Consider the following 72,089-nt stretch of genomic DNA (forward strand, 5'->3'; position numbering starts at 1 on the left):
AAAATCGAGGGAACGAGGGTCTGTCCATATAAACTTCCCTCGTCCACTTCACGAAGTGGAACGCACTTCAAAATGGCGGCAGGGATTCCCCCGAGGGGAAGTGCTTAGGGAAGTTCGCAAGTGCGTGTCTAAAAGTGGACTGGAACGCAGCACAAGCGTGCCGCACAAGCCCTGAAAAGTGAAGCCAAAACGTCTCGATCGCCCCCCAGTGACTGGTCCTAGTATAGGTCATAAGCCCCGCCTCCCCGTGTTATTCAACGGGACGCGAGACCAACTAAACAATTAAATTACACTTCAAATATCTTTTTTCTAAAGGTGGTTTCTTTCATTTGCTGTCGTTTTTATCACGCTGATGCAAGTTCAAGTGTCTGTTTCAAAAATAAGTTATTTTTTAGTTAGTTACGTGATGCGGTGGTGTAACGTCATGATTGACAGCTGTGATTGACAGGTTCTCTGAGCGAAGTAGTCACTGAAGCACCAACGGACATTTTTTTCGGGATCTTCGGAGGACTGAGGAGATTGTGTTTACTTTATTTTAACAAGCCTCTTGTCGTACTGCAATCAATTTTTTAAAAAGTGTGCAGAATCCACTCTCCCTGAGTGCATTCTGCGAGAGTGAGGGCGGAGCGTTGATTTCGCGGCTTTACTTCCTGCTCACTACTGCGCAGGTCTGGTCCCGAGATCGCTACTGCGCAGACTCAAGTTCCAATATGTCAGCGCCATATCGGGACTCTGGCGGCTTCAGTTCTCATCAATGGAAGAGAGCGAAGGGGCGTCGTCCATCTTTTTTTACAGTCTATGGGCTAGACGGCTAAATGTGTCTCTTTCACCCGATTGCCGTTGAGAAATCTCAGATTTTATGGTAGGTTTTGCAAGTTCAACATGGGTTATAGGTCGAAAGTTGAATGAACGAGTACTTATTTCCTTTCGATTTCTTACAGGTTGAGTTGTTGTTGCCCATAACACGATAGCATTCTGCTAATGACGTCAGCATTCCTTTCGAATACAACATTCAAATTACTAGACAAAAAATTATATCCTGAGAAAAGTGGATTTTGAGGGTTTTTCGCCATAGACCTCCATTCATTCTGCACTCTCCTGCGAGCGCCCCCGCATGGACAGAGACGTGTTACTGCAGCCAGTCCAGAAACCGGAAGGAAGCAGAGAGTGCCAATAGGCTTTATGCCCAGCTCCACTACTTCCTGAACTTCAGCCAGCTCCTTTGTTTCCTGTCTGCCATTATTGGACAAACTGATTAATCCAGGTGTGCCTGACCTCAGTAACAATAATCAGACACACCTGGATTAATCAGTTTGTCCAATAATGGCAGACAGGAAACAAAGGAGCTGGCTGAAGTTCAGGAAGTAGTGGAGCTGGGCATAAAGCATTTGCTTGACCAATCGGCAGAAGGGGGCGTCTCAGGACCGCCCACATGTGGAAAACGAATTTTGAAGTCATTTATTTGTTTTTTGCCCGTGAACTAAAAAACGAAAAATCAAGCTGAAATCTCGTTTTTTCGTTTTTTTTTGAAAAAAACGAAAAAACGAATAAGGGGCCGTTTTCTTGTTTCTGCTTATTTCATTTCAAATAGGAAAACAAACTATCTTTAAACCTTAGTAAGGTCAGTTACTAACATACGACTAGTTTCTTTCAAAAGCTAAATTTCCTGTCTCCCCTAAGGAGTATGCTATCGTTTTTGATGCTGTGCCAAGAAATATCGGTCAGGGGATCTCTGGATAATCCGTAATTCGTTTGGAGTTATAAAACGAAAACCGTTTTTCTGTTTTTTGTTTCAAAACGAAAAACCAAATAACCGTTTTTGGTGTCAGAATCAAAAAACGAAAAACCAATTAAAAACGGCCCGTTTTTCGTTTTGAACTTCAGTCAATTCGTTTTTCGTTTATAAACGAAAAACGGAAGGTCCGTGTAACGCTTTGCAGTTCTTTGTTCAATTTGAAATTTAATAATCAGAAATGAGAAAACGGCCCCTTTATTCGTTTTTTCGTTTTTTCAAAAAAACGAAAAAACGAGATTTCGGCTTGATTTTTCGTTTTTTGGTTCACAGGCAAAAAACAAATAAATGACTTCAAAATTCGTTTTCCACATCTGGGCGGCCTGACACGCCCCCTTCCGCCGATTGGTCAAGCAAATCTGAGCATGTGACGTCATCAGTTGTCGCTCAGGTCAGGTCTGTTCAACAAAATAATAGTCCTCTACTATGGCTACAGATTCTTAAACTGTACAGGGCAGGTCCGGGCTTTCTTCTGTGCAACTTTACACGTTTCACAGAAATCATTACATCAGAAATATTAATTATTAGTCTGCCACCAGCCTGTTTTATTTAGCTGTGTGTGGTGAAGCTGCGCTTGACAGCGCCGAGCGGGAGAGGCTCACTGACCAATGTCCAGTCAGCAGTCAGAACTTTTCTTTTAGACGCTCCGTTTTGCCACGGGATGGTGATTGCAAATACTGTAATGCCAATCGGCTGATGGTGAAATACATTTTTACTGAAACTGTAATCATAGCCGCGACCCGTGAGAATGAGACAGATGATTGACAGGACGATAGGCAATTAAAGGCGCAAGATAACTTATGTTAACAAAAACATAAATAAAAAAAGTGTTTAATATAAGTGACTTTGTCTTTGTTTTATTGTTTTTGTTGTTTTTAATCAAATAATTGTGAACCACAAACTGAGCCTTCGTTTTAAAGGGCAATTTCCAAATATATTTTATTTATTTGTTATAATATGCATTTTATAATACAGCATAAATAAAAACAAACACACGTAATATGTATGCCTATAGGCAAAACACCACAGTTTTTTGGTTTTGTTTGTGTGAACTTTCATCCCATATTTCTTCATGCTCCACGCTCAGCACCCCTACTTCCCTTGGTAGGCCTACTAACTGTAATTAACATGTAAAATCTTTGGTATATCTATATGTAATATTTAAAAACACTTTACAGTGTGATGGAAATAAACTTTTCTTAAAGCGTGTTGTATACTGTAATAGACAATTGTCCTGCAGAATGATGAGGTTTTTTGTAAGAAAAACATTGCGAGCAAATGTCGAATTGTTGTTTAAAATATAAATCAACAACATAAGAGGCTTTAGGCTGTCTGATGAACTCTGTATGAACAAACACACAGCTTTGCAGTATAGGTGGCACAGAAGCAGCATCTGACCCTGCATTTTTAGATGTACATTACACACTGTCTAATGCAGCTCAAAGGAGGCACTGTGAATTTGCATAGCAATTTCATTCTAAGCGGCCATTAAATGTGAAGTGACAACATGAAACACTACTTTCAATAGGCCTATATAAAAAAGCAAGTCAGCCTGATAATGATTGAATACCAATTTACTCATTTAGGCTCACAATAAGCAGATTACATAATTATACCATGAAAAAAAAAAAAAAATAGGCTATATATATGTGTGTGTGTGTGTGTGTGTGTGTGTGTCCTTGTTTATATTACATTGTGGGGACCAAATGTCCCCATAAGAATAGTAAAACCTGAGATCACCTACATTGTGGGGACCAGCCAGCGGTCCCCACTTTTCAAAAGGCTTATAAATCACACAGGATGAGTTGTTTTGAGAAAGTAAAAATGCAGAATGTTTCCTGTGATGGGTAGGTTTAGGGGCAGGGGCAGTGTAAGGGGATAGAATGTACAGTTTGTACGGTATAAAAACCATTACGTCTATGGAGAGTCCCCACAAAGATAGTGAACCAGACATGTGTGTGTGTGTGTGTGTGTGTGTGTGTGTGTGTGTGTGTGTGTGTGTGTGTGTGTGTGTGTGTGTGTGTGTGTGTAAAGGTATGTCACTTACTGGTGGAACCCAAACAGAAGTCCAGTTCTGGCTGTATAATCAAACAATAAAAACGAGAAACAATGCATGCCATCAAGAACATTTATTGATTCCACAGGAACTTGATCCAGTTTCCCCCATTTTTACTAATAACTACTTTGTGTTAATTCAGAGGACAGTAAGGCAAACTATTAAGCATGAACTCGATGAACAGGATCAATTAACATTTTCAAAGCATTTTGGAACTCTTCTTGGTGGAAATTGACAGCACGTTCAAAAAGAGATGAAATGTCAGGATACTGCATAGAAAACGTATGGAGTTCAATTGCCTTTGCAATATTTTGCATTTATATATTTTTGTATAGGCTATATTTTATAGTTTTCAGATGATTTGATATAATTTAATTGATTAGTTTGTTAAATACACATACTTTATCTGTTTGATTATTGTATTATATTTAATACAATATCTCTTCAGTTTAAACCATAAACGCCTGAAAATCTGAAAATCTCTTTGAAAAATTTGTAAAATGAAAAATAAAAAATAAAATCTTGTTTTCCATGCCCTAAGAGCAATAAAAACACATAGGAAAAAAATCCTGACTTAGGTTATCATAATTCATGCATGAAATGGTTAAACACTTTTTTTATTTATGTTTTTGTTAACATAAGTTATCTTGCGCCTTTAATTGCCTCCGCTATCGTCCTGTCAATCATCTGTCTCATTCTCACGGGTCGCGGCTATGATTACAGTTTCAGTAAAAATGTATTTCACCATCAGCCGATTGGCATTACAGTATTTGCAATCACCATCCCGTGGCAAAACGGATCGAGCGTCTAAAAGAAAAGTTCTGACTGCTGACTGGACATTGGTCAGTGAGCCTCTCCCGCTCTGCGCTGTCAAGCGCAGCTTCACCACACACAGCTAAATAAAACAGGCTGGTGGCAGATTAATAATTAATATTTCTGATGTAATGATTTCTGTGAAACGTGTAAAGTTGCACAGAAGAAAGCCCGGACCTGCCCTGTACAGTTTAAGAATCTGTAGCCATAGTAGAGGACTATTATTTTGTTGAACAGACCTGACCTGAGCGACAACTGATGACGTCACATGCTCAGATTTGCTTGACCAATCGGCGGAAGGGGGCGTGTCAGGCCGCCCAGATGTGGAAAACGAATTTTGAAGTCATTTATTCGTTTTTTTGCCTGTGTGAACCAAAAAACGAAAAATCAAGCCGAAATCTCGTTTTTTCGTTTTTTTGAAAAAACGAAAAACGAATAAAGGGGCCGTTTTCTCATTTCTGATTATTAAATTTCAAATTGAACAAAGAACTGCAAAGCGTTACACGGACCGTCTATGCTGGATAATCCGTAATTCGTTTGTAATTATAAAACGAAAATACCGTTTTTCTGTTTTTTTGTTTCAAAACGAAAAACAAATTAAAAACGGCCCGTTTTTCGTTTTTGGCGATCATTTTATTGTTATTCCTTTTTGAACAAAGAATGAAGAGAGTCTTTGAACTTCAGTCAATTCGTTTTTCGTTTATAAACCAAAAACGGAAGTCACGTGGTCTATTCCTTTTTTGGAAGCGAAAGTAACCGGTAACACTTTCAAAATAAAAGCAACTATAGTTAACGAGGTGATTGTAGACTAACTATAACGTTTTTTAGTGCAACTAAAGTAGCACTGGGTGTGAAAAAAAACAAAAACACTTGAGTTAACTGAAATAAAAATTAAAACTAATAAAATAATAACTCTGGCTGTTAGGGAGAATTAAACATTTGTAAGACCATTGGTGACCTGTAACTTCAGATTAAGACAAGTGAACTAATTTTATATGTAGCTTAGGATAGCAGGTAGCCTATTTATTTATAAGTTTCTATTATTTAATTCACATTTTAGTTTTGTAACATATTTCTTGCTATGTGGAAGCTCAACCAGCAGAGGTCACTCTACCCCCTTCTGTGCACCGACTCTTTCTGAACAGGCAACAAGGGTTTGACCTTTTGACTTGTGTTTATATCAAAGAGAAGGCAAGCACTGCTACCAACAGAAGCTAATCACTGAGTTTGAAGGGTGTGCAGAACTTCACGTGCCTTCCAGCTCCTCTTTCTATGGCACTATAGCTGCTAAAAACTCTCAGCTTCCACCATCTACTGTTACCCCTTCTGTGTCAAAACAAAACTCTTCCAAAACAAATCTATAAAGTTGTATACTTTTTATTTTCATTCGCATTTTTCTCCAGTGTAATATACTTATTATGTTAGTAAAGTAGATGAAATATTTTTTATGCAGCTTGTAGTTCTCATTAGTTATGTAGACCTACTTGTGTGTGAAACCTAGCCTTACTCAGTCAAAAATGATCTGTAGCTCTGGGACTTTCAGATCTTTTAGTGCTTTTTTGGGTTTAATTCTGTTTGATGAACCACCAGGGAAAGGCAGTGCTCTGTACTCTTGGTATTTGTGTAAAGTAAAATAAAAGTGAAGTTAAATCATTTAGTTTTGGTACTCTGGTACTACCCTAGTACTCGTGTCAGGGCCTCCCAGAGTTTCCCCAATACCTGGAGGATGTGAGCCTGTGCACTGTGTGCAGGGTTTAAGGACTGATGATAGTAGCAAGACTGGCCCCAGTCACCTACCATCACTCTCTCTTCAAATAAATGCTGGACTGGCAGGACACCACTCCTTCCTCCGGCACCATAAAAGGGCCTTTGTTGTCACTTTCAGATATTTACATCATGGTTTATGGTAAGCCACATCTTTGAATTGTGGCACTACTTTTGTGGAATTGGATGATGTCAACTTATGTCTTTAAATACAAATATACATCATAATGTACAAAGGTACAGTGAAGCAGGGCTCTGCATTGCAACTCTTTCACTTGCATATATGCCCTTAAATGATTTACAAGCATATTGGGTCAGTGAAGACTAAAACCTAGGCAAGGCAAGGCAAGGCAAGGCAAGGCAAGTTTATTTATATAGCACATTTCATACACAGTGGCAATTCAAAGTGCTTTACATAGAAGAAATAAAAAAATAATACAAAGAAATAAGAATAATTAAAACAGTTTAGAAAAATAAAAAATAAAATACAGTACAGTACAGTCGGACGAACATTGGCACAGTGCTCATTCAGTAAATGCACAGCTAAACGGATGTGTTTTGAGTCTGGATTTGAAAGTGACTATTGTAGGAGCACGTCTGATCTCCTCTGGAAGCTGGTTCCAGCTGCGGCTGGCATAATAGCTAAAAGCAGACTCGCCATGCTTAGAGTGAACCCTTGGTATTTCTAGCTGATATGATCCTAATGATCTGAGTGATCTGCTGGGTTTATATTCAGTGAGCATATCTGCAATATATTGAGGTCCTAGGCCATTGAATGATTTATATACCAGTAATAATACTTTAAAATCAATCCTAAATTTAACTGGGAGCCAGTGTAAAGACCTGAGGACTGGTGTGATATGTTCATATTTTCTGGTTTTGCTCAGAATCCTGGCGGCAGCGTTCTGTATGAGCTGCAACTGTCTTATGGTCTTTTTGGGAAGGCCAGTGAGGAGTCCATTTCAATAATCCACCCTGCTAGTGATGAAAGCATGAACAAGTTTCTCTAAGTCTTGTCTGGAAACAAAGTATCTAATTCTTGCAATATTTTTTATTGCAATTAATTTTTTTATTTTTTACCTACTGTAAATGTTATAGTCAAGTCAAGTCATCTTCATTTATATAGCGCTTTTAACAATGTAGATTGTTTCAAAGCAGCTTTACAGAGATAAAGCGTATAATTTAAGGTAACAACTTTAATTAAGTTATTTTCCATCTAAAGTTAGTTTTGACTGATTTGCTTCCGTCGCAACGATCATTTGTTGTTAAATTAGGGGCCGCTAAGACGACACCATTCTCTCTACACAGACTTTAAACGCGAACCTGTGAGAAACGCTGATGGCGTTCACATGCGCATTTAGAATGGGTTCTATAGTTATGTGCATTTGAAAATACGCAGGTTTGGAATTCCCTACAAGCCAAGCCTAAACAAAGTACTTGTCTTTCCATATAGATTTTGATAAAGAATTTTATTATATTTTGTCGCTTTGGGGTAGGAACGCGAAACGAATTTTCCCGACAACGCCTTATCTGTAGAGTGGTAAAGGGATCCTCCATAGGGAGAGACTAGTTGGCACTTCAGCACTGCGTTGACATCGGGTCCAGGCAAAGGTCCTTCGTCAGATCTGGATACGGCCCGGATCCGGCAGGCTGCAGGAAAACCTCGGGATAAACACAGACACTAATATTAGCGTAGATGCCATTCTTCTCATGATGCAACAAGTACATCAGGATTTATGGGAAGTGTTCCCGGTTCCGGCTGACCTAATCTATGCAGCCTAACATTGAACTATGGAAGTCTATAATGTATTATGTGAATGCTAGGTCAAAGAGATGTGTCTTTAGTCTGGCTTTGAACTGACAGAGTGTGTCTGCTTCCCGGACAATGGTAGGAAGATTGCTCCAGAGTTTTGGTGCTAAATAGGAGAAGGATCTACCGCCAGCAGTCAATTTTGATATTCTAGGTATTATTAACTGGCCGGAATTTTGAGATCGCAATAGACGTGAAGGACTATAATGCGTTAAGAGCTCGCTCAAGCACTGCGGAGCTAAACCATTCAGTGCTTTGTAAGTAATCAGCAATATTTTAAAATTGATGCGATGTTTAATAGGGAGCCAATGCAGTTTTGACAGAACTGGGCTAATATGGTCGTACTTCCTGGTTCTGGTAAGAACTCGAGCTGCTGCGTTTTGAACTAGCTGTAGTTTGTTTATTAAGCGTGCAGGGCAACCACCCAGTAGAGCAGTACAATAATCTAGCTTTGAGGTCATGAACGCATGAACTAATTGTTCCGCATTTGTCAATGAGAGCATATGGTGTAATTTAGATATATTTTTAAGATGGAAAACTAGACATGTGACTTTCAAATGAAAGATTGGTATCAAAGAGCACACCCAGGTTCCTAACCGACGACGAAGACTTAACAGAGCAGCCATCGAGTGTTAGACAGTATTCTAGGTTATTATGTGAGGAAGTTTTTTGTCCAATAATTAGAAACTCTGTTTTTTCAGAATTTAGAAGTAGGAAATTACGAGTCATCCAATTTTTTATATCCGCTATGCATTCCGTTAATTTTGTGAATTGATAAGTTTCGCTAGGTTTTGAAGAAATATACAGCTGAGTATCGTCAGCATAACAGTGAAAGCTTATTCCATGTTTCCTAATGATATCTCCTAATGGTAGCATGTACAGAGTGAACAGCAGCGGTCCTAGTACTGAGCCTTGTGGTACGCCATACTGAACTTGTGATCAATGAGACATCTCATCATTTACTGCTACAAACTGATAACGGTCAGATAAGTATGATTTAAACCATGCTAGTGCATTTCCCCTAATGCCAACATAATGTTCGAGTCTATTTGAAAGAATGTTGTGGTCAATGGTGTCAAATGCAGCACTAAGATCGAGTAACACTAATAGAGAGACACAACCACGATCAGATGATAAGAGCAAATCATTTGTGAGTCTAACGAGAGCCGTCTCGGTACTATGGTACGGTCTAAATCCGGACTGGAAATCCTCGCAGATATAATTTCTTTCTAAAAAGGAACACAGTTGTGAGGATACTGCCTTTTCTAATATCTTTGACAGAAAAGGTAGATTCGAGATCGGCCTGTAATTGACTAATTCTGTAGGATCAAGTTGCGTTTTTTTAACAAGCGGTTTAATCATAGCCAGCTTAAAGTTTTTTGGTACTGTAATGGGGCTAAGTAATATTTATTTACGTTAAATTACTCTTGACTACACCACTCCAATTTTACTGGGGTAGGAGATCCCCAAATCACTTAAAGGTTTCCCCGCACGGCTATTCAATTCAATGAATAAACTCAAAGGCAGAACTACTATAAACAAAACCTTTTTTATTTAAATACATAAGTTCTGGTCTCATTTGGTTTCACTCAAACAGGCGACTGATGTTACAGAAGTAGTAGTAACTAGAGGGTGTGACATAACACTTAAAAAGAAAACACATCAATCTAAAAATACACATCAACCCCAAAAGAAAAGACAATGTCCTGTACACCACAATAATACACAAACTTAACCACACACCATTTCCACACCGCACTCATATAAGTGGAAGTGAATATGTCCCCTCTTGGTTATTCCAAGCTAGAACGGCCTAGCGGCGAAACACAAAATAAACCATGTAAATACAACACAAATTGACTAATACTGGGCCAACCAAACAATACACAGAAAATACGAAACTAAATGAGTGATGTTTCACAAAACCAAAAAACAAAAAATTAAATAAATTAACACAAATAAAAGGTAGGGAAAACAGTGATCAACAGCACGAGACTCTTTGTGTGCCACAGGTGTCTGAACCACTGTTTCAACATCCACTACTCATCCGACTCAACATGTGAGGGCTTCTAAAGTACACTTCTGTGCAATATTTCGTACCAAACATTCAGCAGCTACTGCTCTTCCAGCCCAAATTAATTAGTAGTAGGAGTTCAGCACACATCTACAATCAACAGAACTTGTTCTTCCAGCGACTAACCACCACCTGCACGCCAAACAATTCAGGCGCTACCAGCCTTCAAAGGAAGTGCTGTATTTAAAGGCCCAGCGTACCTTTTACATATATGCCCAGCAGCGCCCCCTGTTGACTTGGCTACAGTACGTATCCTAGAGACAAAGACGAATTAATGATATTAAGAAGAGGATCTATGACCTCTGGAAGCATCTCTTTCAGTAGCTTAGTCGGTATAGGGTCTAACATACATGTGGTAGATTTAGATGATTTAACGAGTTTAGTAAATTCTTCCACTCCTATAGCAACGAATGAATCAAAGTTTTCCTCAGGGAGACTACAATGCACTGCCTGATGCGATACTGTAGTAGATGGTTGCATAGTTATAATTTTGTCCCTGATATTATCAATCTTATAATTGAAGAAGTTCATAAAGTCATTACTGCTGTGTTGCTTGGAAACTTCGGTGCTTGAAGCTTTATTTTTCGTTAGTTTAGCCACCGTTTCAAATAAATACCTAGGATTATGTTTATTTTCTTCTAATAGGGTTGGAAAATAAGCAGATCTAGCAGCTTTTAAAGCCTCTCTGTAAGTAATTGAGCTCTCCTTCCATGAAATGCGAAATACCTCTAGTTTTGTTTTCTTCCAGTTGCATTCCATTTTTCTGGCTGCTCTCTTAAGGGCCCGAGTGTGCTCGTTGTACCACGGCGTTGGACCATTTTTTTTAATTGTCTTTAAGCGCAACGGAGCAACTGTGCCTAAAGTGCTGGAAAAGAGAGAGTTAAACGTTTCTGTTGCAATATCTAGTTCTTCTAAGCTATCTGGGATGCTGAGATGATGAAACTGAGACTAGGTACACGAGACTAGGTAATGATCTGAGATGTCATCGCTCTGCTGCAGAATTTCAACGGCATCAACATCTATTCCGTGTGATAATATTAGATCTAGAGTATGATTACGACGATGAGTAGGTCCTGACACGTGTTGTCTAACTCCAATTGAGTTTACAATGTCTTTCAATGCCAATCCCAATGCATCCTTTTCATTATCGATGTGTATATTAAAATCACCAACAATTAGTACTTTATCTGCAGTCAATATTAATTCTGATAGAAAGTCCGCAAATTCTTTGATAAAGTCTGTATGGTGCCCAGGTGGCCTGTATACAGTAGCCAGCACAAATCTCAAACGTGATTTATCATTTACACTATATATTTTTACATTAAGCACCAATGCTTCAAAAGAATTATATTTAAAACTTGATTTCTTAGTGGTTTTGAAACTATTACTTTAAATTACAGCAACACCACCCCCTTTGCGTTTCAGACGAGGCTCATGTTTATAACAGTAATCTTGCGGGGTGGACTCATTTAAAGTAATGTAATCGTTTGGTTTTAGCCAGGTTTCTGTCAAACACAGCACATCTAGATTATAGTCTGAAATCATATCATTAACAACGAGTGCTTTTGAAGTAAGCGATCGAATATTCAGCAACCCAAGCTTTAGCATTTGCTCATCTGTATTATAGCTGTTTTTTATTTGTTGAACATCAATTAAATTTTTAACCTTAGATGGGTTTAAACGTTTTTTGGATTTCCAAGTTCGGGGAACAGACACAGTCTCTATATGATGATAGCTAGGTGAAAGAGGCTCTATGTGATGGGATTTATCTGACTTTGGTGACGCGAGACAGCTAGCAGACGGTCGGTTTAGCCAGTCTGTCTGCTTCCTGACCTGAGCCCCAGATTGTCATGTTTGAGCTCTAAGACTATGTGCCATATTACTAGAGAGAAGAGCAGCACCATCCCAGGAGGGATGAATACCATCTCTTTTCAACAGGTCAGGTTTGCCCCAAAAACTTTTCCAATTGTCTATGAATTCTATATTATTAAGCGGACACCACTTAGACAGCCAACCGTTAAGCGAACACAATCTACTGACTATCTCATCACTCCTGCGAACAGGAAGGGGGCCAGAGCAAATTACAGCCCTTGACATCGTACTTGCAAGTTCACACACCTCTTTAATATTAATTTTGGTGATCTCCGACTGGTGGAGTCGAACATCATTAGTGCCGACATGAATAATAATCTTAGAGAATTTATGATTTGCATTAGCCAGCACTTTTAAATTTGCTTTGATGTCAGGCGCTCTGGCTCCCGGCAAACATGTGACTATGGTGGCTGGCTATAATGTTAAGGTTATATTATACTTTTTTACATTTATACAAGTTCCTCCTCCAGGTTGTGGTTATAGCCTCTGCAGTGGACAGATGTAGATTTAGCCAGAGCCAGGATGTCATTGTGCCAATACAGCCTCCTCCTGATAGCAACACATTCCCCTTGTAGTGTAGTGGATCCGGCGACTCAAAACGGGGGTTGGAGGTAACGGAACAAAAAAAAAAAAAAAAGACACTGCCTACAGCTTCTCTGCAGGGGCGGCTCCACTGAATTTTTAACGCATGTGCTGAGGGGGTGCTAGATCTTTTACGGGGGAGCTGCGCAAAACTTGTCCACTAAATATTTAATATTCAATTATTTTAATGATCACAATTAAAGTTTTAATTTTATTAAATTGAACAAGCGCAACATTCAGCATTCAATCAAATATTCTAAAAGATGTAGGCTATTATTAATGACAATGTTATTTCAACATAATATCTCGTTATTTCGACATATGTGTGCATGCAACAAGCAAGATGCGTTTTTAAATCCGGTGACGCGTGTATTAATTTTTATTAATAAACTAGTGTTTTCTGACAGTGTCAGCTGCAAAGATGAAGTTGACGATCACCATATAGTGAACGCGCGTTACGCGCCCATAGAGATAAATTATGCACATAATGGATTATATAATCAGAGAGTAGCCTTTTTCTTTTCGTTTTGAATTATTTCGTTTAAAGACATTTCAAGCTTTGTGTATTTGATGTATTTCTCATGTCTGTGTGAGGCATACACTGAGTTTCGTTAAAGTCCACATGAAATCAAAATTGACCATATTTACTTTGTTTGCCTAAATTGACCGTTTTGTGGTGAACAATTCATCCATGCATGTCAATCCACACAAAAAAATTTTTTGGCTTCGTAATCTTTAATCAAAATCTGAAAATGCCCCTCCCCTCTGCATTGGAGGACCTTCCCTGATGACGTGACGGCTTGGTTCGGGAAACGCTTAACCACTCCCCTCAAACCGTTAGTCAAAAATCATTGGTGCCAACCTGCCCTCCATTCAGGACTTATACATTTCCAAACTGCTACTGAGGAAACGGGCAGGAAGCATCACTGCAGATCCATCTCACCCCAGACACAACCGGTTTCAGCTTCTCCCCTCTGGTAGGTGCTACAGAGCACTATACGTCAAAACCAACAGACTCAGGAACAGTTTCTTCCCACAAGCCATCACTCTGATGAACAGCTGACTCTGACTCACAGTGTCAGGAACAATTCCTGTGCTATAACCCAGTAACTCTGTCTCTAATCAGCCACCTGTTTTCTAATGTATTCATTTTCTATTTCAGAGCTGTTCAGATTGTTATATTGTATATACTGTATACCAAACCCACCTACCTCAAGTACATAACACTTGCACATAATACTTATTCCAACATCCTTTGCACTATGCTCCATCACACTGTGTACATGAACGCATGTATGTGTACTTGTATATATTTTATGTATGTTAAAGATTTTGACTTCAACACTGTAAAAAAAAAAGAAATCAAGATTAGACAACGTATAACCAATGGGATAACCACACATGTCAACTAAATCACTGACATCTGATCATCTACAAAAACAGCCTTATCAAACTGAAACCATCTTTTAATCCTTTTGTGTATCAGTGTTATTAAGCAGCTATATTATGTACCATTGTAACATACAGAGAGGTATACCATTAAAAGCCTGCTGCCATCTGTAATAAACAGACTTTTTTCTCAAGGACCAAAAGTACACAAACTTTGGGTTATTTTATGTGAACAGTCACATTTTAACAATGAACACATATACAAACCAAATAAACATGAACAAACTCAATCCACTACCTTTCATCACAAACATTTTTAATCAAATCATTCCCCGCTCCACTCCAAAACTGGTAGAAATACAAAAAACAGCTGAACATTAATTAAAACAGGTTACCAATTTCTAAGTATGAACAAAACCAAAAAACTTACTCCCGAATTGTGTCCCTTAAAATGTTAATTACATCTCCCATCCCTGTCACTTCAAAATGACCCTCGGCAAAACTGCCGTCCCTACATTTCGGGCAGCTGGACTCATTGATTAGCCATTGTTGAAGGCAGCGTTGGCATCCAATAACGCTGCGGCAGCATGGGGTCGCCACGGGGTTCCTCGTGGCATCTGCAAGATTCATAATAATAGAACAATGTGATCACTGTGCTGTCCTCATACAGAAAGCAAAATTAAAGTTTTATTAAACCTGGCTTTGCAACAATTAATATTGTACTTTGTTCTTGCAAGTAAGGTGTGGAAACTGATTTGGTATGAACATTAAGATATGATAATCATATTTCAATATAACACATTATATGCACAAAGCTAAACTTAGGATGATGATCGAGTAATAATTTGCTTATGAGTAGCCTTAAATTGGTGTTCAATATCTTTTTCCCTGGGAGGTAAGCGGGCCCCTAAGCCAAGATATATGCCCTGATCAACATAATTGTCAAGTGGGATGCAGGGGTGTGCTACCCTAAGAGAACATTTTGATAAATAGTCCCTTAAATTATAGATTCTGGTGACTTTTGTGGATATAAATGGACATCATTCAGACATGAGATGAACAAACCCAATACAAGCCTATATTACAGTAGCAGGTTTCAGTAAGTCAAATTTAAAGGGTTAGTTCACCCAAAAATGAAAATTCTGTCAGTAATTACTCACCCTCATGTTGTTCCAACTGCGTAAGACCTTCGTTCATCTTCGGAACACAAATTAAGATATTTTTGATGAAATCTGAGCCATGTCTCACTCCTCCATAGGCTGCTATGTGACCGAAACTTGCTGGCCCAGAAAAGTTATTAAAGAGATCGTTAATATAGTCCAAGTGACTCCAGTAGCTCAATCTTAAGTATATCAAGCGACGAGGATACTTTTTGTGCGCAAAAACAAACAAAAATAACGACTTTATTCCACTATTCATTTCCTTCTCTCTGGACCTCTAGTTGGTTCGCGTAGTGTTTTTGCGCAGCGCGTCTGTGTTACACGTCACCACGTAGGCTCACTATTGGCCGACGCCGGTCATGTGTGTGATGCGTGATGACGTGCAACACAGACGCGCTGCGCAAAAACACTACGAGGCCCAGAGAGAAGGAAATGAAAAGTGGAATAAAGTCGTTATTTTTGTTTGTTTTTGCGCACAAAAAGTATTCTCGTCGCTTGATATACTTAAGATTGAGCCACTGTAGTCACTTGGACTATATTAACAATCTTTTTAATAACTTTTCTGGGCCAGCAAGTTTCGGTCACCTAGAAGCCTATGGAGAAGTGAGACATGGCTCAGATTTCATCAAAAATATCTTAATTTGTGTTCCGAAGATGAACGAAGGTCTTACGCGGTTGGAACAACATGAGGGTGAGTAATTACTGACAGAATTTTCATTTTTGGGTGAACTAACCCTTTAAGACCTTTTTAAAACATTTTAAGACCATAAAGATTGAAATTTAAGACCTACACAACATGACGTATTGCCAAAAAAAAATATTCAAATCAAAGAATTCATTTTATTTCAATGAATTCAGTAATTGAAAAAGCATTAATTTAATTTACAGATAAAGCAATCACATTAGTAACCTTCCACACCCAATAACACGTGTCAGAGAAAAGAACAGAATCAGATATAATTTTTTTTATAGAAAATTGTACTTTGCATATTATACTGTAAAAAACAACAACACATTATTAGTTGATTTTAGTTGATCATAACAAGAGATGAAATGGCATGAACATTTTATTTCATGATTATAGTGACAAAAATTATCACGGTTATCACAGAATCCTGTTCAAAAAGTACTAATACTACACAATGAAATCAATTCACCAAGTTTTATGTCGAAAACCAGCAAATAACAAGTAAAGCATCAATATGCACTTTTTGTTTACACAAACATTAAAATAATACCATTAAAAATTATAGCCAGATTTTAAAAGTGTCTTGCAACATGTTACTAACATGTACAAGTTCAAATAAAGTTGACAAAAAACTTTTATAAAAAGATAAACCTCACATATTTAAGACTTTAAATGATTTTTATAAAAAGAATGAGTCAAAAAAAGATAAGTTACTGACATTTACAATGCACTTTAGCTTATCTTTTATTATTAATAGTAAAATTAGGTCCGATTTTCCCGTGGCGTCTGTCTTTGCTATGCAACACGCACTGCGCTCTCCACAATGACAAAAAAGTTTTAGTGGCTAATGGATTTCCACCACCGAAAAACGCCTGGAAAAAAACGAGCGCGTCGCTTCAATTATGAGCGCGCCTACATTTGAATGAACTTGAGCACGCAAAAGACGTGATATGTGAACGGCCTGTTGGCGAGCTCTATGGGCGAGCTAGCCTACCTCAAATCAGGCCACAAGCTACAGCTGCTTGATGACTAGGGTCTAACGCGTGCCATGGCAGCACTTTTTTCCCGCTAGTTCCTCCTTGCGCACAAAGTGCAGAAACATGCTCCTAGTTGCCGGAGTTTTTGACACCAGCTTCCAAATGGCTTTTCGTCTCTACCCACCTCCTCTATCCAAGATCATTTATTCTTTATGCCTTTATCGACAAGTTTGATGTCTTCCCTTGGCTTCATAAAGTTGCACTCCATGACTTTGGCTTTGTTTCGCGCTGCCAATTGGCTATGTGGGAAACACAATCGTAGTGTATGTGAAACACAAAACAAAATTCGCACGTGGAGTGACTGCTGAATCAATCTGATTGGCCAAAACCCAAGACCAGCCCCTACCCTATTACCGATTGGCTGAAGTAGGCTTACTGGTGTGGTTTAGTGAAAGCGCCTCTCAGATCTTGGGATAATTGTCAGATCACGCGAACTTTTTTTTTTTTTTTTTTTTTTTTCCTCGCAGACACGTCTGTACGCCGGAAATCCGGCGTGGCGCCAGAGTGCTATCAGGCCTGTACACACTGTCACTTCCAACGCCATGGCATGGATGTTGGAGAAGACATGCATGCTGTGGCTTTTGTCCTTTATGTGCAGAACCAGGGAGTTGTTTGTTCAGTCTGTTACCAGCCTTAAAACATATGAAAAAGTGTATTTGCAAACAGGATTTATGTGAGAGAGTTAACATGTAGCTTACCTCTGCATATGACGCACTGGAATGCGTCCCTGACAGGTGATTTGTGCCTCTGTCAAGGCCACAGTTGATATTCTGTCCCTGGCATATTGTCCAAGGTCCCGCAAGGCTTGTGAAATTGCTGGCAGCTCCTCTGCTGCAAGCAACAGCTCTTCAATTTTGTCTTTCGTTTCCTCTTCTAGGAAACTGGGAAATAAGGAAAAGTAAAGTAAGTTCATTATAACAATTCACCCTTGTGTCACGGGATAGTCAGAACTGAGACGAGAATTCAAATGCAGAGGAAACTTATTAGTGACAGGTAGATAAGGTACAAACTCAAAAAGCACTGTGAGCAGGCAGGAAGGAAACACAAAGAACAAGTAACTTGGACAAAGAAACCAGCACAAGACTACAAACACAAGGAGGCTAAATAGGGGAACAAACAAAGGAGGGTAACGAGAAGGACAGGTGGGACAAATTAACCAACAATCAAATAACAAGATGGGAGGGGCTAGACAATAGACAGGAGAGCACATGGCACAAGGGAAACACATGACAAGCCATGTGCTCACAATAAACAGAACTAGAACACAAGCACATGACAACCCAGACACTGTGACACCTTGTCTCTCACATTTTCACTTTTTTAAGGGTAACCAGGTTGGGAGCAATTTACAGGGTCTTTAAATCAAGTAAAATCTTAAATAATCTGTTAGACATTTCTATTTCTTTTGGGTAAATGCAATGCTAATTACCTAGTCCTCTTCCTCCTCTGTAGCTCGCTGTAAGAGCTTTCACAGATGGAAACAATTTTTCTGGCGTTTTGTTTCCAAAACGCCACTTCTACAGGAAAGAACAAACATTGATTGATTTTTGGTTTCAAAGACACAGCTTACACCCAGTGCTGGCTTCTAGAGAGAATCTGTACAGATAATGACATTAGGTAGCCAAGCCTGACCTATGTTAATTCAGATCTGCATTTATAATGTCTGTAATTAGTTACTATAATTTGAAGAAGTATCTTAGGTAAAAAGGGATCAGGTCAGGGAAAAACCCTAAGTTTAATAGGCTGGGCTCTAACTGCAAGAACGGACAGCCCATGAAATGTAAAAAGCTTTAACCAAATATTTATATATGAGAACCTGCTTATCACCTGAAGGTTTTCTAAGAGAAACATAAGACCATACTCCACAGTGTTATGCCAGTCAAAGACCCTTTTGATGAAATAGAGACCTAGAATAGAATTAATAGACTTAGGGGAACAACTGTTTTATATCCAGGTGGGTTACTTGTATTGACACACAGACTGTAGTCCTCAACTGAAATATGTATTAGTAATAAGTATTACCACTGTGTCAACAAAGTATTTATGTCCACTGTTTGTTAAAGCCATTTACACTATGCCTTTTTTTGTGTTGTATTGTTTGAATATATTAAGAACATGTTAGTGGACTGCCTTTAACAGTTTCAAATATCCAACATGGCACTGGGAAATAGATAAATTAACACATTTTGGATAAGTAAATAGTATCCACTATGGCTTCAAGATGTAATCTCATCTTAGTAGCTTGCAACAGATGAGGGACATCTGGACCTAGGTTGTCAATAAGTTAATTTATCAAATTACATTATAATTTACCATTTAAACACCTGTAACACTACGAGTCAAATACAAAGATTTCCAACAAATCCAGAGTTGGACAAACTTCAAAAATACTCTAATGTACCAGTTGTCCCGCTTGACTCCGCCAGACGATTGCCCTGTCCATCGCACAGGACAACATTTTCCTCTGTGTTGAGCTCTGTTTTGACCTTTAAGGTCATGGCTGGCACAGTCGCTTCTTGACTGGTGAACTCCACGTACAAGGTGGTGCCATCCAAAATTAGATTTCCCCTCTCCACCCTTCCAATGGATACGTTCCTTTTAAGACACAGAGAAAGACACACAGGGGTGGGTAGTGTGGTGGGGTTGCAGAGAGAGACCGATTTTACAAACAAACCCTCTATTATTTATTGAAGCAACACATTCTACTACTAATTCATGGTTCCCACATCTTCTTAAACATCAAATTGAAGGACTTTCAATGTTTTCCACACATAAACTTTACTTGGGTGGGCCACACAGGTATATTAAAGGGTGGTCCAATCACAATACAGGTTCAACTTTGTGATGTCTGTCAGCCATCTGCGATGGACGATGACATCGTCTATCAGCACAACCCTATTTACTATCTACTTTAAAATAATGCCAAGCCCTTGATTAGGTTTTCCTCAAACTCACAAAGAAATGATTTAAATAACTCATGGAAATCCTGTGAATTGGGTTTTATTTACCAGTTGTATTCCCTGGGTTAATGATAATGCTTAGGTTATTTGCGCTGCTGTCCAGCCAGACACAATTGACAAATAGGTTATTATCAGTGTTTCTGTGCATGACATAAGTCAAGAAAAGCTTTTCGTATTAGCGTTTTGCAGGATATACAACAAACGATCCATACAAACTGCATGCATACTTGCATAGTATTGGAAAAAGTATTTTGTGGGCAATTTGTTACAATATTTTTTTCTTTGGTTTCATACCGTGTAAAGATTCTGGACGGACGTGGGGGTGGAGGTCCAGTATGGCCAGTGGAAGCTGTTGGAAATCTAAAATTTGCTGCTGATTGTACTGCAGGTTGAGCTGCAAAATGAATTGATTAACAGATTAGATGTCAACTATTAAATATATAATAAATTTATAATTGATTAATGTCTTGAAAAAAAATCTAAGTTTTATGATATCAGCCTCTCATTTGTGAATATGTTCTGGTTACTTTTCTCCGGTCTCACAGTAAACACAATATCTTTGGGTTGTGGACAAAACAAGATCTTTGAAGACTTGATGTTGTGACATTTTTCACTATTTTCATACATTTTATAGACCAAACAACTACTTGATTAATAAAGAAAATAATCGTTATTTGCAGCCCTACTTGGTTGGCTGGGTGGTCGAGAGGTAGGGCCCTCCTCATCTCCCATGACCTCGCATCGGCTGTCAATTGATACTTCATCCAGGTACTGTAGCCACCAGGGCTGGGCAGCACCACATCCCCGCTGTCCAATATTAAATAAATACTGGATGGAATCAGCTGAAAGTACAGTTACAAGATTTTTAGAAGGTTGTTGTCACCTATATAATTTTTTTAATGTCACACACACACAAAAAAACTGGGCTTGATTTGGTTGTTCTAAAGGTGTGTACATTTTTTTTTACCGTTTACGGCAGGGTTCACCAATCTGGGTCCTGGAGGGCCGCTGCTCCAACCAGCTCCAACACACCTGTTTGAAAGTTTCTAGTATGCCTAGTGAGACCTTGATTAGCTGGTTCAGGTGTGTTTAATTGGGGTTGGAGCTAAACTCTGCAGGACATCGGCCCTCCAGGACCGAGATTGGTGAACCCTGGTTTACGGTGTTTGTGACCCCACATTGAAAATTAATAGGAAAATGAAAAAAATGACTTTTTTTTTTAATTTTGTTTGTCAAAAAAATAAAAGTAAATCCATTATAAATCTGAAAATTTCTACAAATAAACCAAGGTCTGGTCCTAGAGCATAAATAAAAAGTAGAACGAACTTTCTATCTCATACACACAAACACACACACACAAATGTATGTGACTGCAACAAAGAGCATTTTTATAGAAATTGGCAAATAAAATAAACAAAACTGGCATAAATCTAAACAAGTAATAAAAACTCAGTGAGTGTTTTAGCGCAATTTTCTGACGTCATGGGATCACAACACTAAGAGATAGTAAATCTTTTTATGTTTTTTTTTTTGTGTGTGTGCGTTCCCGAGAGTAGACCTTCCTTAACATAATGCCGAAAACCCGAAGTCTCTAGGTGGTCTGGTTGAGGAGGAGATAGAAGTGCAAGATTGGTGCACACAGACAGAACAGAAATCATGAGTTAACAATCGCAATTTTGTCCGTAGGAAAATTGCGCTAAAAATGTCACATAGCCTATGTATGCAACATGGAACAAGCTTGTCTGAAGTTGAAGCATCAAGAAAAATGAAGTGAAAATGAATGAGCCTCTATGGCCCTCTATTGGATATATGTGGTCATTGCAATTTCTTTCTTTAATTATTATTTCTAAAGTTTTTCCACAAACCAGCAGATGTCAGTATTCTATCCCTTAAATATAGAGCAATGTCCAAAAACTATTTAGATTTAAGATCATCATTTAAGTGATTTTTTTCTTTAAAAAAACATTTTTCATGAGCCAATTTATGGCGTAGTTATGTAAATGTGCAGTAAATAGTTAAAAAACTTCAAAAATTTCCACAAAAACACAGCATAAATGTATAGTTGAGAAGTAAATAAAAAAATTATATACAGTTTTCCATATAAAAAGTGTATATTTCCTTATGCAATCGCTCTTTAAAAGTTTGGGGTCAGTCTGACCCCAAACTTCTTAAGTGTTATCCTTTTTTAACAGTGATTAAGGGTTAAATATTGCCACTCAGTCGTAGAGTCAATCTTCAAAGTTACATTGTTAAATTTTTCAGATTTAATTACTCTTTGGATACTTTACATTTTATCCAGGCAAGCGAAAAACATGCTTCCAGCTGCACCCCAAAACAGTAAAGTTTTTAATAAATAAAAATTGTACAAACCTTGAATATACGGGCAATGTTGCTCACAGTGAGATCAACATGCCGAATGTTAATTGTTTTATCGCTACGCCAAAGGATCACTCTCTCCTGATGGAACATTTTGAATTTCGGTGGAAAAGGCGCGCAATACAGTCTTTTTTATAGTTTTTTTTTCCTGACAAAGTTTCTGCCTCCGTTGATCAGATGAGCCAATCAGAGCAGAGTAAGGCGCAGAACGACGCGAAACTAGTGTGCGCGCGCTTATTCAAACTGTTTCCTAGGCGACGATGCCCATCTCCCCATTTCACACAGAAATACACCTAGAACCAGACCAACACTGAAGACAGAAGAAGAGAAAGTTATATTTGGACTTACAGGTAGATATTTGGAATGCAGCGTCATTTATATACCTTATGTATAATAACGTTACCGAATTTACCATTTTACCGACAATTACTTTAACCTTAACTTAGAAAAAAGCACAGCTTGGCATCTAATGTGCCCACGTTAGCTGTTAACAATAACGTTAGACCAAGATAGTTTTATTTTCTTTATATTAAGATAACATTTGCCATGCTAAAAGTAATCATAATTAAATGGATTAGTTTAGGAACACAATAATTACTCATAAGACTATGTTGTATGTTAGACATAGGCTAATGTTAGATACAATGGACTTACCTGTTGTAAGTTAATGTTACTTGACATGTAACTTAACATTAAGTTACATGAAAGGCATGTTCATTATGGGGTTCCGTAGAAATTACTTCAATTTCATGGTCATTGTACAAGATATTACAGTTCGTGACTGTAGTAACGTTACACGCTTCCTTCCTGCCGTGTTATTTTTATAACGTTAAGTTATGTACCATGCATATGCGTGTGCACAATGTTGTTGTTGTTATTGTGTGTGTGTGTGTCTGTGCATGGCCGTTTATGTGTGTTAGTAGGCACCCTAAGTAATGTCAGTCTAATTTAGCCTTCAGTTGTTATGGCCATATTGCATTGTGTCTGTTCTATGCATAGACAGTAAAAGAAATGGACACAGCGACCCCATTGGATTCAACGGAGACAAAGTGAAGCCAATTAGAAAATCTTACTTCCTGGGGGTCCAGCGTACTGCGCAGACTCAAACTGAGCTCGACGACGTAGATGTGACGTGAGCAAACCGTCTGTCTTCTAGTAGCTGTGCCAAGATCAATCTGAATCATTACCTTCCGAAACTCGCAGAGACGGAGAGCGTGAGTAGGAGCTGTCCATGATCTTGGAGCAGGAGAAACTTTTTGTAGGTGTTCTGATTAATTACTTTGTCATTTTGCCTCGACGTCCTCCCGATTGCCCGCGAGCTTCTCCTCCTGTCCATACGGTAATTCTCTACTGTGCGACAGAGAGTCGCGTGGCTGTGACGCAATCGTTAGCCTACTTTTACAAAAACTGCTTCTACAGGGCCATAACGTAAGATACAAGGTAATGGAGCATTTTATACATTGTCGTGTTTCTTTAGAAATAAATAATGGACAAATGGAGTCTTTAAACGCCTCAGATGTGAAGTTATTCGCTGTCAAAGTGACGCCAAAATGAATGGGAGTCAATGGGATGCTAATTGCAGGTGGGGTTCCGTTAGCCAATGGCGGCGTCCAGGGGTACTTCAAAATAATACAAATCCCTGCACCCTTGGTTCTATGGTGCTGCTCTCTGTCCTGTGCTACCAATCTAGTGTTTTTGCTCCAATGCTCGGGCTGAGGTCCAACACTTTCATGGCTGTGCTCCACTGACTCTAATGCAAAAGGAGTCGTTTTCTAGCTTTTTCTTGTATTTTTCCAAGATATGGTTCAAACACTGTTCCTGGGGCACTTGTAGTAATTACAGTCGCTACCCAGAGAGGTTGAAAGGAGAAGTACAATTTATTCCCTTTCCAAAACCTAAAATAAATCCAGAAAAATATACGCTGTGGGTTGTTCCTAATGTAATTTTAGTTAGCTAACGCTAGCTAACTTCCTACTGAATGTGACGTTATATAACCCGACAGTTAGGCTACACTTTGTAATGATTGTAATAGTGAATAGAGACAGGCTTTAGCTTCCGTCTTTATGTTTTTTTTTTCACGTCTGTTTCAGTCTGTTTTCAGTCAGCCTGAATACAACCTTCTGCTTATTTCTGTTATGCTTTTTCCAAACATTAGCCAATATTTATCCAGGGAGTGAGATAAAGTGGCATAATAGAAACAGAGCTGATGGAACACACCTTTTTTTGCTGTGCATGTTATTGCCTGTTGTCCCTTACCTACAAAATATTTTTGCTTTGGTCTTCTCAGTTTGAGGAAATTGAACTGTACATGTTAAAGAGGATTGTGAGGATAGACTTCTTACCATTGAATGAAAATGAATAAATGTTTTGTAAATAGTAGAGTATGTAGCACCACTTATCCTTATCCTTATTTTTCCTTATTTCAGGGTACAAAACAAGTACATCTACTGCCCACAAGATGGCACTTGAAAGTCATTTGAAGACAATAAAAGACATGAGGCTGCAAGGAAGCACATATGAGGACATTTCTTCTACCTTTGTCTCCATGGGCTTGGAAAAGGGTGGTTCCATACATAATATAAAAAAATTCTGTCTCAGATATAATCTAAAGCAGAAGGAAGTAGTGTCCAACACTCAGCTAGAAGCTGCAGTAGTGCAAGCTGTTCAAGAGGTGAGTTAAGATAAAGGGTATATAACACGCAAAATTTACCTACATTTACTTGTCATGCAGGGTATGTTAGTATTTATCTACCATGACCCATTAAGAGCTTTTGACTCTGTCTGTTCAGTAGCCTAGTTACTACGTATTTTCCTGTGGCTGATACTACTAAATTTATAAATATTGGCATGAACTAATGAGCTTAACAACAACTTGTATTTTGAGGTTATCAGACAGGACCAACGTATGGTCGGCGGATGATGGCTGGGTATCTAGCCAGCAAAGGCGTACATGCCTCTCAACAACGTGTTGCAGCTGCACTACGTGTTGTCCAGCCGCCATACCACAGGGCACGCAGTCAAGTATGTTTTCACAGAAATTCCACATGCCTTACACTTTGCTCTTAATTGTGAAATCCTGTGGTTTATTTTAAATTTTATCCTTGATCATATTTCTTTCTCTCACTCATAATTTCTGTGTATATGTTTGTGATAGACAGTAAAGCAGAAACGTGTTAGTAATCCAGGACTTCTTCAAAACAATGTCCATTATATCATTTGTAGTTTGTATGCTAAATATCAATTTAATTAATTTCTATTTTAAGGGGCACAAAAGGTTTTGGGTTATCCAGAATGCAATTTAGCCTAAAATTATATTATATATTTTTTTGCTTCTGAAAATCACATTAAAATGGATATTGGGTCAAAATATATTTATAAAATGGGTCCAAATATATTTGGAATCAGGTTTGCAGTCATGTTTTGTTTATATGACTTTTAAGTATCCCATTGTAAATTGTATCAGAGTGAGCAGAAATATTTAGCAACCTCATCAAACCCTGCAGAAAGTATTTTGATGGCTATATAACATATCATGTAAGTAAAAAACAGGCTGAATTGTGTTTTATGTGAACTGCTTGTTTAATGTCAAACGACCATACGTGTCTTATCAGTGTTCATCCATCTGTATTATCCTTTTTAGGGATTAAGAAACCTGAATCCCATGCCCTACCATGCAGCATACATGGGTCAAAAACTGCGTATTGACCAGAACGAGAAGATGGTCATGTTTGGCGTGACATACGTCGTAGCCATAGATGGCTACAGTGGTAAATTGGTTGGCCACTCCACCATGCCAATTAAAAATAACCTCACCATTTATGATGAAGTTTACAAGTGAGTATGTGCCATAATCTTCAGTAATGTGTACTTCAGCATTAACAGACATCTATAACTGTAAGATACAATGTTAGCATTTTTACCCCTTCTCCTGTTTATGCATTTTAATGAACTGTGTAAAGGGTTATTAGAATGACCTACCAATGTTACCAGCCTGACATAATCCTTGACTCTTACTTACTAGATTGTGGAATTTGCTAAACATATATATATATATATATATATATATATATAATTTTATTTACATATTTAAATAAGTCTGCAGTTCTCAACTATGGACTATGGGATCAAGTAAGAGTCGACCATGGTAAAGAGTTCCTCTTGTCTCTCTTTGTACAAGACAAGCTGTCTGGGTACAGATTGGACCAAGAAAGGCCACCATATTTACAAACAAAGTCAACAAAGGTATGTGTTTTTCTTTCTATAGAGCTGGTAAGTCCCGCCCCTTCCGTAAAACCCCGCTGGACCTCAAAGTTGAAAAACCGTCAATGCAAGTGAATGGGAGAAAATAATTATTTTCTGGTCCCGTTTGAATTGTGCCATGAATGTGAACATATGTTGTCTGTGAATTTTTTATAGAACTTTTCGTGTAAAGAATGATACAATTTAGCGGGTAGAAGTTTGATACGGTTAGACTTTGTGTGAGAGCACTTTGTGGACTACAACTCTCGACGCGTTTGAAACGTCAACACCACTCGCACACGGACTAGCTCACGGATCCCGCTAAACATGGCTGTGTCTTTGATGCACTTCACCGCCTTCTTTCAGGGAGAGGACAAAATCGTTGAAGTTGGCGAAAACCACGGGTAAGTCAACTTTATGGGGTGACGTCACATAGGCGACATGTAGTCTTTCTCGTTATGTCTTTTCCACAACTGCTAGCTGAAGAATCATACCATATACTGTCAAACTCGTAACATGAAAAGTTCTATAAAAAATTCACAGACAACATATGTTCACATTCATGGCACAATTCAAACGGGACCAGAAAATAATTATTTTCTCCCATTCACTTGCATTGACGGTTTTTCAACTTTGAGGTCCAGCGGGGTTTTGCGGAAGGGGCGGGACTTACCAGCTCTATCGCTTGATTCCGGTTCTGGCTTGATTGACAGGTATCTCGTCCATTCAGCGATAAGTACGTCATTCTCAAAATATACTTACCTTTTCCGTTTTTTTCTGAATTGTCGTTGTGTTTTCTGAAATGTCGTTGTGTTTTCTGAAATGCCGTTGTGTTTTCTGAATTGTTATTGTGTTTTCTGAATTGTTATTTTGTTTTCTAAATTGTCGTTGTGTTTTCTGAATTGTTATTTTGTTTTCTAAATTGTCGTTGTGTTTTCTGAATTGTTATTTTGTTTTTGTAATTGTGATTTGTTTTGCACCTCTCGGCCACCGTACAAATCTGCCCATTTCAACTTTCAAAATTCACAGTCTGATAAGCGGCTATGGATAAATAATGGAAACCACAAAATAGATCAAAATGCATGTCAGTGTTTCCCATATGTTCATTTATTTGTGGCGGGCCGCCGCAATATCAATGCTAACCACCACATATTGATTATCTTTTTTTTAAAATCATATTTAAATGCAGAGCGGCGTAGCGCATTTGCGCAACACATCTTCTCGCTTGTCCCTCTCTCTCTTCCACTCCATCATGAACACAGCTACACATATCTGTGTCCATCATGAACACAGCTACACATATCTGTGTCCATCATGAACACAGCTACACATATCTGTCCAACACAATGCTGTCAATGTCGTAAACCCAACTAAAAAAAAATAATTAGCATGTAAGGAGCCTAGCTAATGAGGATAGCTAAATCGATGTTAGAAAACAGCTGGGTTTTCGAGGCTAACACGCTGTATATAACTGGTAGTCAATATCAACCTCAGTAGTACTCACAGAATGTATATTATGTAACTATTTTATGTATTTTTTCACTATTTATTTCAGAACCACAGAATTGAACGTGTGTGGCCTGAGGTCAACAACCGTGTGACTTATCCTCTAAAGTCGGCAATCATCAATCTCGTGAATCAGGAGAGGCTAAACATGGAAGACAACACTGTGCGTTTCTGCTTGTCAAACCTGTCATGTCAGATTGCCAATATTGGACTTCAGCGTTTTGTTGACGCATGGAATAGCCATTCAGTTTCAGGTATTTGAGGATTTATACATTTTTTTCCCACAGCACGCAAACACATTTCTTCGGGGTGTTAGTGTGTTTGAGCATAAGTGCCTGAGCATAATGAGCTACTAAGATGGTCCCAACTTGTGTCATTCTTTACAACTTCCAAATCTAAATCAGCATCTGACAGGTCTGAGTAGGATTAGGATCCATCCTGTGTCATAATTGCACGTACATGCCAGCAATTTTCTATAAGTTCGGACTTTCCATTTGGGATTAATTCAATACACTTTCTCTATCTAGAGGTAGGTTAGGAAAATGGACTTGGTAAATGTTCTTGTAGTGACTAATTTCATAAATCCGGTTAAACACACATATGCATGAAATGGTCCTTTTTTTGTTGTCCCTACTCAAAACAATTATCTTTTCCCCAGGTAGAGGCATTCCAAATCTCTTGGCAGAAGGTGGCTGCAGGGTGAAGCTCACTGCAGATCAGCTTCCAACTGCAAGTCAGGCTGCTGACTTGTATGACCAAGAAAATCACGCCAGCCTAACAAGAGCATCAGTCTTTGGTAGAGATCCCTTTGTGGATGCAACGGAACGTCATCAGGCTGAGAGGCGCTTCGCTGAGGCATATTCAGACATCACAGTCCTGCTTGACGAGACAGTGAACCACAATTTTGGGCCCTTCCAAAATGCATTAATGCACTTGGTTCATCTTTCATCCCAAGTATGTGTTTGTGTTTTTGTGTGTGTGTGTGTGTGTGTGTGTGTGTGTAGCCCCTTTCACACAGCGCATTGAACCCGGGAAATTGCCGGCAAATTGCCGGAACGCCTTCTGTGTGAACGCAAACACAACCCGGGTTTGATGCCGGGATCGATTCCGGGTTGGGGACCTAGTAACATTGCCGTGTTCAGTCCCGGAACGCGCGCTGTGTGAACAAAAGCCGTAATAATGCCGTGTCGTAGTGATGACGCTGAAGCCGGGATCGTTCGCCAGCTGTGAAACGGTACGTAATGCGCAATTTTATGATCGAATCAGAGAAATAAATGCACAAGCGTGGTTTCGAGAGAGAGAAATCGCAGCTCATAAGCAAACTTAAGACGCTGCTGAGACATTACAAGTCACATCGATGTCACGTGTCTTTCCGGGACATACACGGGTCGTGTGTGAACGCGCTCTCTGATTCCGGAAAATCACTGGCAGTGTGAATGAACCAAAATCAAACGAACCCGGGTCAAATCCCGGGTCAATGTATCCGTGTATTTTCCGGAATCTCTGTGTGAAAGGGGCTTGTGTGTGTGTGGGGGGGGGGGGGGCATCATACTGTACTGTCTGTTGCATGCAGACAGTACAGTAAACATTACCATAGAAACAGGAAACAGCAGTCGGATGGTTGAACGAACAAATGGTATAAAGATGCTCACTAAAAAACAAAGGCCGATTGTTCTCTTATTGATAGAAACATGATCAGCTAGAGTCCTGGTATTCAGGCATCTTAATATCTAAGCAATAGCTCACTTCAGGCTTCAGTATACACTTATTATATCATACTTAAGGGGCACTGTTCATGTTGGGCTGACAACCTCCTTAACTGTGATATAATAGACACATAATCCTGCTTGAACTGAGCTTTTGCTTTTATAAAATGGTTAAGTATGGCAAAAACAAAGTGACTGACTACAATTTGATTTTTGTCACGGTTAGATCATGATTTTCTTACTTCAATTTGTGGGACAATATGTTATATCTCCTTTTTCATGATCCAGCCTATATTGACCTATACAGTTGTCTTTCTTCCCACTTACATTAATATGTTGGTAGTACAGTGTCATAGTAAATATCTGTCCATATTTCATGTGATTGTAGGAATAAGTAGTTTTGGATAAAAAAAAAATGTATTAATGAAAAAAGTATTATTAGGATTATTTGCAGGGAAACCAAAAGATTGTCATATTTATGACTTCAGGGAAGCTGAAAGATATTCAAGTCTCTATTTTACTTTTTCAAGTCTCTGGTATTCCTGTAGCTACACTGTTGTTTTTGAAACCCAAAAAATATGGGGCATGAAATTCAACTGCAAATCTTTCAATTGTCTGACACAGATTTTTTTTAGTTTTTAGTTGTATCCAATATAGTCTTATGTCTTTATCTCTTTGCTCTCCGGAAATCTCTTACAGCATGACTGAATAACTGTGCCAATGAGGATTCGACACTGCTGTGCCACCCTTTCCCACTACCCTCTCACATCACCAAGGCATCACAGAGGGCTTTCGGAGAATGGCTGCTGTGCTATCCTGTCACACCACCCAAACATGGACTGCCTGTTTTGTTGTTGCTACAGTATATATAAGACACACAATCAACAGAGGGGTTAGCTCTTGTAGATTTTGTTTTTCTAAATATAACGTCAAATATTACTTCAAATGATATTTACTTTGTTATGTTAATAAAACGAGTAAAAACCATGTGAAAATCACCCATTAAATCAAGCCTCCTCTAAAGATGTGTTTTTCATTTATAGGCCTATGCAATGTGAACATGGTTGTACAGTGGTGGTCCAGACACAAAAAATCTCTGTAAAGCTCCTTTGAAACAATCTACATTGTTAAAAGCGCTATATAAATGAAGATGACTTGACTTGACTATAACATTTACAGTAGGTTTTAGTCTTCACTGACCCAATATGCTTGTAAATCATTTAAGGGCATATATGCAAGAGAAAGAGTTGCAATGCAGAGCCCTGCTTCACTGTACCTTTGTACATTATGATGTACATTTGTATTTAAAGACATAAGTTGACATCATCCAATTCCACAAAAGTAGTGCCACAATTCAAAGATGTGGCTTACCATAAACCATGATGTAAATATCTGAAAGTGACAACAAAGGCCCTTTTATGGTGCCGGAGGAAGGAGTGGTGTCCTGCCAGTCCAGCATTTATTTGAAGAGAGAGTGATGGTAGGTGACTGGGGCCAGTCTTGCTACTATCATCAGTCCTTAAACCCTGCACACAGTGCACAGGCTCACATCCTCCAGGTATTGGGGAAACTCTGGGAGGCCCTGACACGAGTACTAGGGTAGTACCAGAGTACCAAAACTAAATGATTTAACTTCACTTTTATTTTACTTTACACAAGTACCAAGAGTACAGAGCACTGCCTTTCCCTGGTGGTTCATCAAACAGAATTAAACCCAAAAAAGCACTAAAAGATCTGAAAGTCCCAGAGCTAGAGATCATTTTTGACTGAGTAAGGCTAGTTTTCACACACAAGTAGGTCTACATAACTAATGAGAACTACAAGCTGCATAAAACATATTTCATCTACTTTACTAACATAATAAGTATATTACACTGGAGAAAAATGCGAATGAAAATAAAAAGTATACAACTTTATAGATTTGTTTTGGAAGAGTTTTGTTTTGACACAGAAGGGGTAACAGTAGATGGTGGAAGCTGAGAGTTTTTAGCAGCTATAGTGCCATAGAAAGAGGAGCTGGAAGGCACGTGAAGTTCTGCACACCCTTCAAACTCAGTGATTAGCTTCTGTTGGTAGCAGTGCTTGCCTTCTCTTTGATATAAACACAAGTCAAAAGGTCAAACCCTTGTTGCCTGTTCAGAAAGAGTCGATGCACAGAAGGGGGTAGAGTGACCTCTGCTGGTTGAGCTTCCACATAGCAAGAAATATGTTACAAAACTAAAATGTGAATTAAATAATAGAAACTTATAAATAAATAGGCTACCTGCTATCCTAAGCTACATATAAAATTAGTTCACTTGTCTTAATCTGAAGTTACAGGTCACCAATGGTCTTACAAATGTTTAATTCTCCCTAACAGCCAGAGTTATTATTTTATTAGTTTTAATTTTTATTTCAGTTAACTCAAGTGTTTTTGTTTTTTTTCACACCCAGTGCTACTTTAGTTGCACTAAAAAACGTTATAGTTAGTCTACAATCACCTCGTTAACTATAGTTGCTTTTATTTTGAAAGTGTTACCGGTTACTTTCGCTTCCAAAAAAGGAATAGACCACGTGACTTCCGTTTTTGGTTTATAAACGAAAAACGAATTGACTGAAGTTCAAAGACTCTCTTCATTCTTTGTTCAAAAAGGAATAACGATAAAATGATCGCCAAAAACGAAAAACGGGCCGTTTTTAATTTGTTTTTCGTTTTGAAACAAAAAACAGAAAAACGTATTTTCGTTTTATAATTACAAACGAATTACGGATTATCCAGCATAGACCACGTGACCTTCCGTTTTTCGTTTATAAACGAAAAACGAATTGACTGAAGTTCAAAACGAAAAACGGGCCGTTTTTAATTGGTTTTTCGTTTTTTGATTCTGACACCAAAAACGGTTATTTGGTTTTTCGTTTTGAAACAAAAAACAGAAAAACGGTATTTTCGTTTTATAACTCCAAACGAATTACGGATTATCCAGAGATCCCCTGACCCATTTCAGTGTAAAAGGAAGGCATTTCAGTGTAACCGGAAGAATCAGGGTATCTTCCGTCCATTTCATTTCCTATTTGAAATGAAATAAGCAGAAACGAGAAATGGCGCCTTTATTTGTTTTTTCGTTTTTTCCAAAAAGCGAAAAAGCGAGATTTCCGCTTGATTTTTCGTTTTTTAGTTCACGGGCAAAAAACGAATAAATGACTTCAAAATTCGTTTTGCACATGTGGACGGTCATGAGGCGCCCCTGTCAGCCGATTGGTCAAGAAAATCTGAGCATGTGACGTCATCGGTAGTTCCCCATGTTTATTCAACAAAATAATAGTCATATGGCTCTGCGTACCGCATATTAAACTGTTCAGGGCAGGTCCTGGGCTTACTTATGTGCAACTTAACGCGTTTCAGAGAAATATTTATATATCAGAAATATTAAATATTAATCTGCACCCAGACGGTTTTGTTAGACGGAGTTAAATCTGTGTGGTGAAGCACAATGTTCAGTCAAGTGTAGCATACGCAGCAGTTATAACTCTTCTTTTAGACAATACGCTCAGTTTTGGACAAGGGGTGGATATTGCAAATACTGCAATGCAAAACTGCTGGTGGTGGTGGGTACCGCGATGATGGTAAATAAAATTGTACTGTAACTGTAGCTATTCATAGCCGCGAGAGTGAGACAGCGAGATGATTGACAGGACGATAGCGGAGGAAAAAGCGCAAGATTTTGTTAGTAAAGAAATATTTATTTGTTTAATATAAAAGTGAGTTTGTCTTTGAAATCAACAACAACAAAAAGGTGAAATAACAGTGTGATCACAAAACTGAGCGTTCGTTTTAAAGGAAAATTTCCAAATAGGCTAGGCTATATTTTATTTATTTGTTAGCCTATGCTGTTGTTATTCCGTCTTAATCGTTTTGTTAATTCAAGTTTAATACTATGAAGAAGTTTTTTATTTTATTGTAGCCTACTATTTTATTGTTGCTGTGTTTTCATTAAAAAATAACAATGAACCGCATTCGTTTGAAAGGTTAAAACATAGGTCTTTCATTTACTTGTGTTATCTCATCCGTCTTATTCGCTTTTTTAATAACGAAGGCTAATGTTAATTAAAATTGTTCAAAGAGTGGAGGAAGATGTTGTCAAACATTAAAAAAATCTAAAATAAGCGCTATATGCTGAACGTACCCTCGTGCACTGTTCGATTTCCATGTAGGCTACTTTTGGAGCGGGTCAAATTGATAAATTTGGTCAAATTATTTTTTTAAACCGTTTTCTTTTTATGAACGCCTACTGACTTTTTTTGCATATTTTTTTTTTACGTTTTCATTTTTTCTTATACATTTTATGCTTATAAAATCACAACTGAACAATTAAATGTAGCTGTATAATGAAAATAATGTTTACTTTTCCTAAGTTAACTTTCCCTCTAGTTTCCTATAGACATAGTTCCCTAGTTTCCCTAGTTTCATTCATTTTCTGTATCTTCAACAACATTTTCCTCAATCTCTGAAGCATCCTCTAACCCGGAAACATCTTCATCTGTATCAGTATCGTCAAAAACCTGTGAAATTACTTATTTAAATTTCAATCTTTGGGAGCTCATTTTTCCTGCTGTCTGTCAAAGTCTTGTGCCACACTAAGCAACATTGTGGAAAAACTCATTATTCACTCACATGGGAGTGAGAAACAAAACATAACAAAAACATACATCAAATAAATGTTTATTTATTTATTTATTGGCTCTGTAAAGCTGCCTTTGAAAATCATAAAAGGTTAAAAGCTAGGTATTTCAGATATCTTGAATATAGAAATGAGAGCTTATTTGTCTGACAAAGATTTTCATCTGTAATTTGCAATTAATTCTGAACAACGTGATTTAGCATTTTCAAGTGTGTTTGGATAGGGTTAGATCACTTTTAGACACTTGCAAGCGTTACACGGACCACGGAAGATACCCTGATTCAGAATAATAAAAAATATAACTTTAAGTAAATATTAATCAAAGGCAATAAACTGATAAATTAAAAAACGATTAGTTTTTTCGTTTTCTGTTTTTTTAACTGAAAACGGATTTGGAATGGACGGAAGATACCCTGATTCATTTGCACACGTGGGCGGCGCTGAAACGCCCCTTTCATCTGATTGGTCGAAACGCTCCTCCTTCAGTAAACTACGAGCTTTTCTTTCTGTCAGGCAGAATAAGAGTCAGTACGAGTGCGGCACTGACAAATGCACTGTAATAAAATAATGTCTGAAACCACCACTCACTGTTAACTACGCACAATATTTGAAGCAGAAATATTTAAATAAATATGTAAAATATGTATCTCTGGTCACGTAATTCGTGCTGCTGAGACTTGCAAGCGACCCCAATAATGTGAGCCACAGTATATGACAGATTATTTTAGCATGATTTCCCATTGATAAATACAGTGAAAATAGTTCCGTTTCTTTGGATAAAAGGGAAGTGGAAATAAAAATAAATAATTGGCTGAACTGTACCATGATAATATGTTCGTAACATTTTCCACTCTCGTCTTTTATTTACATCAAAAGGCAGGTAGACGTGTGAGACGTATAAATCATTTTGAAAATTGAACAGAAATAAAGTTTTATATTAATGAATGTGTAGCCTACTCAGTTCACATGAAAATAAAGAGACAGAAAAGAGAGAAGCTAGAATCAGTGAACGTACATTAATACTGACAAAATTACCAGGTCTGGGATTAATTAAAATCATGTGGTTGAAGAGCACGGCATACCTTTAAAATGTTATTAGTTTTATTATAAAACTAATACAGTTGTACTACATACTGAATTGGTCGATGTTCCTCTGAGTTTTCTTTATTATGTTGGCTTGAGAAAGCCAGCATATATTTAAACATTATTATTATTTATTATTATTATGAGAAATCGACTCCGCCTAGAACTTTAATGCTTCACCAAACTCAGCTCAGACCTTCAGACTGGTCTGACTCGCTTATATCTTTTCTAACTGGTCAGACTTACTTTCCCAAAAAATCCATTGATTTGCGTTCTCTGAGCAATGAAGGCCGTAATACTTAATGCTGTCCACTAGAGGGGGCGACAGGATAATTAGTGTTTTCTACTCTCTTTCCCTGTTTGCATCAGTTTAAATGACAAATAAATGCATGAATTTCATTCATAAATAGGCCATATCTGTGTATGAGAACAAGATTTACACTTCAAGCTTTACAACTAATGACTTTAACCCTACTTCAAAGTTTGCCACTCTGTCGTTTCTTTTAAGATATTGTTATTCCACTGGTTTTTGCATTTAGGCATAATGTTTGTCCATCTGGAACTTTTATTTGGCATGAGCTCTATATTTAAGATGTACTAGAAAAAAATATGATTCAACAACACAAACTCTGTTTTTACTCGGCAAATTTGTTTTCCTTTCAAGTAGGCTATAGACTAGAAGTTATCTTGCTTTTTGCAGGCTTGCCACACTGCCCAGAATAAACTATATTTTCTCGACACGAGATGTTTAAAAACCCTGCATGTAGTTTTTGTGAAGACGAGCACATATCTTACAAAGCTTCCAGTTTTGTTTAGGCTATTGTAGTTTGTAATGCTTGTTATGTTCCTTAATTTAGATCTGTCTGTCTGTCTGTCTGTCTGTCTGTCTGTCTGTCTGTCTGACTATAACACACCACCTCTTTTAAACTTGTTATTTAAAAATCTGCTATATTTCACAAAGGAAGCCCATTTGTGAGGTTGTTGGCGTTATACGAGAATGACATTCTGAATATGAGCCTACTGTTAGCTGGCTTAAAAATGCGGATTGATCATTGCAGAGTTATTCCTTATTGCAATGCAATACAAGAAGTGCATAGCCTATGTTATTCTTCAGTGCACAACGTTAGATCGTTTGTGCAATGCAATGCAATGCAACAACACATATGTCATCTCTTTAATGAACATGGGAATGACTTAGTTCTGGTTTGCAATGCAATGCAATGCGAAATGTGAGTGTTGATTATTCTTCACTGCACAACGTTAGATCGATTGTGCAATGCAATGCAATGCAACAACACATATGTCATCTCTTTAATGAACTTTGGATTTATTTAGTTTTGGTGTGCAATACAATGCAATGCAAGAATTGCATACCCTTTGTTATTCTTCAATGATGCACAACGTTAGATCGTTTGTGTACTGCAAATGCAACAACAGATATGTTATCTCTTTATTGAACATAGGAATGAGTTAGTTCTGGTGTGCAATGCAATGCGTGCATAGCCTATATGTTATTCTTCAATGCACAATGTTAGATTGTTTGTGCAATGCAATGCAACAACACACATTATCTCTTTAATGAACATGGAATGAGTTACTTTGGGTGTGCAATGCAATGCAATGCAATGCAAGTGCATAGCCTATATGTTATTCTCCACTGCACAACGTTAGATCGTTTGTGCAATGCAATGCTTTGTGCAGAATTAGTTCTGGTGTGATAGCATTTTGCATTGCATTGCACAAACGATCTAACGTTGTGCATTGAAGAGTAACATAGGCAATGCACTTTTTGCATTGCATTGCATTGCACACCAGAACTAACTCCTTCCCATGTCATTAAAGAGATAACATATGTTATGCAACATTGCATTGCTTTGCACAAACGATCTAACGCTGTGCTCTGAATAACATAGACCATGCACTTTTTGCATTGCATTGCACACCAGATCTAGCTTCTTCAAATGTTTATTAAAGAGAGAACATTTTGCATTGCATTGCACAAACGATCTAACGTTGTGCATTGAAGAATAACATATAGGCTATGCACTTTTTGCATTGCATTGCATTGCACACCAGAACTAACTCCTTCCCATTTCATTAAAGAGATAACATATGTTATGCAACATTGCATTGCTTTGCACAAACGATCTAACGCTGTGCATTGAAGAATAATATAGGATATGCAATTGCAACACCAGAACTAACTCCTTCCCATTTTCATTAAAGGGATAAGAAGTTGCATTGCATTGCATTGCACAAACGATTTAACGTTGTGCACTGAAGAATAACATTTATGCACTTTTTGCATTGCATTGCATTGCACACCAGATCTAACTCCTTCCCATGTTCATTAAAGAGATAACGTTGCATTGCATTGCATTGCAGAAACGATCTAACGTTGTGCTCTGAAGAATAACATAGACCATGCACTTTTTGCATTGCATTGCACACCAGATCTAGCTCCTTCAAATGTTTATAAAGAGAGAACATTTTGCATTGCATTGCACAAACGATCTAACGTTGTGCATTGAAGAGTAACATAGGCTATGCACTTTTTGCATTGCATTGCATTGCACACTAGATCTAACTCCTTCCCATGTTCATTAAAGAGATAACATGTTGCATTGCATTGCAGAAACGATCTAACGTTGTGCATTGAAGAAATAACATTTAGGGGTATGCACTTTTAGCACTGCATTACATTGCACACCAGAACTAACTCCTTCAAATGTTCATTAAAGAGATAGCATTTTGCATTGCATTGCACAAACGATCTAACGTTGTGCATTGAAGAATAACATAGGCCATGCACTTTTTGCATTGCATTGCACAAACGATCTAACGTTGTGCATTGAAAGTAACATAGGCCATGCACGTTTTGCTTTGCATTGCATTGCATTGCACACCAGAACTAACTCCTTCCCATGTTCAGTAAAGAGATAACATGTTGCATTGCATTGAATTGCATTGCATTGTAGAAACGATCAAACGTTGTGCACTGAAGAATAACATTTAGGGTATGCACTTTTTGCATTGCACACCCGAACTAACTCCTTCACATGTTCATTAAAGAGATAACATATGTTATGCAACATTGCATTGCTTTGCACAAACGATCTAACGCTGTGGATTGAAGAATAATATAAGCTATGCATTGCAAACACCAGAACTAACCCCTTCCCATGTTCATTAAAGGGATAACAAGTTGCATTGCATTGCACAAACGATCTAACGTTGTGCAATGAAGAATAACATTTAGGTTATGCACTTTTTGCACTGCATTACATTGCACACTAGAACTAACTCCTTCAAATGTTTATTAAAGAAATAGCATTTTGCATTACATTGCACAAACGATCTAACGTTGTGCATTGAAGAAAAACATATAGGCTATGATCAATTTGCATTGCCTTGCAGAAACGATCTAAAGTTGTGCATTGAAGAAAAACATATAGGCTATGACCTTTTTGCATTGCCTTGCAGAAATGATCTAACGTTGTGCAGAGTAACATAGGCTATTGCACGTTTTGCATTGCATTGCATTGCACACTGAAACTAACTCCTTCCCATGTTCAGTAAAGATATAACATGTTGCATTGCATTGAATTGCATTGCATTGTAAAAACGATCTAACGTTGTGCACTGAAGAATAACATTTAGGCTATGCACTTTTTGCATTGCATTGCACACCAGAACTAACTCCTTCCAATGTTCAGTAAAGAGATAATATGTTGCATTGCATTGCATAAACAGTCTAACGTTGTGCATTGAAGAATAACATATAGGCTATGCACTTTTTGCTTTGCATTGCATTGCACACCAGGACTAACTCCAAATGTTTATTAAAGAGACAACATTTTACATTGCATTGCACAAACGATCTAACGTTGTGCATTGAAGAATAACATAGGCCATGCACTTTTTGCATTGCATTGCACAAACGATCTAACGTTTTGCATTGAAAGTAACATAGAAAGCACGTTTTGCTTTGCATTGCATTGCATTGCACACCAGAACTAACTCCTTCCCATGTTCAGTAAAGAGATAACATGCTGCATTGCATTGAATTGCATTGCATTGTAGAAACGATCTAACGTTGTGCACTGAAGAATAACACTTAGGGTATGCACTTTTTGCATTGCACACCCGAACTAACTCCTTCACATGTTCATTAAAGAGATAACATATGTTATGCAACATTGCATTGCTTTGCACAAACGATCTAACGCTGTGCATTGAAGAATAATATAAGCTATGCATTGCAAACACCAGAACTAACTCCTTCCCATGTTCATTAAAGGGATAACAAGTTGCATTGCATTGCACAAACGATCTAACGTTGTGCAATGAAGAATAACATTTAGGTTATGCACTTTTTGCACTGCATTACATTGCACACTAGAACTAACTCCTTCAAATGTTTATTAAAGAAGTAGCATTTTGCATTACATTGCACAAACGATCTAACGTTGTGCAATGAAGAAAAACATATAGGCTATGACCTTTTTGCATTGCCTTGCAGAAATGATCTAACGTTGTGCAGAGTAACATAGGTTATTGCACGTTTTGCATTGCACACTGAAACTAACTCCTTCCCATGTTCAGTAAAGATATAACATGTTGCATTGCATTGAATTGCATTGCATTGTAGAAGCGATCTAACGTTGTGCACTGAAGAATAACATTTAGGCTATGCACTTTTTGCATTGCATTGCACACCAGAACTAACTCCTTCCCATGTTCAGTAAAGAGATAACATGTTGCATTGCATTGAATTGCATTGCATTGTAGAAACGATCTAACGTTGTGCACTGAAGAATAACACTTAGGGTATGCACTTTTTGCATTGCACACCCGAACTAACTCCTTCACATGTTCATTAAAGAGATAACATATGTTATGCAACAATTGCATTGCTTTGCACAAACGATCTAACGCTGTGCATTGAAGAATAATATAAGCTATGCACTGCAAACACCAGAACTAACTCCTTCCCATGTTCATTAAAGGGATAACAAGTTGCATTGCATTGCACAAACGATCTAACGTTGTGCAATGAAGAATAACATTTAGGTTATGCACTTTTTGCACTGCATTACATTGCACACTAGAACTAACTCCTTCAAATGTTTATTAAAGAAGTAGCATTTTGCATTACATTGCACAAACGATCTAACGTTGTGCAATGAAGAAAAACATATAGGCTATGATCAATGCATTGCCTTGCAGAAACGATCTAAAGTTGTGCATTGAAGAAAAACATATAGGCTATGACCTTTTTGCATTGCCTTGCAGAAATGATCTAATGTTGTGCAGAGTAACATAGGTTATTGCACGTTTTGCATTGCATTGCATTGCACACTGAAACTAACTCCTTCCCATGTTCAGTAAAGATATAACATGTTGCATTGCATTGAATTGCATTGCATTGTAGAAGCGATCTAACGTTGTGCACTGAAGAATAACATTTAGGCTATGCACTTTTTGCATTGCATTGCACACCAGAACTAACTCCTTCCCATGTTCAGTATAGAGATAACATGTTGCATTGCATTGAATTGCATTGCATTGTAGAAACGATCTAACGTTGTGCACTGAAGAATAACACTTAGGGTATGCACTTTTTGCATTGCACACCCGAACTAACTCCTTCACATGTTCATTAAAGAGATAACATGTTATGCAACATTGCATTGCTTTGCACAAACGATCTAACGCTGTGCATTGAAGAATAATATAAGCTATGCATTGCAAACACCAGAACTAACTCCTTCCCATGTTCATTAAAGGGATAACAAGTTGCATTGCATTGCACAAATGATCTAACGTTGTGCAATGAAGAATAACATTTAGGTTATGCACTTTTTGCACTGCATTACATTGCACACTAGAACTAACTCCTTCAAATGTTTATTAAAGAAGTAGCATTTTGCATTACATTGCACAAACGATCTAAAGTTGTGCATTGAAGAAAAACATATAGGCTATGACCTTTTTGCATTGCCTTGCAGAAATGATCTAACGTTGTGCAGAGTAACATAGGTTATTGCACGTTTTGCATTGCATTGCATTGCACACTGAAACTAACTCCTTCCCATGTTCAGTAAAGATATAACATGTTGCATTGCATTGAATTGCTTTGCATTGTAGAAGCGATCTAACGTTGTGCATTGAAGAATAAAATAAAGGCTATGCACTTTTTGCTTTGCATTGCATTGCACACCAGGACTAACTCCAAATGTTTATTAAAGAGACAACATTTTACATTGCATTGCACAAACGATCTAACGTTGTGCATTGAAGAGTAACATAGGCTATGCACGTTTTGCATTGCATTGCATTACACTCTGAAACGAACTCCTTCAAATGTTCATTAAAGAGATAACATTTTGCATTGCATTGCGCAAACGATCTAACGTTGTGCATTGAAGAATAACATATGTTATCTCTTTAATAAGCATTTGAAGTTGTTAGTTCTGGTGTGCAATGCAATGCAATGCAAAAAGTGCATAAATGTTATTCAGTGCACAGCGTTAGATCGTTTGTGCAAAGCAATGCAATGTTGCATAACATATGTTATCTTTTTAATGAACATGGGAAGGAGTTAGTTTGGCTGTACATGCAACACAATCCATGCATTTAGCTATGTAAACAATGTCATTCTTCAATGCACAACGTTAGATCGTTTGTGCAATGCAATGCAACATGTTATCTCTTTAATAAACATTTGAAGGAGTTAGTTCTTGTGTGCAATGCAAAAAATGCATGGCCTATGTTACTCTTCAATGCACAACGTTAGATCGTTTGTGCAATGCAATGCAAAATGTTATCTCTTTAATAAACATTTGAAGGAGTTAGTTCTGGTGTGCAATGCAATGCAATGCAAAAAGTGCAGCGTTAGGTCGTTTGTTCAAAACTATGCAATGTTGCATAACATATGTTATCTCTTTACTGAACATGGGAAGGAGTTAGATCTGGTGTGCAATGCAATGCAAAAAATGCATGGCTATGTTACTATTCAATGCACAACGTTACATCGTTTGTGCAATGCAATGCAACAACATTGCAACTTATCTCTTTAAAGAAAATGGGAATGAGTTAGTTCTTGTGTGCAATGCAATGCAAGAATTGCATAGCCTATATTATTCTTCAATGCACAACGTTAGATCGTTTGTTGCAATGCTATGCAAAACGTTATCTCTTTATAAAAATTTGAAGGAGTTAGTTCTGGTGTGCAATGCAATGCAATGCAAAAAGTGAATGGCCTATATGTTATTCTTCAGTGCACAGCGTTAGATCGTTTGTGCAATGCAATGCAAAATGTTATTTCTTTAGTAAACATTTGAAGGAGTTAGTTCTGGTGTGCAATGCATAAAGTGCATAGCCTGTATGTTATTCTTCAATGCACAACGTAAGATCGTTTGTGCAATGCAATGCAACAACACTTGTTATCTCTTTAATGAACATGAGTGAATGATAGAACATGAGTGAACATATAATGAAACAGTCCTCGATTTCTATACATACTCGTTGACTCCTGATGCTTCATAAGCCAATATAGATATCCATACAGATATGGCTTGAGGCTTACCTTTTGAAATTATTTCTGCTCAAAGGGTCCTCAAAATGTTTCAAACTATATAAAGTTATAGAATTCTTTTGATGATAAATCAGCTATTCAGAGGTCCCCTTTTGACCTCCTGAACATATTTCTGGCCAAAGAGTCCTCGATCTTGGGCTTTCTATATATACTCATAGACTCCCTCTGATGCTTCAAAAGCAGCGTTAAAGCAAAAGTATGTCCATATCTGACCTCCTGAACTTATTTGTGGTCAAAGTGTCCTCAAAATTTTTCAAACTAAAGTTATAGAATTCTTTTGATGATAAATCAGCTATTCAGAGGTCCCCTTTTGACCTACTGAACCTATTTCTGGCCAAAGAGTCCTGAAAGATGAATACAATATATTCAGACATATCTTCGGATGTTATATCCTCCTGACAAAAGACCATATTTGACATACTGAATTTTTTTCTGGCCAAGAAGTATTCGAAACTTGGGCGTTCTATACATACTCCTTCTGATGCTTCATAAGCCATATATATGTCCATATCTGACCTTTTGAACTTATTTGTGGTCAAAGGGTCCTCAAAATTTTTAAAACTATATAAAGTTATAGAATCCTTTTGATGTTAAATCAGTATTTCATGGGGCCCCTTTTGACCTCCTGAACATATTTCTGGCCAAAGAGTCCTCGATCTTGGGCTTTCTATATATACTCATAGACGCCCTCTGATGCTTCAAAATCCATATAGATGTCCATATCTGACCTTTTGAACTTATTTCTGGTCAAAATGTCCTCAAAATTTTTCAAACTATATAAAGTTATAGAATTCTTTTTATGATTAATCAGCTATTCAGAGGTCCCCTTTTGACCTTCTGAACATATTTCTCGCCAAAGAGTCCTCGATCTTGGGCTTCCCATCTATACTCATAGACTCCCTCTGATGCTTCAAAAGCCATATAGATGTCTTGGGCTTTCTATACATACTCATAGACTCCTTCTGATGCTTCATAAGCCATATAGATGTCCATATCTGACATTTTGAACTTATTTGTGGTCAAAGTGTCCTCAAAATTTTTCAAACTATATAAAGTTATAGACTCCTTTTGCTATTCAGAGGTCCCCTTTTGACCTCCTGAACATATTTCTGGCCAAAGAGTCCTCGATATTGGGCTTTCTATACATACTCATAGACTCCTTCTGATGCTTCATAAGCCATATATATGTCTTGGGCTTTCTATACATACTCATAGACTCCTTCTGATGCTTCATAAGCCATATATATATGTCCATATCTGACCTTTTGAACTTATTTGTGGTCAAAGTGTCCTCAAAATGTTTCAAACTATATAAAGTTATAGAATTCTTTTGATGATAAATCAGCTATTCAGAGGTCCCCTTTTGACCTCCTGAACATATTTCTGGCCAAAGAGTCCTCGATCTTGGCCTTTCTATACATACTCATAGACTCCTTCTGATGCTTCATAAGCCATATATATATGTCCATATCTGACCTTTTGAACTTATTTGTGGTCAAAGTGTCCTCAAAATGTTTCAAACTATATAAAGTTATAGAATTCTTTTGATGATAAATCAGCTATTCAGAGGTCCCCTTTTGACCTCCTGAACATATTTCTGGCCAAAGAGTCCTCGATCTTGGCCTTTCTATACATACTCATAGACTCCTGATGCTTCATAAGCCATATATATGTCTTGGGCTTTCTATACATACTCATAGACTCCTTCTGATGCTTCATAAGCCATATATATATGTCCATATCTGACCTTTTGAACTTATTTGTGGTCAAAGTGTCCTCAAAATTTTTCAAACTATATAAAGTTATAGACTCCTTTTGCTATTCAGAGGTCCCCTTTTGACCTCCTGAACATATTTCTGGCCAAAGAGTCCTCGATATTGGGCTTTCTATACATACTCATAGACTCCTTCTGATGCTTCATAAGCCATATATATGTCTTGGGCTTTCTATACATACTCATAGACTCCTTCTGATGCTTCATAAGCCATATATATATGTCCATATCTGACCTTTTGAACTTATTTGTGGTCAAAGTGTCCTCAAAATTTTTCAAACTATATAAAGTTATAGACTCCTTTTGCTATTCAGAGGTCCCCTTTTGACCTCCTGAACATATTTCTCGCCAAAGAGTCGAGAAATATATAGATGTCCAGATCTGACCTTTTGAACTTATTTGTGGTCAAAGTGTCCTCAAAATCTTTCAAACTATATAAAGTTATAGAATCCTTTTGATGATAAATCAGGTTTTTAGAGGTTTTGACATCTTGAACATATTTCTGGCCAAAGAGTCCTCGATCTTGGGCTTTCTATACATACTCATTAGACTCCTTCTGATGAATCTTAAGCCATATAGATGTCCATATCTGACCTTTTGAACTTATTTGTGGTCAAAGTGTTCTTAAAATTTTTCAAACTATATAGACTCCTTTTGATGATAAATCAGCTATTCATGGGTCCCCTTTTGACCTCCTGAACATATTTCTGGCCAAAGAGTCCTCGATCTTGGGCTTTCTATATATACTCATAGACTCCGTCTGATGCTTCAAAACCCATATAGATGTCCATATCTGACCTTTTGAACTTATTTGTGGTCAAAGTGTTCTAAAAAATTTTCAAACTATATAAAGTTATAGACTCTTTCTGATGATAAATCAGCTATTCAGAGGTCCCCTTTTGACCTACTGAACATATTTCTGGCCAAAGAGTCCTAAAAGATTAATACAATACATTCAGACTGATATCTTCGGATGTTATATCCTCCTGACAAAAGTCCATATTTGACACACTGAATTTTTTTCTGGCCAAGGAGTATTCGAAACTAGGGCTTTCTATACATACTCCTTTTGATGCTTCATAAGCCATATATATGTCCATATCTGACCTTTTGAACTTATTTGTGGTCAAAGGGTCCTCAAAATGTTTTAAACTATATAAAGTTATAGAATTCTTTTTGAAAAATTTTGAAGACACTTTGACCACAAATAAGTTCAAAAGGTCAGATATGGACATCTATATGGCTTATGAAGCATCAGAAGGAGTCTATGAGTATGTATAGAAAGCCCAAGATCGAGGACTCTTTGGCCAGAAATATGTTCAGGAGGTCAAAACCTCTGAATAGCTGATTTATCATCAAAAGGATTCTATAACTTTATATAGTTTGAAAAATTTTGAGGACACTTTGACCACAAATAAGTTCAAACGGTCAGATATGGACATTTATATGGCTTATGAAGCATCAGAAGGAGTCTATGAGTATGTATAGAAAGCCAAGATCGAGGACTCTTTGGCCAGAAATATGTTCAGGAGGTCAAAACCTCTGAATAGCTGATTTATCATAAAAAGCATTCTATAACTTTATATAGTTTGAAAAACTTTGAGGACACTTTGACCACAAATAAGTTCAAAAGGTCAGATATGGACATCTATATGGCTTATGAAGCATCAGAACTATAACTTTATATAGTTTGAAAAATTTTGAGGACACTTTGACCACAAATAAGTTCAAAAGGTCAGATATGGACATCTATATGGCTTATGAAGCATCAGAAGGAGTCTATGAGTATGTATAGAAAGCCCAAGATCAAGGACTCTTTGAACAGAAATATGTTTAGGAGGTCAAAAGGGGACCTCTGAATAGCTGATTTATCATAAAAAGCATTCTATAACTTTATATAGTTTGAAAAATTTTGAGGACACTTTGATCACAAATAAGTTCAATAGGTCAGATATGGACATCTATATGGCTTATGAAGCATCAGAAGGAGTCTATGAGTATGTGTAGAAAGCCCAAGATCGAGGACTCTTTGTCCAGAAATATGTTCAGGAGGTCAAAACCTCTGAATTTGCTGATCATCAAAAGGATTCTATAACTTTATATAGTTTGAAAAATTTTGAGGACACTTTGACCACAAATAATTTCGAAAGGTCAGATATGGACATCTATATGGCTTATGATGCATCAGAAGGAGTCTATGAGTATGTATAGAAAGCCCAAGATCGAGGACTCTTTGGCCAGAAATATGTTCAGGAGGTCAAAAAGGGACCTCTGAATAGCTGATTTATCATCGAAAGAATCTATAACTTTATATAGTTTGAAAAATTTTGAGGACACTTTGACCACAAATAAGTTCAAAAGGTCAGATATGGACATCTATATGGCTTATGATGCATCAGAAGGAGTCTATGAGTATGTATAGAAAGCCCAAGATCGAGGACTCTTTGGCCAGAAATATGTTCAGGAGGTCAAAACCTCTGAATAGCTGATTTATCATCAAAAGGATTCTATAACTTTATATAGTTTGAATAATTTTGAGGACACTTTGACCACAAATAAGTTCAAAAGGTCAGATATGGACATATATAATGCTTATGAAGCATCAGAAGGAGTATGTATAGAAAGACCAAGTTTCGAATACTCCTTGGGGACCTCTGAATAGCTGATTTATCATCAGAAAGAGTCTATAACTTTATATAGTTTGAAAAATTTTGAGGACCCTTGACCAGAAATAAGTTCAAATGATCAGATATGGAAATCTATATGTCTTTTGAAGCATCAGAGGGAGTCTATGAGTTTATATAGAAAGCCCAAGATCGAGGACTCTTTGGCCAAAAATATGTTCAGGAGGTCAAAAACTCTGAATAGCTGATTTATCATCAAAAGAATTCTATAACTTTATAGCCTATAGTTCGAAAAATTTTGAGGAGACATTGACCACAAATAAGTTCAAAAGGTCAGATATGGACATATATATGGCTTATGATGCATCAGAAGGAGTCTATGAGTATGTATAGAAAGCCCAATATCGAGGACTCTTTGGCCAGAAATATATTCAGGAGGTCAAAAGGGGACCTCTGAATAGCAAAAGGAGTCTATAACTTTATATAGTTTGAAAAATTTTGAGGACACTTTGACCACAAATAAGTTCAAAAGGTCAGATATGGACATCTATATGGCTTATGAAGCATCAGAAGGAGTCTATGAGTATGTATAGAAAGCCCAAGATCGAGGACTCTTTGGCCAGAAATATGTTCAAGAGGTCAAAACCTCTAAAAAGCTAATTTATAATCAAAAGGATTCTATAACTTTATATAGTTTGAAAAATTTTTGAAGACACTTTGAGCACAAATAAGTTCAAAAGGTCAGATATGGACATCTATATATGGCTTATGAAGCATCTGAAGGAGTCTAGGAGTATGTCAATATGTTCAGAAGGTCAAAAGGGGACCTCTGAATAGCTGATTTATCATCAAAAGGATTCTATAACTTTATATAGTTTGAAAAATTTTGAGAACACTTTGACCACAAATAAGTTCAAAAGGTCAGATATGGACATCTATATATGGCTTATGAAGCATCTGAAGGAGTCTAGGAGTATGTCAATATGTTCAGAAGGTCAAAAGGGGACCTCTGAATAGCTGATTTATCATCAAAAGGATTCTATAACTTTATATAGTTTGAAAATTGTTGAGGACACTTTGACCACAAATAAGTTCAAAAGGTCAGATATGGACATCTATATGGCTTATAAAGCATCAGAAGGAGTCTATGAGTATGTATAGACAGCCCAAGATCGAGGACTCTTTGGCCAGAAATATGTTTAGGAGGTCAATAGGGGACCTCTGTATAGCTGATTATCATCAAAAGCAGTCTATAACTTTATATAGTTTGAAAAATTTTGAGGACACTTTGACCACAAATAAGTTCAAAAGGTCAGATATGGACATCTATATGGCTTATGAAGTATCAAAAGTATTCTTTGAGTATTTATAGAAAGCCCAAGATCGACTCTTTGTCCAGAAATATTTTCAGGTGGTCAATTATGGACTTCTGTAAGGCTGATTTAACATCAGAAGTTTATAATAGTAAAAAACATTTTGAGGATTCTTTGGCCAAAAATATGTTCAATTGGTCTTATATGGACTACAGTCTGGCTGATATAACATCATGAGAAGTCTGTATAGTAGGAGAAATATGTATAGTAAGGTAAATGTTCAAGGTCTTTGGCCAGAAATATGTTCAGAATGTTAAATATGGACTTCTGTATGGCTGATTTAACATCAGAAGGAGTCTGTATTCGTTTATTGTAGACCACATCCTTTTGAGAACTCTTTTGTCAATGATTTATTATCAGAAGGAGACTATAACTTTATATAGTTTGAAAAATTTTGAGAACACTTTGACCAGAAATAAGTTCAAAAGGTAAGCCATACGCCATATAGATATCCATATCTGTATGGATATCTAGATGGCTTATGAAGCATCAGGAGTCAATGATGTATGTATAGAAATCGAGGACTCTTTGGCCAGAAATATGTTACTTTGGTCAAATATGGATTTCTGTATGGCTGGATCAGGAGTCGAAGAGTATGTATAGAAAGATAACATCAGCTGACTGAATGTATAAGTAGATTAATTAATGTGCAGTAACGGAAAATCATTGCACTGGCTTTTGCTTTACAATGGACACAATTAACTCATTCCGTTGGACAACGATAGAATGCACTGAAGAATAAACATATAGATAATGCACTTTTCGCATTGCATTGCACACCAGAACTAACTCCTTCCCATGTTCATTAAAGAGATAACATATGTTGTTGCACAAACGATCTAACGTTGTGCAATGAAGAGTAACATAGGCCATGCACTTTTTGCATTGCATTGCACACCAGATCAAACTCCTTCCCATGTTCAGTAAAGAGATAATATCTCTAGACGATCTAACGTTGTGCATTAAAGAATAACATATAGGCTAAATGCATGCATTGTATTGCATTGCACACCAGAACTAACTCCTTCCCATGTTCATTAAAGAGATAACACATGTTGCATTGCATTGCATTGCCATTGCAGAAACGATCTAACGTTGTGCATTGAAGAATAACATTTATGCACTTTTTGCATTGCATTGCACACTGAAACTAACTCCTTTCCATGTTCATTAAAGAGATAACATCTGTTGTTGCTCAAACGATCTAACGTTGTGCAATGAAGAGTAACATAGGCCATGCACTTTTTGCATTGCATTGCACACCAGATCAAACTCCTTCCCATGTTCAGTAAAGAGATAATATGTTGCATTGCATTGCACAAACGATCTAACGTTGTGCATTGAAGAATAACATACAGGCTAAATGCATGCATTGTATTGCATTGCACACCTGAACTAACTCCTTCACATGTTCATTAAAGAGATAACATATGTTATGCAACATTGCATTGTTTTGCACAAACGATCTAACGATGTGCACTGAAGAATAACATTTATGCACTTTTTGCATTGCATTGCACACCAAAACTAACTCCTTCCCATGTTCATTAAAGAGATAATATTTTGCATTGCATTGCACAAAACGATCGTTTGTCTCAACGATCAATGTTGTGCATTAAAGAATAACATATAGGCTAAATGCATGCATTGTATTTCATTGCACACCAGATCAAACTCCTTCCCATGTTCAGTAAAGAGATAATATGTTGCATTGCATTGCACAAACGATCTAACGTTGTGCATTGAAGAATAACATACAGGCTAAATGCATGCATTGTATTGCATTGCACACCCGAAGTAACTCCTTCACATGTTCATTAAAGAGATAACATATGTTATGCAACATTGCATTGTTTTGCACAAACGATCTAACGATGTGCACTGAAGAATAACATTTATGCACTTTTTGCATTGCATTGCACACCAAAACTAACTCCTTCCCATGTTCATTAAAGAGATAATATTTTGCATTGCATTGCACAAAACGATCGTTTGTCTCAATGATCAATGTTGTGCATTAAAGAATAACATATAGGCTAAATGCATGCATTGTATTTCATTGCACACCAGAACTAACTCCTTCCCATGTTCAGTAAAGAGATAATATGTTGCATTGCATTGCACAAACGATCTAACGTTGTGCATTGAAGAATAACATACAGGCTAAATGCATGCATTGTATTGCATTGCACACCCGAACTAACTCCTTCACATGTTCATTAAAGAGATAACATATGTTATGCAACATTGCATTGCTTTGCACAAACGATCTAACGATGTGCACTGAAGAATAACATTTATGCACTTTTTGCATTGCATTGCACACCAAAACTAACTCCTTCCCATGTTCATTAAAGAGATAATATTTTGCATTGCATTGCACAAAACGATCGTTTGTCTCAACGATCAATGTTGTGCATTAAAGAATAACATATAGGCTAAATGCATGCATTGTATTGCATTGCACACCAGAACTAACTCCTTCCCATGTTCAGTAAAGATATAACATGTTGCATTGCATTGAATTGCATTGCATTGCAGAAACGATCTAACGTTGTGCACTGAAGAATAACATTTAGGGTATGCACTTTTGGCATTGCATTGCACACCAGATCTTACTCCTTCAAATGTTTATTAAAGAGATAACATAGGCCATGCACTTTTTGAATTGCATTGCACAATAGAACTAACTCCTTCAAATGTTCATTGAAGAGATAACATTTTGCATTGCATTGCGCAAACGATCTAACGTTGTGCATTGAAGAGAAACATAGACCATGCACTTTTTGCATTGCATTGAATTACACACCAGAACTAACTCTTTCCCATGTTCACTAAAGAGATAACATGTTGCAGTGCACTGCATTGCATTGCAGAAACGATCTAATGTTGTGCACTGAATAATAACATTTATGCACTTTTTGCATTGCATTGCATTTGCACACCAGAACTCACTCCTTCAAATGTTAGTTATGGTGTGCAATGCAATGCAAAAAGTGAATAGCCAATGTTACTCTTCAATGCAAAATCGTACTGAATACATACTGAATCGTTTGTGCATAACATATGTTATCTCTTTAATGAACATGGGAAGGAGTTAGTTCGGGTGTGCAATGCAATACAATGCATGCATTTAGCCTATATGTTATTCTTCAATGCACAACGTTATGCAATGCACAATGCAATGCAATGTTATCTCTTTAATAAGCATTTGATCTGTTAGTTCTGCAATGCAAAAAGTGCATAAATGTTATTCAGTGCACAGCGTTAAATCGTTTGTGCAAAGCAATGCAATGTTGCATAACATATGTTATCTTTTTAATGAACATGGGAAAGAGTTAGTTCTGCTGTACATGCAACACAATCCATGCATTTAGCTATGTCAACTATGTCATTCTTCAATGCACAACGTTAGATCGTTTGTGCAATGCAATGCAACATGTATGCAACACTTTAATAAACATTTGAAGGAGTTAGTTCTTGTGTGCAATGCAATGCAAAGCAATGCAAAAAATGCATGGCCTATGTTACTCTTCAATGCACAACGTTAGATCGTTTGTGCAATGCAATGCAAAATGTTATCTCTTTAATAAACATGGGAAGTAGTTAGTTCTGGAGTGCAATGCAATGCAATGCAAAAAGTGCATAGCCTATATGTTATTCTTCAGTGCACAGCGTTAGATCGTTTGTGCAATGCAATGCAAAATGTTATCTCTTTAATAAACATGGGAAGTAGTTAGTTCTGGAGTGCAATGCAATGCAAAGCAAAAAGTGACTAGCCTATGTTACTCTTCAATGCACAACGTTAGATCGTTTGTGCAAAACAATGAAATGTTGCATAACATATGTTATCTCTTCAATGAACATGGGAACGAGTTAGTTCGGGTGTGCAATGCAATACCAATGCATGCATTTAGCCTATATGTTATTCTTCAATGCACAACGTTAGATCGTTTGTGCAATGCAATGCAAAATGTTATCTTTTTAATAAACATTTGAAGGAGTTAGTTCTGGTGTGCAATGCAATGCAAAAAATGCATAAATGTTATTCTTTAGTGCACAGAGTTAGATCGTTTGTGCCAAGCAATATAATGTTGCATAACATATGTTATCGTTTGTGCAATGCAATACAACATCATTGCACCTTATTTCTTTAAAGAAAATGGGAATGATTTAGTTCTGGTGTGCAATGCCTATATTATTCTTCAATGCACAACGTTAGATCGTTTGTGCAATGCAAAATGTTATCTCTTTAATAAACATTTGAAGGAGTTAGTTCTGGTGTGCAATGCAATACAATGCAAAAAGTGCATAAATATTCTTCAGTGCACAACGTTAGATCGTTTCTGCAAAACAATGAAATGTTGCATAACATGTTATCTCTTTTATGAACATGGGAAGGAGTTAGTTCGGGTGTGCAATGCAATACAATGCATGCATTTAGTCTATATGTTATTCTTCAATGCACAAAGTTAGATCGTTTGTGCAATGCAATGCAAAATGTTATCTCTTTAATAAACATTTGAAGGAGTTAGTTCTGGTGTGCAATGCAATGCAAAAAGTGCAGCGTTAGGTCGTTTGTTCAAAACTATGCAATGTTGCATAACATATATTATCTCTTTACTGAACATGGGAAGGAGTTAGATCTGGTGTGCAATACAATGCAAAAAGTGCATGGCTATGTTACTATTCAATACACAACGTTAGATCGTTTGTGCAATGCAATGTAACAACATTGCAACTTATCTCTTTAAAGAAAATGGGAATGAGTTAGTTCTTGTGTGCAATGCAATGCAAGAATTTCATAGCCTATATTATTCTTCAATGCACAACGTTAGATCGTTTGTTGCAATGCAATGCAAAATGTTATCTCTTTAATAAACATTTGAAGGAGTTAGTTCTGGTGTGCAATGCAATGCAATGCAAAAAGTGCATGGCCTATATGTTATTCTTCAGTGCACAACGTTAGATCGTTTGTGCAATGCAATGCAAAATGATATCTCTTTAGTAAAAATTTGAAGGAGTTAGTTCTGGTGTGCAATTCAATGCAATGCAAAAAGTGCATAGCCTATATGTTATTCTTCAGTGCACAGCGTTAGATCGTTTGTGCAGTACAATGCAATGCAACATGTTATCCCTTTAATGAACATGGGAAGGAGTTAGTTCTGGTGTGCAATGCATAAGGTGCATAGCCTGTATGTTATTCTTCAATGCGTTGTGTAAGATCGTTTGTGCAATGCAATGCAACAACAAAACTTGTTATCTCTTTAATGAACATGGGAATGAATTAGATCTACTGTGCAATGCAATGCAATCCGAGAAGTGCATAGCCTATATGTTATTGTTCAGTGGACAACGTTAGATCCTTTGTGCAATGCATAAATGTTATATCTTTAATGAACATGGGAAGGAGTTAGTTCTGGTGTGCAATGCAATGTGAAAAGTGCTTCATCTATATGTTTATACTTCAGTGCATTCTAACGTTGCCCAAAGACAGAATGCACAAAAGAATAAACATATAGATAAAGCACTTTTCGCATTGCATTGCACACCAGAACTAACTCCTATAATTGTGCCCATTGTAAAGCAACAGCTAGTGCAATGATTTTCCTTCACTGCACAATTAACCTACTTATTACATTCAGTCAACTGATGTTAACTTTCTATACATACTCTTCGACTCCTGAATGTACGTAAGTACGTTTGACCAAAGTAACATATTTCTGGCCAAACAGTCCTCGATTTCTATACATACTCATTGACTACTGATGCTTCATAAGCCAATATATATATCCATACAGATATGGCTTATGGCTTACCTTTTTAAATTATTTCTGCTCAAAGGGTCCTCAAAATGTTTCAAACTATATAAAGTTATAGAATTCTTTTGATGATAAATCAGCTATTCAGAGGTCCCCTTTTGACCTCCTGAACATATTTCTGGCCAAAGAGTCCTCGATCTTGGGCTTTCTATATATACTCATAGACTCCCTCTGATGCTTCAAAAGCCATATAGATGTCCATATCTGACCTCCTGAACTTATTTGTGGTCAAAGTGTCCTCAAAATTTTTCAAACTATATAAAGTTATAGAATTCTTTTGATGATAAATCAGCTATTCAGAGGTCCCCTTTTGACCTACTGGACATAATTCTGGTCAAAGAGTCCTGAAAGATTAATACAATACATTCAGACTGATATCTTCGGATGTTATATCCTCCTGACAAAAGTCCATTTGACATACTGAATTTTTTTCAGGCCAAGGAGTATTCGAAACTTGGGCTTTCTATACATACTCGTTGACTCTTTCTGATGTTAGGTCAACAAGACAGAAGTCCATTTTTGACCAAAGGAATATATTTCTGGCCAAAGAGTCCTCGATCTTGGGCTTTCTATATACTGTATACTCATAGACTCCCTCTGATGCTTCAAAAGCCATATAGATGTCTTGGGCTTTCTATACATACTCATAGACTCCTTCTGATGCTTCATAAGCCATATATATATATATGTCCATATCTGACCTTTTGAACTTATTTGTGGTCAAAGTGTCCTCAAAATTTTTCAAACTATATAAAGTTATAGAATTCTTTTGATGATAAATCAGCTATTCAGAGGTCCCCTTTTGACCTCCTGAACATATTTCTGGCCAAAGAGTCCTCGATCTTGGGCTTTCTATACATACTCATAGACTCCTTCTGATGCTTCATAAGCCATATAAATGTCCATATCTGACCTTTTGAACTTATTTGTGGTCAAAGTGTCCTCAAAATTTTTCAAACTATATAAAGTTATAGACTCCTTTTGCTATTCAGAGGTCCCCTTTTGACCTCCTGAACATATTTCTGGCCAAAGAGTCCTCGATCTTGGGCTTTCTATACACACTCATAGACTCCTTCTGATGCTTCATAAGCCATATAGATGTCCAGATCTGACCTTTCAAACTTATTTGTGGTCAAAGTGTCCTAAAAATCTTTCAAACTATATAAAGTTATAGAATTCTTTTGATGATAAATCATCTATTCAGAGGTCCCCTTTTGACCTCCTGAACATATTTCTGGCCAAAGAGTCCTCGATCTTGGGCTTTCTATACGCACTCATAGACTCCTTCTGATGCTTCATAAGCCATATAGATGTCCAGATCTGACCTTTTGAACTTATTTGTGGTCAAAGTGTCCTCAAAATTTTTCAAACTATATAAAGTTAAAGACTCCTTTTGATGATAAATCAGTATTTCATGGGGCCCCTTTTGACCTCCTGAACATATTTCTGGCCAAAGAGTCCTCGATCTTGGGCTTTCTATGTATACTCATAGAATCCTTCTGATGCTTCATAAGCCATAGATGTCCTTATCTGACCATTTGAACTTATTTGTGGTCAAAGTGTCCTCAAAATTTTTCAAACTATATAAAGTTATAGAATTCTTTTGATGATAAATCAGCTATTCAGAGGTCCCCTTTTGACCTCCTGAACATATTTCTGGCCAAAGAGTCCTCGATCTTGGGCTTTCTATACATACTCATAGACTCCTTCTGATGCTTCATAAGCCATATAGATGTCCATATCTGACCTTTTGAACTTATTTGTGGTCAAAGTGTCCTCAAAATTTTTCAAACTATATAAAGTTATAGAATTCTTTTGATGATAAATCAGCTATTCAGAGGTCCCCTTTTGACCACCTGAACATATTTCTGGCCAAAGAGTCCTCGATCTTGGGCTTTCTATATATACTCATAGACTCCCTCTGATGCTTCAAAAGCCATATAGATGTCTTGGGCTTTCTATACATACTCATAGACTCCTTCTGACGCTTCATAAGCCATATATATATATATATGTCCATATCTGACCTTTTGAACTTATTTGTGGTCAAAGTGTCCTCAAAATTTTTCAAACTATATAAAATTATAGAATTCTTTTGATGATAAATCAGCTATTCAGAGGTCCCCTTTTGACCTCCTGAACATATTTCTGGCCAAAGAGTCCTCGATCTTGGGCTTTCTATACATACTTATAGACTCCCTCTGATGCTTCAAAATCCATATAGATGTCCATATCTGACCTTTTGAACTTATTTGTGGTCAAAGTGTCCTCAAAATTTTTTAAACTATATAAAGTCATAGAATTCTTTTGATGATAAATCAGCTATTCAGAGGTCCCCTTTTGACCTTCTGAACATATTTCTCACCAAAGAGTCCTCGATCTTGGGCTTTCTATATATACTCATAGACTCCCTCTGATGCTTCAAAATCCATATAGATGTCCATATCTGACCTTTTGAACTTATTTCTGGTCAAAGGGTCCTCAAAATTTTTCAAACTATATAAAGTTATAGAATTCTTTTGATGATAAATCAGCTATTCAGAGGTCCCCTTTTGACCTCCTGAACATATTTCTGGCCAAAGAGTCCTCGATCTTGGGCTTTCTATATATACTCATAGACTCCTTCTGATGCTTCATAAGCCATATAAATGTCCATATCTGACCTCTTGAACTTATTTGTGGTCAAAGTGTCCTCAAAATTTTTCAAACTATATAAAGTTATAGACTCCTTTTGCTATTCAGAGGTCCCCTTTTGACCTCCTGAACATATTTCTGGCCAAAGAGTCCTCGATATTGGGCTTTCTATACATACTCATAGACTCCTTCTGATGCTTCATAAGCCATATAGATGTCCATATCTGACCTTTTTAACTTATTTGTGGTCAAAGTGTCCTCAAAATTTTTCAAACTACATAAAGTTATAGAATTCTTTTGATGATAAATCAGCTATTCAGAGGTCCCCTTTTGACCACCTGAACATATTTCTCGCCAAAGAGTCCTCGCTCTTGGGCTTTCTATATATACTCATAGACTCCCTCTGATGCTTCAAAAGCCATATAGATGTCTTGGGCTTTCTATACATACTCATAGACTCCTTCTGATGCTTCATAAGCCATATATATATATATCCATATCTGACCTTTTGAACTTATTTGTGGTCAAAGTGTCCTCAAAATTTTTCAAACTATATAAAGTTATAGAATTCTTTTGATGATAAATCAGCTATTCAGAGGTCCCCTTTTGACCTCTTGAACATATTTCTGGCCAAAGAGTCCTCGATCTTGGGCTTTCTATACATACTCAAAGACTCCTTCTGATGCTTCATAAGCCATATAGATGTCCTTATCTGACCTTTTGAACTTATTTGTGGTCAAAGTGTCCTCAAAATTTTTCAAACTATATAAAGTTATAGACTCCTTTTGATGATAAATCAGTATTTCATGGGGCCCCTTTTGACCTCCTGAACATATTTCTGGCCAAAGAGTCCTCGATCTTGGGCTTTCTATACATACTCATAGACTCCTTCTGATGCTTCATAAGCCATATAGATAACCATATCTGACCTTTTGAACTTATTTGTGGTCAAAGTGTCCTCAAAATTTTTCAAACTATATAAAGTTATAGACTCCTTTTGCTATTCAGAGGTCCCCTTTTGACCTCCTGAACATATTTCTGGCCAAAGAGTCCTCGATATTGGGCTTTCTATACATACTCATAGACTCCTTCTGATGCTTCATAAGCCATATAGATGTCCATATCGGACCTTTTAAACTTATTTGTGGTCAAAGTGTCCTCAAAATTTTTCAAACTATATAAAGTTAAAGACTCCTTTTGCTATTCAGAGGTCCCCTTTTGACCTCCTCGATTTAGAGTCCTCGATCTTGGGCTTTATATACATACTCATAGACTCCTTCTGATGCTTCAAAAGCCATATAGATGTCTTGGGCTTTCTATACATACTCATAGACTCCTTCTGATGCTTCATAAGCCATATAGATGTCCATATCGGACCTTTTGAACTTATTTGTGGTCAAAGTGTCCTCAAAATTTTTCAAACTATATAAAGTTAAAGACTCCTTTTGCTATTCAGAGGTCCCCTTTTGACCTCCTCGATTTAGAGTCCTCGATCTTGGGCTTTATATACATACTCATAGACTCCTTCTGATGCTTCATAAGCCATATAGATGTCCAGATCTGACCTTTCGAACTTATTTGTGGTCAAAGTGTCATCAAAATCTTTCAAACTATATAAAGTTATTGAAGTCTTTTGATGATAAATCAGCTATTCAGAGGTCCCCTTTTGACCTCCTGAACATATTTCTGGCCAAAGAGTCCTCGATCTTGGGCTTTCTATACACACTCATAGACTCCTTCTGATGCTTCATAAGCCATATAGATGTCCAGATCTGACCTTTTGAACTTATTTGTGGTCAAAGTGTCCTCAAAAATTTTCAAACTATATAAAGTTATAGACTCCTTTTGATGATAAATCAGTATTTCATGGGGCCCCTTTTGACCTCCTGAACATATTTCTGGCCAAAGAGTCCTCGATCTTGGGCTTTCTATGTATACTCATAGAATCCTTCTGATGCTTCATAAGCCATAGATGTCCTTATCTGACCATTTGAACTTATTTGTGGTCAAAGTGTCCTCAAAATTTTTCAAACTATATAAAGTTATAGAATTCTTTTTATGATAAATCAGCTATTCAGAGGTCCCCTTTTGACCTCCTGAACATATTTCTGGCCAAAGAGTCCTCGATCTTGGGCTTTCTATACATACTCATAGACTCCTTCTGATGCTTCATAAGCCATATAGATGTCCATATCTGACCTTTTGAACTTATTTGTGGTCAAAGTGTCCTCAAAATTTTTCAAACTATATAAAGTTATAGAATTCTTTTGATGATAAATCAGCTATTCAGAGGTCCCCTTTTGACCACCTGAACATATTTCTGGCCAAAGAGTCCTCGATCTTGGGCTTTCTATATATACTCATAGACTCCCTCTGATGCTTCAAAAGCCATATAGATGTCTTGGGCTTTCTATACATACTCATAGACTCCTTCTGACGCTTCATAAGCCATATATATATATATATATGTCCATATCTGACCTTTTGAACTTATTTGTGGTCAAAGTGTCCTCAAAATGTTTCAAACTATATAAAGTTATAGAATTCTTTTGATGATAAATCAGCTATTCAGAGGTCCCCTTTTGACCACCTGAACATATTTCTCGCCAAAGAGTCCTCGATCTTGGGCTTTCTATATATACTCATAGACTCCCTCTGATGCTTCAAAAGCCATATAGATGTCTTGGGCTTTCTATACATACTCATAGACTCCTTCTGATGCTTCATAAGCCATATATATATATGTCCATATCTGACCTTTTGAACTTATTTGTGGTCAAAGTGTCCTCAAAAATTTTCAAACTATATAAAGTTATAGAATTCTTTTGATGATAAATCAGCTATTCAGAGGTCCCCTTTTGACCTCCTGAACATATTTCTGGCCAAAGAGTCCTCGATCTTGGGCTTTCTATACATACTCATAGACTCCTTCTGATGCTTCAAAAGCTTATAGATGTCCATATCTGACCTTTTGAACTTATTTGTGGTCAAAGTGTCCTCAAAATTTTTTAAACTATATAAAGTTATAGAATTCTTTTGATGATAAATCAGCTATTCAGAGGTCCCCTTTTGACCTCCTGAACATATTTCTGGCCAAAGAGTCCTCGATCTTGGGCTTTCTATACATACTCTTAGACTCCTTCTGATGCTTCATAAGCCATATAAATGTCCATATCTGACCTCTTGAACTTATTTGTGGTCAAAGTGTCCTCAAAATTTTTCAAACTATATAAAGTTATAGACTCCTTTTGCTATTCAGAGGTCCCCTTTTGACCTCCTGAACATATTTCTGGCCAAAGAGTCCTCGATCTTGGGCTTTCTATACATACTCATAGACTCCTTCTGATGCTTCATAAGCCATATATATATATGTCCATATCTGACCTTTTGAACTTATTTGTGGTCAAAGTGTCCTCAAAATTTTTTAAACTAAATAAAGTTATAGAATTCTTTTGATGATAAATCAGCTATTCAGAGGTCCCCTTTTGACCTTCTGAACATATTTTTCGCCAAAGAGTCCTCGATCTTGGGCTTTCTATATATACTCATAGACTCCCTCTGATGCTTCAAAAGCCATATAGATGTCTTGGGCTTTCTATACATACTCATAGACTCCTTCTGATGAATCTTAAGCCATATAGATGTCCATATCTGACCTTTTGAACTTATTTGTGGTCAAAGTGTTCTTAACATTTTTCAAACTATATAAAGTTTTAGACTCCTTTTGATGATAAATCAGCTATTCATGGGTCCCCTTTTGACCTCCTGAACATATTTCTGGCCAAAGAGTCCTCGATCTTGGGCTTTCTATATATACTCATAGACTCCGTCTGATGCTTCAAAACCCATATAGATGTCCATATCTGACCTTTTGAACTTATTTGTGGTCAAAGTGTCCTCAAAATGTTTTAAACTATATAAAGTTATAGAATTCTTTTTGAAAAATTTTGACGACACTTTGACCACAAATAAGTTCAAAAGGTCAGATATGGACATCTATATGGCTTATGAAGCATCAGAAGGAGTATGTATAGAAAAACCAAGTTTCGAATACTCCTTGGGGACGTCTGAATAGCTGATTTATCATCAGAAAGAGTCTATAACTTTATATAGTTTGAAAAATTTTGAGGACACTTTGACCACAAATAAGTTCAAAAGGTCAAATATGGACATCTATATGGCTTGTGATGCATCAGAAGGAGTCTATGAGTATGTATAGAAAGCCCAAGATCGAGGACTCTTTGGCCAGAAATATGTTCAGGAGGTCAAAAAGGGACCTCTGAATAGCTGATTTATCATCGAAAGAATCTATAACTTTATATAGTTTGAAAAGTTTTTGAGGACACTTTGACCACAAATAAGTTCAAATGGTCAGATAAGGATATCTATGTGGCTTATGATGCATCAGAAGGAGTCTATGAGTATGTATAGAAAGCCCAAGATCGAGGACTCTTTGGCCAGAAATTTGTTCAGGAGGTCAAAACCTCTGAATAGCTGATTTATCATCAAAAGAATTCTATAACTTTATATAGTTTGAAAAATTTTGAGGATACATTGACCACAAATAAGTTCAAAAGGTCAGATATGGACATCTATATGGCTTATGATGCATCAGAAGGATTCTATGAGTATATATAGAAAGCCCAAGATCGAGGACTCTTTCGCCAGAAATATGTTCAGGAGGTCAAAACCTCTGAATAGCTGATTTATCATCAAAAGGATTCTATAACTTTATATAGTTTGAAAAATTTTGAGGACACTTTGACCACAAATAAGTTCAAAAGGTCAGATATGGACATATATATGGCTTATGAAGCATCAGAAGGAGTATGTATAGAAAGCCCAAGTTTCGAATACTCCTTAGCCAGAAAAAAATTCAGTATGTCAAATATGGACTTTTGTCAGGAGGATATAACATCTGAAGATATCAGTCTGAATGTATTGTATTAATCTTTTAGGACTGTTTGGCCAGAAATATGTTCAGTAGGTCAAAAGGGGACCTCTGAATAGCTGATTTATCATCAGAAAGAGTCTCTAACTTTATATAGTTTGAAAAATTTTGAGGACCCTTGACCAGAAATAAGTTCAAATGATCAGATATGGACATCTAAATGGGTTTTGAAGCATCAGAGGGAGTCTATGAGTATGTATAGAAAGCCCAAGATCGAGGACTCTTTGGCCAGAAATATGTTCAGAAGTTCAAAAGGGGACCCATGTATATCTGATTTATCATCAAAAGGAGTCTATAACTTTATATAGTTTGAAAAATTTTGAGGACACTTTGACCACAAATAAGTTCAAAAGGTCAGATATGGACATCTATATGGCTTATGAAGCATCAGAAGGAGTCTATGAGTATGTATAGAAAGCCCAAGACATCTATATGGCTTTTGAAGCATCAGAGGGAGTCTATGAGTATATATAGAAAGCCCAAGAGCGAGGACTCTTTGGCGAGAAATATGTTCAGGTGGTCAAAAGGGGACCTCTGAATAGCTGATTTATCATCAAAAGAATTCTATAACTTTATGTAGTTTGAAAAATTTTGAGGACACTTTGACCACAAATAAGTTCAAAAGGTCAAATATGGACATCTATATGGCTTGTGATGCATCAGAAGGAGTCTATGAGTATGTGTAGAAAGCCCAAGATCGAGGACTCTTTGTCCAGAAATATGTTCAGGAGGTCAAAACCTCTGAATTTGCTGATCATCAAAAGGATTCTATAACTTTATATAGTTTGAAAAATTTTGAGGACACTTTGACCACAAATAAGTTCGAAAGGTCAGATATGGACATCTATATGGCTTATGATGCATCAGAAGGAGTCTATGAGTATGTATAGAAAGCCCAAGATCGAGGACTCTTTGGCCAGAAATATGTTCAGAAGGTCAAAACCTCTGAATAGCTGATTTATCATCAAAACGATTCTATAACTTTATATAGTTTGAAAAATTTTGAGGACACTTTGACCACAAATAAGTTCAAAAGGTCAGATATGGACATATATAATGCTTATGAAGCATCAGAAGGAGTATGTATAGAAAGACCAAGTTTCGAATACTCCTTGGGGACCTCTGAATAGCTGATTTATCATCAGAAAGAGTCTATAACTTTATATAGTTTGAAAAATTTTGAGGACCCTTGACCAGAAATAAGTACAAATGATCAGATATGGAAATCTATATGGGTTTTGAAGCATCAGAGGGAGTCTATGAGTATATATAGAAAGCCCAAGATCGAGGACACTTTGGCCAGAAATATGTTCAGGAGTTCAGAAGGGGACCCATGTATAGCTGATTTATCATCAAAAGGAGTCTATAACTTTATATAGTTTGAAACATTTTGAGGACACTTTGACCACAAATAAGTTCAAAAGGTCAGATATGGACATCTATATGGCTTATGAAGCATCAGAAGGCCATATGATGCTTATGAAAGCCATATAGATGTCTTTTGAAGCATCAGAGGGAGTCTATGAGTATATATAGAAAGCCCAAGATCGAGGACTCTTTGGCCAAAAATATGTTCAGGAGGTCAAAACCTCTGAATAGCTGATTTATCATCAAAAGAATTCTATAACTTTATATAGTTTGAAAAATTTTGAGGAGACCTTGACCACAAATAAGTTCAAAAGGTCAGATATGGACATATATATGGCTTATGATGCATCAGAAGGAGTCTATGAGTATGTATAGAAAGCCCAAGATCGAGGACTCTTTGGCCAGAAATATGTTCAGGAGGTCAAAACCTCTGAATAGCTGATTTATCATCAAAAGGATTCGATAACTTTATATAGTTTGAAAAATAATGAAGACACTTTGACCACAAATAAGTTCAAAAGGTCAGATATGGACATATATATATGGCTTATGAAGCATCAGAAGGAGTCTATGAGTATGTATAGAAAGCCCAAGACATCTATATGGCTTTTGAAGCATCAGAGGGAGTCTATGAGTATATATAGAAAGCCCAAGATCGAGGACTCTTTGGCCAGAAATATGTTTAGGAGGTCAATAGGGGACCTCTGTATAGCTGATTTATCATCAAAAGGAGTCTATAACTTTATATAGTTGAAAAATTTTGAGGACACTTTGACCACAAATAAGTTCAAAAGGTCAGATATGGACATCTATATGGCTTATGAAGCATCAGAAGGAGTCTAGGAGTATGTCAATATGTTCAGAAGGTCAAAAGGGGACCTCTGAATAGCTGATTTATCATCAAAAGGATTCTATAACTTTATATAATTTGAAAATTGTTGAGGACACTTTGACCACAAATAAGTTCAAAAGGTCAGATATGGACATCTATATGGCTTGTGAAGCATCAGAAGGAGTCTATGAGTATGTATAGACAGCCCAAGATCGAGGACTCTTTGGCCAGAAATATGTTTAGGAGGTCAATAGGGGACCTCTGTATAGCTGATTATCATCAAAAGCAGTCTATAACTTTATATAGTTTGAAAAATTTTGAGGACACTTTGACCACAAATAAGTTCAAAAGGTCAGATATGGACATCTATATGGCTTATGAAGCATCACAAGGAGTCTATGAGTATGTGTAGAAAGCCCAAGATCGAGGACTCTTTGTCCAGAAATATGTTCAGGAGGTCAAAACCTCTGAATAGCTGATTTATCATCAAAAGGATTCGATAACTTTATATAGTTTGAAAAATTTTGAAGACACTTTGACCACAAATAAGTTCAAAAGGTCAGATATGGACATATATATATATGGCTTATGAAGCATCAGAAGGAGTCTATGAGTATGTATAGAAAGCCCAAGACATCTATATGGCTTTTGAAGCATCAGAGGGAGTCTATGAGTATATATAGAAAGCCCAAGATCGAGGACTCTTTGGCCAGAAATATGTTTAGGAGGTCAATAGGGGACCTCTGTATAGCTGATTTATCATCAAAAGGAGTCTATAACTTTATATAGTTGAAAAATTTTGAGGACACTTTGACCACAAATAAGTTCAAAAGGTCAGATATGGACATCTATATGGCTTATGAAGCATCAGAAGGAGTCTATGAGTATGTATAGAAAGCCCAAGGTCGAGGACTCTTTGGCCAGAAATATATTCCTTGGGTCAACAATGGACTTCTGTATGGTTGATGTAACATCAGAAAGAGTCAACGAGGATATATGGAAAGGTCAAGTTTCGAGTACTCCTTGGCCAGAAAAATATTCAGTATGTCAAATATGGACTTTTGTCAGGATGATATAACATCCGAAGATATCAGTCTGAATGTATTGTATTAATCTTTTAGGACTCTTTGGAAAAAAATATGTTCAGGAGGTCAAAAGGGGACCTCTGAATAGCTGATTTATCATCAGAAGGATTCTATAACTTTATATAGTTTGAAAAATTTTGAGGACACTTTGACCACAAATAAGTTCAAAAGGTCAGATATGGACATCTATATGGCTTATGAAGCATCAGAAGGAGTCTAGGAGTATGTCAATATGTTCAGAAGGTCAAAAGGGGACCTCTGAATAGCTGATTTATCATCAAAAGGATTCTATAACTTTATATAGTTTGAAAATTGTTGAGGACACTTTGACCACAAATAAGTTCAAAAGGTCAGATATGGACATCTATATGGCTTATGAAGCATCAGAAGGAGTCTATGAGTATGTATAGACAGCCCAAGATCGAGGACTCTTTGGCCAGAAATATGTTTAGGAGGTCAATAGGGGACCTCTGTATAGCTGATTATCATCAAAAGCAGTCTATAACTTTATATAGTTTGAAAAATTTTGAGGACACTTTGACCACAAATAAGTTCAAAAGGTCAGATATGGACATATATATGGCTTATGAAGCATCAGAAGGAGTCTATGAGTATGTGTAGAAAGCCCAAGATCGAGGACTCTTTGTCCAGAAATATGTTCAGGAGGTCAAAACCTCTGAATAGCTGATTTATCATCAAAAGGATTCGATAACTTTATATAGTTTGAAAAATTTTGAAGACACTTTGACCACAAATAAGTTCAAAAGGTCAGATATGGACATATATATATATGGCTTATGAAGCATCAGAAGGAGTCTATGAGTATGTATAGAAAGCCCAAGACATCTATATGGCTTTTGAAGCATCAGAGGGAGTCTATGAGTATATATAGAAAGCCCAAGATCGAGGACTCTTTGGCCAGAAATATGTTTAGGAGGTCAATAGGGGACCTCTGTATAGCTGATTTATCATCAAAAGGAGTCTATAACTTTATATAGTTGAAAAATTTTGAGGACACTTTGACCACAAATAAGTTCAAAAGGTCAGATATGGACATCTATATGGCTTATGAAGCATCAGAAGGAGTCTATGAGTATGTATAGAAAGCCCAAGGTCGAGGACTCTTTGGCCAGAAATATATTCCTTGGGTCAACAATGGACTTCTGTATGGTTGATGTAACATCAGAAAGAGTCAACGAGTATATATGGAAAGGTCAAGTTTCGAGTACTCCTTGGCCAGAAAAATATTCAGTATGTCAAATATGGACTTTTGTCAGGATGATATAACATCCGAAGATATCAGTCTGAATGTATTGTATTAATCTTTTAGGACTCTTTGGAAAAAAATATGTTCAGGAGGTCAAAAGGGGACCTCTGAATAGCTGATTTATCATCAGAAGGATTCTATAACTTTATATAGTTTGAAAAATTTTGAGGACACTTTGACCACAAATAAGTTCAAAAGGTCAGATATGGACATCTATATGGCTTATGAAGCATCAGAAGGAGTCTAGGAGTATGTCAATATGTTCAGAAGGTCAAAAGGGGACCTCTGAATAGCTGATTTATCATCAAAAGGATTCTATAACTTTATATAGTTTGAAAATTTTTGAGGACACTTTGACCACAAATAAGTTCAAAAGGTCAGATATGGACATCTATATGGCTTATGAAGCATCAGAAGGAGTCTATGAGTATGTATAGACAGCCCAAGATCGAGGACTCTTTGGCCAGAAATATGTTTAGGAGGTCAATAGGGGACCTCTGTATAGCTGATTATCATCAAAAGCAGTCTATAACTTTATATAGTTTGAAAAATTTTGAGGACACTTTGACCACAAATAAGTTCAAAAGGTCAGATATGGACATCTATATGGCTTATGAAGCATCAGAAGGAGTCTATGAGTATGTGTAGAAAGCCCAAGATCGAGGACTCTTTGTCCAGAAATATGTTCAGGAGGTCAAAACCTCTGAATAGCTGATTTATCATCAAAAGGATTCGATAATTTTATATAGTTTGAAAAATAATGAAGACACTTTGACCACAAATAAGTTCAAAAGGTCAGATATGGACATATATATATGACTTATGAAGCATCAGAAGGCGTCTATGAGTATGTATAGAAAGCCCAAGACATCTATATGGCTTTTGAAGCATCAGAGGGAGTCTATGAGTATATATAGAAAGCCGAAGATCGATGACTCTTTGGCCAGAAATATGTTTAGGAGGTCAATAGGGGACCTCTGTATAGCTGATTTATCATCAAAAGGAGTCTATAACTTTATATAGTTGAAAAATTTTGAGGACACTTTGACCACAAATAAGTTCAAAAGGTCAGATATGGACATCTATATGGCTTATGAAGTATCAAAAGTATTCTTTGAGTATTTATAGAAAGCTCGACTCTTTGTCCAGAAATATTTTCAGGTGGTCAATTATGGACTTCTGTAAGGCTGATTTAACATCAGAAGTTTATAATAGTAAAAAACATTTTGAGGATTCTTTGGCCAAAAATATGTTCAATTGGTCTTATATGGACTACAGTCTGGCTGATATAACATCATGAGAAGTCTGTATAGTAGGAGAAATATGTATAGTAAGGTAAATGTTCAAGGTCTCTGGCCAGAAATATGTTCAGAATGTTAAATATGGATTCTGTATGGCTGATTTAACATCAGAAGGAGTCTGTATTCGTTTATTGTAGACAACATCCTTTTGAGAACTCTTTTGTCAATGATTTATTATCAGAAGGAGACTATAACTTTATATAGTTTGAAAAATTTTGAGAACACTTTGACCAGAAATAAGTTCAAAAGGTAAGCCATACGCCATATAGATATCCATATCTGTATGGATATCTAGATGGCTTATGAAGCATCAGGAGTCAATGATGTATGTATAGAAATCGAGGACTCTTTGGCCAGAAATATGTTACTTTGGTCAAATATGGATTTCTGTATGGCTGGATCAGGAGTCGAAGAGTATGTATAGAAAGATAACATCAGCTGACTGAATGTATAAGTAGATTAATTAATGTGCATTAACGGAAAATCATTGCACTGGCTTTTGCTTTACAATGGACACAATTAACTCATTCCGTTGGACAACGATAGAATGCACTGAAGAATAAACATATAGATAATGCACTTTTCGCATTGCATTGCACACCAGAACTAACTCCTTCCCATGTTCATTAAAGAGATTATATATGTTGTTGCACAAACGATCTAACGTTGTGCAATGAAGAGTAACATAGGCCATGCAGTTTTTGCATTGCATTGCACACCAGATCAAACTCCTTCCCATGTTCAGTAAAGAGATAATATATGTTGTTGCACAAACGATCTAACGTTGTGCAATGAAGAGTAACATAGGCCATGCAGTTTTTGCATTGCATTGCACACCAGATCAAACTCCTTCCCATGTTCATTAAAGAGATAACATATGTTGTTGCACAAACGATCTAACGTTGTGCAATGAAGAGTAACATAGGCCATGCAGTTTTTGCATTGCATTGCACACCAGAACTAACTCCTTCCCATGTTCATTAAAGAGATAACATATGTTGTTGCACAAACGATCTAACGTTGTGCAATGAAGAGTAACATAGGCCATGCAGTTTTTGCATTGCATTGCACACCAGATCAAACTCCTTCCCATGTTCAGTAAAGAGATAATATCTCTAGACGATCTAACGTTGTGCATTGAAGAATAACATACAGGCTAAATGCATGCATTGTATTGCATTGCACACCCGAACTAACTCCTTCACATGTTCATTAAAGAGATAACATGTGTTATGCAACATTGCATTGTTTTGCACAAACGATCTAACGTTGTGCATTGAAGAATAACATACAGGCTAAATGCATGCATTGTATTGCATTGCACACCAGAACTAACTCCTTCCCATGTTAATTAAAGAGATAACACATGTTGCATTGTATTGCATTGCCATTGCAGAAACGATCTAACGTTGTGCATTGAAGAATAACATTTATGCACTTTTTGCATTGCATTGCACACTGAAACTAACTCCTTCCCATGTTCATTAAAGAGATAACATCTGTTGTTGCACAAACGATCTAACGTTGTGCAATGAAGAGTAACATAGGCCATGCACTTTTTGCATTGCATTGCACACCAGATCAAACTCCTTCCCATGTTCAGTAAAGAGATAATATGTTGCATTGCATTGCACAAACGATCTAACGTTGTGCATTGAAGAATAACATACAGGCTAAATGCATGCATTGTATTGCATTGCACACCCGAACTAACTCCTTCACATGTTCATTAAAGAGATAACATATGTTATGCAACATTGCATTGCTTTGCACAAACGATCTAACGATGTGCACTGAAGAATAACATTTATGCACTTTTTGCATTGCATTGCACACCAAAACTAACTCCTTCCCATGTTCATTAAAGAGATAATATTTTGCATTGCATTGCACAAAACGATAGTTTGTCTCAACGATCAATGTTGTGCATTAAAGAATAACATATAGGCTAAATGCATGCATTGTATTGCATTGCACACCAGAACTAACTCCTTCCCATGATCATTAAAGAGATAACACATGTTGCATTGCATTGCATTGCCATTGCAGAAACGATCTAACGTTGTGCATTGAAGAATAACATTTATGCACTTTTTGCATTGCATTGCACACTGAAACTAACTCCTTCCCATGTTCATTAAAGAGATAACATCTGTTGTTGCACAAACGATCTAACGTTGTGCAATGAAGAGTAACATAGGCCATGCACTTTTTGCATTGCATTGCACACCAGATCAAACTCCTTCCCATGTTCAGTAAAGAGATAATATGTTGCATTGCATTGCACAAACGATCTAACGTTGTGCATTGAAGAATAACATACAGGCTAAATGCATGCATTGTATTGCATTGCACACCCGAACTAACTCCTTCACATGTTCATTAAAGAGATAACATATGTTATGCAACATTGCATTGCTTTGCACAAACGATCTAACGATGTGCACTGAAGAATAAAAATTATGCACTTTTTGCATTGCATTGCACACCAAAACTAACTCCTTCCCATGTTCATTAAAGAGATAATATTTTGCATTGCATTGCACAAAACGATCGTTTGTCTCAACGATCAATGTTGTGCATTAAAGAATAACATATAGGCTAAATGCATGCATTGTATTGCATTGCACACCAGAACTAACTCCTTCCCATGTTCATTAAAGAGATAACACGTTGCATTGCATTGCATTGGCATTGCAGAAACGATCTAACGTTGTGCATTGAAGAATAACATTTATGCACTTTTTGCATTGCATTGCACACTGAAACTAACTCCTTCCCATGTTCAGTAAAGATATAACATGTTGCATTGCATTGAATTGCATTGCATTGCAGAAACGATCTAACGTTGTGCACTAAAGAATAACATTTAGGGTATGCACTTTTGGCATTGCATTGCACACCAGATCTTACTCCTTCAAATGTTTATTAAAGAGATAACATAGGCCATGCACTTTTTGAATTGCATTGCACAATAGAACTAACTCCTTCAAATGTTCATTGAAGAGATAACATTTTGCATTGCATTGCGCAAACGATCTAACGTTGTGCATTGAAGAAAAACATAGACCATGCACTTTTTGCATTGCATTGAATTACACACCAGAACTAACTCTTTCCCATGTTCACTAAAGAGATAACATGTTGCATTGCACTGCATTGCATTGCAGAAACGATCTAATGTTGTGCACTGAATAATAACATTTATGCACTTTTTGCATTGCATTGCATTTGCACACCAGAACTCACTCCTTCAAATGTTAGTTATGGTGTGCAATGCAATGCAAAAAGTGAATAGCCAATGTTACTCTTCAATGCAAAATCGTACTGAATACATACTGAATCGTTTGTGCATAACATATGTTATCTCTTTAATGAACATGGGAAGGAGTTAGTTCGGGTGTGCAATGCAATACAATGCATGCATTTAGCCTATATGTTATTCTTCAATGTACAACGTTATGCAATGCACAATGCAATGCAAAATGTTATCTCTTTAATAAGCATTTGATCTGTTAGTTCTGGTGTGCAATGCAATGCAAAAAGTGCATAAATATTATTCAGTGCACAGCGTTAAATCGTTTGTGCAAAGCAATGCAATGTTGCATTACATATGTTATCTTTTTAATGAACATGGGAAGGAGTTAGTTCGGCTGTACATGCAACACAATCCATGCATTTAGCTATGTCAACTATGTCATTCTTTAATGCACAACGTTAGATCGTTTGTGCAATGCAATGCAACATGTATGCAACACTTTAATAAACATTTGAAGGAGTTAGTTCTTGTGTGCAATGCAATGCAAAGCAATGCAAAAAAATGCATGGCCTATGTTACTCTTCAATGCACAACGTTAGATCGTTTGTGCAATGCAATGCAAAATGTTATCTCT

The 72,089-nt window shown here is 37.0% G+C and overlaps 2 protein-coding genes across 5 annotated transcripts; one reads left to right on the plus strand and one right to left on the minus strand.

Moving 5' to 3' along the window:
- Positions 1 to 14,448: 14,448 nt before the first annotated feature.
- On the minus strand, positions 14,449 to 23,370 carry LOC307155545 (uncharacterized protein). The gene is made up of 7 exons (XM_079866257.1): positions 23,028 to 23,370; positions 20,684 to 20,839; positions 20,292 to 20,391; positions 19,439 to 19,632; positions 18,467 to 18,554; positions 17,736 to 17,918; positions 14,449 to 14,769 (listed from the first exon to the last, which is right to left on the minus strand). The coding sequence occupies exons 2-7, from the start codon at positions 20,727 to 20,729 to the stop codon at positions 14,685 to 14,687; spliced, it is 696 nt and encodes a 231-aa protein (XP_079722383.1). The 5' UTR covers positions 20,730 to 20,839; positions 23,028 to 23,370; the 3' UTR covers positions 14,449 to 14,684.
- Positions 23,371 to 24,799: 1,429 nt separating this feature from the next.
- Positions 24,800 to 30,844, plus strand: LOC307156142 (uncharacterized protein). 4 transcript variants are annotated; one of them, XR_013820660.1, is made up of 7 exons: positions 24,800 to 25,044; positions 25,266 to 25,394; positions 26,014 to 26,207; positions 26,469 to 26,615; positions 28,168 to 28,372; positions 28,777 to 29,072; positions 30,524 to 30,844. XR_013820660.1 is itself a non-coding variant. In XM_079867362.1 (7 exons), exons 1-5 carry the CDS (start codon positions 24,832 to 24,834, stop codon positions 28,179 to 28,181), a joined length of 615 nt encoding a protein of 204 aa, XP_079723488.1. In that variant the 5' UTR covers positions 24,804 to 24,831; the 3' UTR covers positions 28,182 to 28,372; positions 28,777 to 29,072; positions 30,524 to 30,844. The 4 variants fall into 4 exon arrangements, 3 of the variants coding, with proteins under 3 accessions (XP_079723488.1, XP_079723489.1, XP_079723490.1); XM_079867362.1 differs by having other exon boundaries at positions 24,804 to 25,044; positions 26,551 to 26,615; XM_079867363.1 differs by having other exon boundaries at positions 24,831 to 25,044; positions 25,258 to 25,394; positions 26,551 to 26,615.
- The last annotated feature ends 41,245 nt before the right edge of the window (positions 30,845 to 72,089 follow it).

This window comes from Squalius cephalus (assembly GCF_949319135.1).
Source record: "Squalius cephalus genome assembly, chromosome: 3".
Taxonomy (NCBI): Eukaryota; Metazoa; Chordata; class Actinopteri; order Cypriniformes; family Leuciscidae; genus Squalius; species Squalius cephalus.

What these genes read in the sequence shown, in the direction of transcription:
- LOC307156142 (XM_079867363.1), top strand. Translation starts at nt 26,129, where the DNA reads ATGGCTACAGTGGTAAATTGGTTGGCCACTCCACCATGCCAATTAAAA. An exon ending in ATTTATGATGAAGTTTACAA is followed by an intron (nt 26,208 to 26,550) that starts GTGAGTATGTGC and finishes TCTTTGTACAAG; the next exon opens with ACAAGCTGTCTGGGTACAGA. An exon ending in GAATAGCCATTCAGTTTCAG is followed by an intron (nt 28,373 to 28,776) that starts GTATTTGAGGAT and finishes TCTTTTCCCCAG; the next exon opens with GTAGAGGCATTCCAAATCTC.
- LOC307155545 (XM_079866257.1), bottom strand. Translation starts at nt 20,729, where the DNA reads ATGGGAGATGAGGAGGGCCCTACCTCTCGACCACCCAGCCAACCAA. An exon ending in TCGACCACCCAGCCAACCAA is followed by an intron (nt 20,392 to 20,683) that starts GTAGGGCTGCAA and finishes TTCATTTTGCAG; the next exon opens with CTCAACCTGCAGTACAATCA. An exon ending in CCAGTGCGTCATATGCAGAG is followed by an intron (nt 14,770 to 17,735) that starts GTAAGCTACATG and finishes TGAATCTTGCAG; the next exon opens with ATGCCACGAGGAACCCCGTG.